Raw genomic sequence first — 72,089 nt, 5'->3', positions numbered from 1 at the left:
TATCTGGACATGTTTATACACCTAACGTCAGTGCAAACAAACGAACCTGCCCAACAAGTGCTAACGTAAGCTATCCATACCAACACATTTGGGCAAACATAGGCTACTTAGAATGCCCACGTAACACTGAGACATAACTGGTTGATAAAGCGCAATTACCTGTCGAGAAGAAATGTTGCAAGCTCTGCATCCAGCTTGAACCCAAATAAATCACGTAAATCTCCACCTTTCAAAAATGCCAATCCGACTGTAAGTTGCGCAAGGGATGATGTGTGCACAACCTGTGATTGACAGTCAGATCTCACAGACCCCTGAGCTGATTGGACTCGATGAACCGGGAGCGGTGGATTTTTGCAAAACAAATAACGCGCTCCAGGTGGAGTTAGAAGCTCTGTTTTTTTTTCTAAAACCTCTTTATTTATGTTGTTCTGTCAGATTGTAGTGTCGATTTCACTGATTTCACTATGATCAAAAAAATGTTGCTGACGGCAGCTTTAATGCATTTGGTATGCTTATTAACTATGTATATACGGAAGCCTTTTTTCAACTAAACGTAAAAAATAAATGAAAATAAAATTGTGAAATATACATTTGTAAGAAAAAAAAAATCACAATTGCAAGATATTAAGTCACATTTTGAGTTATAAAGCCACAATTATTAGAAATGGAATCACAATTGCAAGATGGTCACATTATATATTATGCAATATAAAGTTGCAATTCCAAGATGTTATATCATGTTGTGAGTATAAATTTGTAATTATGAGAAAATAAATGTGCAGTTGCAAGATACAGTCATGATTATGGTCACATTGTAATTCATTCCCTCAGTAGTTAAATCGTGGACATGATTTAACTTAAACATTTTGATGAATTATTACAATTATCTTTAATTTTTATTTTTTTTGCATGTCATGTGTGGGGCTCTGTAGAATTGAATAAAGTATACATAAACTTATCATTAAAACAAGTCTCATTCCTGGCATTTTTCCCCCCACTGAGCTTGTTGCAATGCATTCTGGGATTCATACTGCATACATGTAAGCTTACATTTTGGCCAAAAGAAGGTATTTTAGCATAATGATAAGCATAAAGTCTCATTCACTGCAAGAAAAGCCAAAATCCACACATACCACACAAACAGCCCAAGAGCAGCAGGTCACCACAGGCTGTACCATTATATAGTCAGTGCTAAACTGGCTGTGAAAGGTTAGATTGGGCCCCAGGGAGCCCGACAGGCTCTATAAGCTGCAGCGCACAACCATACCCTGCATGCCACTGGACACCCATGTCAAGTGCCTCCACAAATTTACAATATGATCAATGGACACACATACAATGATCTCATCTCTAATTGACGTCTCATTGCCAATCTTCTATCTTCCACAGTGATGCTGACATCAAAATTTACTGATAATGAGAAATAATTTTAAATCTCCCAAATGCAATTTGAAATTACATGGATTCAAAGGATACTTCCAAGCTCCTAAAAAGCCTTAACGCACCATGTCTCATAAGTGCACTATAATTCATCAGAATAAACAAGCATTTTTTTGTGCTGATAGCTAAATAAATCATATGAAAGTGCATCTGTAGAGTCGATATCCACTAACATGCTGTCATGTATATTAAGGGTCGTAAGTCATTCAATGCACCAAAACGCTGAGCCTGTGAAAGACTAATTATATGATCTGCCGTGCACATGTTGACAGGTCAATCTACCCTGACACAAGCAGTTGCTTTTTTGTATGAAATATGTTTGTTGGTAGCCTGTGTGTGTGTGTGTGTGGTTCAGTCAAGCAGAGCAGCAAATCCCAGCCCTAATGAACACAGTCACGGTTAGATAAGAGAGATCATACTGTAGACTGCAGTTGACAAATGCACCAGACGCTTAAACAGCATTATATTAACATGGCCTGGTGGTTAATGAGCCGTTCAGTGTTAATCTTGTCAACAAAATTACTGATGGAAATGTTCACTGATGAGGGATTTTGTGATTTCATATATGATAATGAAGACACAATATACATTATGATAATTCAATTATTTTTAATTAAAAACATATTGTAGTTAATTAATAATACATTAGCAATGTTTTTTAGAAGAAACCTGCAGAAAAAGAGTTGTAATCCAAGTAAAATATGTTGAAGATTGATCTGCTTGTGTTGAAAATAAACTGAACCTCTTTTAAAGCAGGTTATATGACAGTTTTATGAATAATATACAACAGTTTGCAACCGAAAGAGTGAGACAAAGAGATTCAAAGATTTCCTCACTGTTTATCTGATGATGTAATTTCCTCTTTTCATGAACAGCTTAATAACCAGTGACAGTTATATAGCTCAGAACCTTTTAAGTAATTAAAACTAGTAAATGTCAGGGAGATATAATGTGCATCTAACAAATAAGCTTAAAATTATCTTGGAAATTGAACACATTTGCATTGAGTGGCAAGCGTCGTTGGATTTCCTGTATATCATAACCAATCGCAGAAGTGTACAATAGAATACGCACAAAAGGTTTGACTCCGTATGGGATTATGGAAATTCCATGTCAATAGATAATCCCACTTTTTCATCTTAGGTTTGCACTGGTCACATATGTTTGTAATCGTGTGTGGTTGATTGGCCAGCCTGGTTTGCTATAATGAACCCATTTCCCGGGATTCTCAAAGTGGCCTCGAACACTGTTTGAACCTTTCATCAGCAAATGAGGTAATGGCACAATGAGGTATTCCAGTAAAGAACCAAAGCCTCATGTAAATGGATACATGATCCAGTCCATCTGCTGGCTGCAGCCTTATCAGTACCTGGAACTCTAAAAAGTTGGTGTTTACATGAATATCTGGACTCCAAACTTTTGCTATAATTTATATATACTTGATATCCAAAGTACAAAAATGTTCAAAATGCAACCAGTCTGTGTCAGTCAGAGCCTGAGCATCTAAAACAACAGTTTTCTTCCAAAATTGATTGAAGTGGTAGCCTATAAGTGCGGACATTTAGTCTATGTGTTCCCAAAGATCCAGATTATGTGAGCAGAATGGAAAATACGGAGTGATTACAGAACACTTTCGGCAGGAATGGGAAATTACTGTCTCTTTACTCCACTCATATAAGTTATTATGGATGAATGCATAAAATATGGAAGGGCAAGTATCCTAGAACTCATTCAGGCTTTATTCTTAAACTGTATTGAACTGTCCAAGGCTGTGTTTCCCAAAAGCATCGTAAGACAAATTACCATTGCTGGCAATTGCTCTATGATCAACTTAGGGTTACGACGCTTATGGGAAACACAGCCCTGAGCAGAGATAAGTAACTAAATGGTTCACGTAAAGCATGAAATTACTGTGAAATTCAAAATACAAGCTGTAAATTGTTTTCCAAATTTATTTCATAAATAGGGGAACTCACTCTTGGCTATGTGAAAAGTGTGCAGATGCAAAACAAATAATAAAAAATCCTTTTATTTTATTTTTTGTGCTAATTTTACTGTCATGCAGGGAAAAATATAAAATAATGATTGCTTGGGAATGTTACAGTACATCTTTTCTTAAAAAAAAAAAACCCCGACATGATTTGAGGTATCCATGTCTATATTAAACTTTACAGGATTATTTATGTGTGAGCTACACTGCCAGGAGTTCATTCAAATTACTAATTGTCCTGCTAATAAAGCATATTTTCATTGTTAGGACAGAGTGTATGCTACATTTTGTCACTGTGTACATATTAAATGAGGATTCATTTATAATATATAATCATTTATTTAAACAAAGGACAAATGTCCACTGGTGCAGGAGTGCTAGCGCTTGTTTAATTTAAATGCACATTTTGCATTTTTTTTTTTTTAAATCTGGAATGCATGTTTTTAACTGCATCCATAAAAAAATCAATCCATCAACTGAAGTCAACATGCATTCTTCTTCAGTAAATTAAATGTAATTGAATTGCACTGTGAGGATGACAGGCCCCGCTCAGATCTAGATTTACATGATGATTGGTCATGCCTGTCTGCAATGACCTCTGGCCTCAGGAAGCATATAAAACAGCAGGATGTTTGGACAGGGCGAATTCATAACAGCTCCCCGAATGTTTAGCCAATACTCTTTCATTCCTCACAACCAGACTAATCAGAGAAATGTGGCGTTGTCCCACGTTAATTTACCCAGTGTGCTAGGGAATAATGCATGCTGCCCTACTCTTAATTACAAAAACAAAGTCACAAGTTGAGTGCATTGTTATTGATTGTTCAGTCTTGCAGGGTCTTTTTCCTGGGTAGAGGAAATTTATAGCTGCAATACAATTCAATTTTCAGATGAGGCCATCACAATATTAGTTAAACATTAGAGCACTTTCAGTGGGAGTCACTTCCTGAAGCTCTGACTTCCTGAAGTCAGATTTTTTTTTAGGGAGTGTTTACTGAATAATGATATAGAAACCTGAACCCATAATGACTCAAAGTGGAAAATAAGTCTAAGATATTTGTAAGCAGAGCATCTGGCAACATTGTCCAGAGGCAGAATTTGGTCTGCTCAGCAGCTACTGGTAAAAGAAGCATCATAGACCCGTGATTATCCAATAATGTTGCACATCAAAAAGCTTGACAATCTGAAATAACATGCTACTAATTATACAGTAGAAAAATTATTTTGTCAGGTCTGAGAATACTTGTATGCACAATGTACGATAATGTACAATCAGCAACAGATTATGAAAGGAGTTTGTTCGCTTGGGACAATGGTGAGTTATACAGTTTAGTGTTATAATCAGTGCTGTCAAACGATTAAAATATTTAATCGCGATTAATCGTATTAATGTCATAGTTAAATCATGATTAATCGCACATTTTTATCTATTCTAAATGTCTCTTGATTTCATTTTGCCCCATTATTTATTTTTCGCATTTTAATGCTCTTATCAACATGGAAAAGTGGATCGGCTTGCTTTGTGCAAATGTTTTTTTTTAAATGAAAACAACGTTGACAATACTGTGTTCAAATTCACACTAAAATTCTCACTTGGAGCAAATAATCTCTCACACAATGTCACACTGTCTATCAATAAAAGGGTGAAATAAATACTGACGAGGTTCTGATATTGACGAGGATGTGGAGAGTTCGCATCAGCTGTGTGTGCGTGTGCTTGGCCATCATCAAGCGGTATTTCAAACTGGAAGTGCTGCGATGATGATAGCTCAGTTCACAACGACAAAACACACAGATCACTTTGGTCTTGTCAACGGAACCATTTGGAAACTTTTTAAAAGTAAACTTTCCATTCAGAATCTTATTGGCATCCATTTCGGCGTCTCGCGCTCGTCATCCACTCAAAACGTAACTTTTACCAACTATTTGGCCGGCTCGCAAGCCCAAACGTGTGTGTGTGCATGTTGTTTTGTTTACGGTCTAGCTAGATCCGCTTTCTCTTTGGTCAACTAAGCAACAAAACGTCCTCGCGCAGCGCAGGCCATTGAAATGAATGGGAAAAGCATGTGAAAGAAAACTACAAAGTTTGCTAGGCCAAAAAGACCATTAATTGCGCAATAAAAAAATTGACGCCGTTAAAATGGGTTTGCGTTAACGTCGTTAATAACATGTATAACAGACAGCCCTAGTCATAATACAAAAATATTTGACCACAGAATGTCACAACTGACCAATCAGAATCAAGCAGTCCATAGATTATCAAACAATCTGCTTTTCATCTGGACATCTGTCTGTGTGTTTCCCAGTGAAATGAATACACAGTTGGGTTGGGTGAACTTTAGGCCACCGTACAATGCAGCCTCGACCTGGTCGTCCCTCAGGAGAACCAGCAGCAGCAGACATCCTGCCCTGGTTTCTTAACCACAGGTGAGTGAACTTGGTAGGTGTCAAGGGGACGTTGGGATTTTTGTAGCTATCCAGGGGATAGTTTGCTTGGGTGTAGGAAGTTTCTTTAAGGTCAAAAGGGTGGCTGCACGAATACCGAATGTGGTTTCTGAGGTATATCAATTATTCCACAAGGGATGGTTCTCCCTCCCTCAGAGTCACATGAGGTCCCAGGGACTGAATAATGTCACATCATGCATCTGCATTCAATGGCTGGAGAGGTAAGTGATACGCTTTGTCCTTTGACCTCGACAGAAAGGCCAACATTTGTCATGCAGGACTTGGCTTCTGGAACATCTGTCAGAAGGCAGGTAGTCACCAGGGCAAACAGGGTCGGTGCTCCCGCCCATGATGAATAGATGCTAATGGAAACTGACTCGAGACAGCCCTTTGTCAGCATACATATCTGAATTTATTATGACTGTCAAAGAGTCCTTCACATGTAGTGAATTCTGGGGAAAACAGTCTTATCTGTGTTTTGAGACAGTAACCAAGTGGTAGTTACCTTGTCGTATTTAGTTTTCTTTCAGCATCTGATGATTCGTGCATTGCTAATTTAAGACTTTCATTCATTAAAGGCCATATTATGCCCCTTTACAAAGTCTTGATTTAGTTTTTGGGGTCTACCAGAATTGGTGTTCCTGCTTGAATGCTCAAAAAACACATTATTTCATGTTGTTGCAGCACCACTCTCCCCAGTCTCTCAGTAATACTCAGTTTATTTTCAGTCTCTATGTAGTCTTTTTTTTTTTTAAGTACAATGTGATCTGATTGGTCGGCTGGATCTGTATGTTGTGACTGGTCAAGTTATTCGAGTTTGGAAAATGACGGGAATTATTTCAATCAGGAATATTGCGATGCGCTAGTTCCTGGAATAAAACTCAAGACTACAATCGAGGTGTTTGAAGGAGTTTAAAATCGGTGCTTACTGGTATAGAGAATAACTCCCTTTGGAGTGGACTTTCCTTTATAACTTTGCAGACTTTTTCATACTCAAACATGAACATTACAAACCAAAGAAAGTTTAAAATGTAGAAAAGCACCCCTTTTAAAGGCCAATTTGATGTAAAATGTTGTTGGAGACATGGTTTAATGGCAAAAGTGCTCATTTGAGCAGTGGGAGATCGAATCAGGCCTTATGCAGGGGGTAAATACTGATTTTGGAGGAGGTGACCTTTGTCAAATATAAAAATGACACGAGTCAAGTCGCCAAAAATCATGTGAAATAATAATAAAATACCCTTTTTTTGGTAGTACTATATAGCTATATTTGCTATAAACAGGCAAACAAAAACTAACAGTGACCCAGGTGATTCGTTTATTCGTTATTAAATTGAAAGATCCATTAGAAGCTACAAGAATTTATTAGAATGTCCGAAGTTCAATTCAATGACAATGATCTGTTCTAAGAACTTCATAAAGGGATGGTTTACCAAAAAATGGAAATTCTGTCATAATTTATTCACCCTTATGTTGTTCCAAACCTGTACAAGTTTCTGTTGAACACAAAAGAAGATATTATTTTGAAGAATTTTGGTAACCAGACAAGACAGTTGAGGGTAGCCATTGACTTCCATAGAATATTTTTTTCTGGTTACCAATTTTTCAAAACATCTTCTTTTGTGTTCAACAGAATAAAAAAACTTGTATGAACTTGTTCTTCAAAATGCCAATTATTTTCGTTCCACAGAAGAAAGCCATAAAGTTTGAGTAAATAAAGGCAGATTTTACATTTCATTGGTGAAACATTTAAAAAAGTAGTTCAAAGTTAAAACATTTTTTCATTTAATAATAGAATGGGGCACATTTCAAGTTTCGCTTGCTTAGTACCATATCTGTTCTGACACTGCCAATTGAAATCTGTTACTTTGATCAAGAGTAGGCTGCTCAGTTGACCAGATGAGTATTCTTCATTACCTTATTTCCCTAGAGGTCGAGGAGAGACTGACAATTGAGACAAAGGACAGCTGACCTATAACCTTTCCTCAGGCTCAATAGGGGAATCAAGACCATTCACAGCAGCTAACAGCAATGTTTCTAAAAGAGAATGACCACAGGACAAGATCTATTGACACCAGCTGCCTAGATGGAGGAATTATGTATCGAGCCATAGGCTATATCATTAAAAGAGAGGGTCACAATTGCACTCAAAAAGAAGTATTCCATTAACACAAGCAAATTAAATTATTTTGAGCTTTAAATTAAATTAAATTAAACTAAATTAAATTATTTCAAGATACTAGAAGCGATCTGCAATGGCAATTAAATGAAAACACTGTCATGAAAAGATTAAGCCTCCAAAATTTCCCAAATGGTAATCGGCAACACTTTTGTACAGTAGTGTCCTTGTTACACGTTACATGTAGTTACTATAGTAATTACTATAAAATCTACATAATTGAATCCAACTAACCCTTTCATAATCCTAATCCTAACACTATACAATACTAAGTCAGTACTAGCTGATTATTATTACTCAAGACTTGAATGTGTAATTACACAGTAACACGGACACCTTAAAATAACGCCCAACCACTCGTAATCGGGTAATCTTATCCAATTTCTGTTCAATGGTGACCGTGGTCTTGCGAAATTGGACACATTCATCTTTTACCAATGCTCTAAGCTCAATCATAATTTACCCTTACAATCTGAAGGATCTGTAAATCTGAAAGTCATTAAATGGCCAATAACTTGATGTAGATTTTTTGACTATTAATTCATAAATAACATTCAGAAACAATCAACATTTTAAGATCACATGAAACCAAAATAAACAAAAAGAGTACAGTATTCATTTTTGTTTCTTTTTCATGGACACTATTCTATGTCATTGACCCAGGAATGTAGCTGAAGTTGCAACCTTAAAATCTAATCGTTCAATTGAAATGTTGTGAATACAAGAACATGTCCTACTTGGCAAAATCACACTAGGCCTGTCCAACTGAATGGAATAGGAGGAGTAATTTTGATGGATGAATCCTTGAAGGAACCTGGTGCTCCATGGATTTAACAAGTCTAATTTATCATGCTTGTTTCAGAGTTATCCACATTGAGGGAGGTCTGTGACAGTCATCAGAATGTATAGAGACTAAGCTGTGACCCCTTCAAGAGAGGTCAAGCAGGTTGGTGAAAACCCGAGTTTGAGGGTGGACCTCGACAGCGTTGTTTTTGTATTCACTGTCTAAAAACATTCATCCCAATGCAATGTATGCATTCTTAGGGTGTTTGCTTGGTATGTTCATCTGTTTTCACTTGCTGTAGGTTCCACCTGTCTACCAGCGAGTCAAACAATACCGTGAAATGCCGATAGACCAATATTCCCTTTTTTCTGTCCTGTCTGATTTCCTTTCAGGTGAGGTTGTTGGATCCAGTCCAACAGAGACTCGGAGAGCAGACAGACCATGAAGAAGGTGATTGTTTACAGGCGTTCTGGAGGCACCAAGGCAGAGAGCATGTTCTGCAGTATGTCACATTGATTAGTACATGGTGCTGTGCTATGTAAATCATCCTCATCTGCAAGCATTGGTTCACCTACAGACAGTGAGTTGAATTGGTATTATTCAAGTTTACCATTCTATCCTCATTTAACATGTTATCTCTATAACTTTTTTTCAGCCTTGGAACATAAAAAAAGATGCTTTGAAGAATGTTCATGCTGCTCTTTTCCATATAATGCACTTTAAGTGGTCACATAGTGACTTGGGACTGATAAGCTCTAAAAAGGCAGACTTAAGTTGTATGAATGGCTTTAATGAAGCTGTTCAATCACTTGAAAAAAGAACTGCATAAACATTTTACTGCAGAAAGAAAATCATATGGGTTTGGAATGACATGAACTTGAGTAAATGACTAAATTTCTATTTGTGGAAACTATCCTTCAATGACAGAATGCAAATGCAAATGTATCTGTGCACATGAAATATCTCTTTTTATATGAAATGCATAATGATGCATGTCCAAAAAAGATTCACAATGGCATAATTTGTTGACAGGAAGAGAGAGACACTCTATCTTCTCCGTCACTCACTCCAATGGATCTCCGTGTTCCTAATTTGCATAACTCTTTTAGTAGATAATTCGATCTATCTTGTGATGTCCCGCAGATGTGTGTCTGCTCTGAATGAGGCTCCTTTAGTGCTGGAGAGTGAGAGGAAGACGGAAAGTGCCAAAGACTATTAGAAAATGAAGGGAGGCTATTGTCCCCTCAAATGTTGTCAAGTATGTTGTATTATGTAAGTCTTCAACATGTGTCTCACTTTTGTCTCTCTTAAGCCAGGCGATTTTTGCTGTCACACGTGCTCGCAGGCGAAAAGAATTACGAGCAGAGCTGGGCATGTTACGAGCACCTCCCAATAATTTTAAAACATGTTAAACAAATTCTGTGAGTCGGCCCGACTATGACCAGTGTATAGGCTGTCCCCTATTACTAAATCCAACACAGTCTCATGAAAGTGCGCATCTATACCACAAATATCATTTCTCGTGCCATTTATACACCAAAAATGTTTTTTGTGTGCATATCCTACGCTATGCTATTCCTACCCTTGGGTAGGTTTAGGGGGGAGGAGTTAGTGCTAGTGCTAGTGGGTTAGTATTAGCCCAGCAAACAAATTTAGGTTCTGGGAACGTTCTGAGAATGTTGGTTTTTGGTTCCCAGAACGTTCCTAGAACTTTTCCTTAAGGTTAAAGGGATAGTCCACTTTTTTTGGAAATAGGCTCATTTTACAACTCCCCCAAAGTTAAACAGTTGAGTTTTACCGTTTACGAATCCATTCAGCCGATTTTCTGATATTTAGAAGACTATCAGTAACTGGACAGTTTCTGGTCTCATTGACGTCCATAGTAGGAAAAAAATATATACTATGGTAGCCAATGAGACCAGAAACTGTCTGGTGACTGATGGTCTCAAATATCAGAAAATCGGCTGAATGGATTTGAATGGAGTTGTAAAATGAGCATATTTCCAAAAAAAGTGGAGTATCCCTTTAAGGGTACGCTCCTGGAACATTCTCCTTACGTTATAAAAATGGAACTTAAAAATAACCTATATGGAATGTTCCTATAACGTATAGCGTATATATAGCGTATTTGTTGTATAGATACACACTTTCACGCCACATCACAAAGGCTAGATCTATATTATCATATCCCAGCTGCAACACTGAAATACACTCTCTAGTTGTTTTTGTTTAAAGGAATGAAAGTAATCTTTTTTCTATTTTTCTATCCAAAGCTATAGTAACAACATTGAGAGCTCCAGTGTCCGTGTTTAGAGACAAAAGCTCATGTGTTTGCCGCCAGCTCGCGTGTAATACTGTACAGTCATGCCGTGTACCAGCTGTTTTGACACGATTATTAGGTTAACTGACTCGTAACGTGTGCAATGGCTCGCGACCTCTCGAGTGTCCAAACTCACACAGTGTACACCTGCCTTTACTCATTGGCTTTGAGCAGTTCTGTCAAATACTAAACTTTTCACTGACATTTTTCTTTGCTGTTTACAGAGCCCACTGTAACAGAGACAAGTGTGATACAAGTCAGGACAACTAATTGAATGATACATGTCAGAATATGGACATTTTCTGACTGCAAAGCAAAACAAAACAATGAATACCTGTAGTTGCAGTAAAATAACACATTAAAGTGACAGCCTTAAAAAATGAGATTGTTAATATTGATTGATTCATGTCAAAGGACAAAAGACATACACAATAACTTCTGAGACTTACACCCACGCTGCCTTTCAGCCCAAATTACGGCATGAATCAAAAGAGCGGTGCTCTTTAAAGTGCAGGGAATATGATCTGTCCAAGGGACCTTTCCACAAGCTTATTCTTTATAACGGTAAATACCTGAAATGCAAGGGATATTAACTTTAATGAAAGTCTGAAATGATTAAAATTAGCTGTAGGAGCCAAAATTAATTTGTCCATACTCCCACTGAGGCTAGAAGAATGGAAGTTGAGGTTCCAGTTAAATATATTGTGTGATTATACGTATTTTACGGAAATAGATGGGATTGGTCTTTTATTGGTAAAACAAAGAGGATTCACAGAGCTTCACAATGTCTCAGTTCGACTATACTCAGACTGAATTACTGCTTGCATGGAAAACGAGATGTAACGGTCAGATAATTTACATATTTGGCAGATTTAGTGTGTTATTCAATACTAGTAAGTTAATATATTTTAAATATAATAAATTGCAACTTCAACGTTAAAGTGTAATTACAAATATTGCAATCCATGAATTTATATTATACAATATATTTTTAAAGTGACATTACAGTATATTTTAGTATTCTATAAATCAGTACATTTGGCTAAATACACACTCCAACTGTATTTCGAAAACAACCAAAGTTATTATGAAACTACATATAAAGATCAAAAATATTGTCAAAAATACTCTGAAGTTCAATTGTATTAAACATGCAATTACGTGTCTGAAAATGTTACATTCAGTTACGACTTAAGCATATTCATATTATTTTCTTAAGTAAACTTTTTAAAATTATGCTACAGTGTACTTCACATAGGTACACTCTAAAAATGCTGGGTTGTTTTAACCCAACTTTGGGTAAAATATGGACAAACCCAAACGTTGGGTTAAAAATGTAATTAAAAAATTTAACCCAATGTCTGGGTTTGTCCATATTTGACCCAAAGTTGGGTTAAAACAACCCATCAATTTTTAGAGTGTAACTTTATTACCCTTTAAAAACGTAATGTACAAGTACGGTGTCAATTGTATTATTTGTTAACCCAGACACAACAAACTGAAATCTAAATTAAATGTAATAGCATATAATCCCCAGCACTATAAACAGATTTCGTTTCAGATTTCCTTGTCTAGTCATTGGGTCCATCTGTAGTTGTCTATTTTGGGATACCGTACGGGAAAGAAACCGAACGATTCTGACACAACGACATGCACTCAGGGAGAAATGGTTGCTGAGTGAGTCAGGATGAGCTAATCTTGTTAGATCAAGATCACGCAGCTCTGGTATAAAGCTGACTTTGTCTGTTTTCCTCCTCGTCGCTTGCTCACACACTTTCACCCAATCCTTTGGATAACTCCTAAAACCAAGTGCTGTCGATATCCCTTAGATATGGAAATATTCTAAAGTCCGAGTCATTTCCCATCAAACACAAGAGCCCTGAAATCAATAACCAAGTCTGAGCGGCCTCATTCTTTAAGAAACGTGTCAATGGAAATCTCACTCAAGCCCTTTGCAACTGTGACGGCTAAACCTACGGCTCTGTGTGTTCTCTAAAGGGTTTTCGCAACTTGATTTAGCATGACTTTCAGAGAAGAGGAACTCTCATAGCTTGAAGCATGACTACCATCCCTCAGCCGTGAATACCACCGTTGTCTAGTTGGTGCCGTTTTTTTGACAATTATCCAAATTTGAAGCTCATTGACCAAATATTTCAGTGGCTCTGCGCACTGTATTGCTGCTTAGCACTCTCATTATTCACCTTTTCTACTTTGTTTATCCAAGCTTTTGCTTCCCAGGTTCCAGACCCGGCCACAGCTACGCTAGATATGCTAAAGCTAGGTCCCCTGGCCTTTCAGGGAACAATGTGTTTCTATTCAGAGTCATCAGCGAACATGCAAGGCTATCAATCAGCAGATCTGGTGCTTAGAAGTGACTTGCTCAAAGAACTTTACTAGAACTGAGGAACTTTTACTGAGGAGAGCTACAAAGGGCCGTGCTGGGTGACTGGAGGTGAAGCTGGTGGATTTCCCTGGAGCATGCAGGGTGAAAAAGGCTTTATTTGATGCTTTGAATAAAGAAGTGCAGATTTACCAAGAGTGATATTTAAAGGGCTATCCAATACTGGATTCAAGCTTCAGATTTTGATAACAAATAATAATTTTGGTTTAAGAAATTAACAATGAAAGTCTATGGGTCAAGAATGTTCAGTCAATATGTGAAGCTTATATTTTAGTTGGCTATAAATATGTCAATTTTTGAGTTGTAAAGTTCTAAATAATTTATAGTAATTTAACAACATTATTGTTCAAGGCACAGTTGTCTGGTGGTTGGATATCACGTTGACATTCAGGTAAAAAAAACTTTTTAAAATAAGTTTAATTATGATTATTTTTATTTGGCAATTTTTGAGATTTTAAGTGAATATTTTAATAATTTAACAACATTCACATCACGGTTTACTGATGTCGTTTAAGGGTCACATGACATGCATCTTTTTTAGTGTTTAACTTATATTATTTTTACGATTTTACAGTTTGTGATATTTTACGTTAATATTTAAATAATTAATTTAACAACACATTCACATCATTCCGGTTTTCTGATGTCAGTTAATGGTCATATGGCATGCAAGTAAATCAATAAGATATTTCATATTTTTATAGTGAGTGTTTCATTTGGATTTGATTTTACATTTTTTTGTATTTATTTCAATGTTACATTTTAATATTTAAATTTTTAGCTTTTAGCTTTTCATCAACTCACAAACCCCCTGGGATTTAAGAGCTCAAGTTTAAGAAATTCATGTTTCGACTTTTCAGATTTTACAGTCATGCCAGGAGAAAATTGGATAGAACTTCACACAGATGTTAGTAAGCAATTGCATCACACTATTATCATGTTAAGACGTAATGTTGAACTCTTGTGGCTGTATTTTCAAAAGTTTCTTTTTATGTTTATAGTGCATTACTGTAAACAAGTTTTTGCTTGTTTTTTAAAAACTGAGAGAAAAGTCTAAATTATTTTCAGGATATTACTAAAACTGGCTTAAACCATTTTAAATACACGAGCAAACCTGTCGGGGCATCACTGATCACACCAGGCTACACGTTTAAGTCTTTCATTCCCAAACTCAATAAAAAATGTCCTACTTTACAGTAATCAACTTGTTCTGCCCTTACAAAAAAAGTTTTGCATTGGAGGGGGTGGTCTGTGCAGAATGTCCTTACATTAGCATGTGTGTCTGTTTGTGATGACCATTACTAATGCAGAGTTTAAGCCACCCCTGACCCCAGATTATGTATGAGCCACTTAACATTAGTGTGACAGATGCTAAACATCTGTAAGGACCCAAGGAAGCACACAGACACAAGTGGCACAAGTGACACAAAAGCAAATGCAGCACTTCTCTGCTGTGTGACTCAGATTTTATCTCCATTTAATGTATTATTTTCCTTTCATTAAAATAATCTCCTTAATATGCCAGAAACATTCCTTCAGCCAAAGAGGTATCTTGGCAGTCAATGACCACCCATTTTAGGCAAATGTTTCTGTCATCACAGATATCTGTGAGTATTTTTTCCCAAAGCAGACACTGAGTTTTACGATCACAACCTACCAGTCTTCATGATCAAGCATCTCAAGTCACATTTGTGTGTTTTTGCAGATTTATGCCATAGATATTGTCTGAGATACTTTGTAATTTACTATTTCTGATTTGTGCTGTTGTTTGTAATGCGATGTGTGTGTGTGTGTGTGTGTGTGTGTGTGTGTATTTACAGCCAAATGAACTTTCTCTCTGACCATTTCACCGGAAAGCTGTAAATCACTTCAAGAGTCAGAGAATAGCTAATTATTGTTGTTTAATCAATTGCCATGTAGAAAAAAAAGAAAAAAGGGGCATACAATTTAACGTATTAAATTATTATCTATTAAAGGTATTAAGAATAATTTCATGCATAAAAATCATGAAAGTTATTGCATAAGACACAACATTTTAAACCAAGAGGCATTTATTTTAAAGCAAGTAAGCAAAACAATAAGAAACATTTTTAAGTGGCTTAAGTGTCAATTTTTTTGGAGTACTGTATATGGGCTCTTCGCAACTCCATTGAACATTTGGCTATCATTCACATGATACAGATCCAGCTTTCACCATCTGTAATTAATAACTTGGCAGTGGAATTGCGGTGGTGAGGGCAATTCTGACTTTCCTTGCTGAAGTCTGCACAATGTGGTTTGGAAATTGGCTCCAGAGCGTCCAGCTCCCTGCACTCCCTTTGCAACTGGAATCTTGGATAGAAATAACATTTAATCTGGGCTGTGGAAGTGTGTAAGGAGACATTTCTCGGCTGATTTATTGGGCTTTTTATTAACGTCAGGATGATAGTATAATCCGGTGGTTATCCACTCCACAGGTCTGTTCTGATAGTTCTGCCATAGACAGCAGGGATGCGAAATTCAAAATGCAAATAATAAAAAGCTACTAACCATATAATTGTGTGTCCAGTTAGGACAGCAAAATAATAGGCTTCCTGAAAAACCCTGTTGGGGTTCATTTCATGATAATAACCAACTGACTTTAAATTATCTATAGATTATTTTATTTTTTTAGGGAAAATGCTTTCCTACGCAGGGGAGCATGCAGGAAACCTATTTTCATTTAAAATATTTTTAATATAAATTACACCTAAAGCAAAACAACAAATCAACATATTTACCTATTTCACCCATAGACGGTCATGACCGAACTGATTTTCACGGTATTATTTTATTACATCTCCAGGTTGACTTTTGTCTGCTAGGAAATAATTAAGAAGATTCATTTACAGATTTAAGGTGCGTAAGGTGAGAGTTAAGGTGCATAAATGTCCAGTTTTAAGCCCTTGGCAGTACAGGAACGCTGTGTGAAGAACCAGGAGTGCTGAACATGTTTATTGAGAGCTGGTCAGATGCTGGGAGAGTTAAGGTGCGCAAATGTCCAGTTTTAAGCCCTTGGTAGCACAGGAACGCTGTGTGAAGAACCAGGAGTGCTGAACACAGGATGACACACGTAAAACCGGATACAGGCAGGGAACAAACATGCAGGAAATGTCCACAACGATCTGACAAAGACAGTGCGACTACAGTGACACTAAAAAGGACAGCACACACACACACACACACGCACACACACACAGCATATTCATAAACCGTAACAGTGTCTCTCTCACTGTTAATAGAATACTTTTAGTTGTTATTATCTTGGTCTGAGATATGTTGAATGGATATGGATATGAAAATGCAATAATTACGGTATGCTACTAATGATATTATTATTTATAAATGTATAATTAAACTTGTTTAAATGTACAGTTTGGTGTTGTTTTGTTTTTAAAAGATATCACAATATCATTAATGCATTAAAAAATGCATTAATCTCTCAATTGGATTTTTATAATTAAAGATATAGCGGCAGTTCCAGTAGTTATGGAATTCTGGCACTAGTACTTCTAGTGTTAAGGTCATGAAAGTATTTGGTAGTTTTGGTACTTTAGTGACTTTATTTTAATATATCACAATATTACTGTTTTTACTGTAATTTCAATCAAATAAATGTAGCCTTGGTGAGCAAAACTTCTAAAACATAGTCTGTGAATTAAGGAAAACATTTCAAACCCTAGTTGTCATTTTATGTTAATGTAAATTAAGTAGGGCTGTGCAAAAATTAATTGCGATTAATCGCATCCAAAATAAAAGTCTGTGTTTACATAATATATTTAGTATGTGCTGTATCTAATTATTTTGTATGTATAAATACACACACATGCATGTATATATTTAAGAAAATGTGTTATTCATATATTAAATATTTCTATTTAGTATATAATATATATTATGTATTTATATATATATATATATATATATATATACACAGAATTTAAGTGCACATAATTCTTAAATATATACATGCATGCATAGGTATTTATATATATACAAATTAATTATATACAGCACATACAAATATATTATGTAAACACAGACTTTTATTTTGGATGTGATTAATCGCAATTAATTTTTGCACAGCCCAAAAATTAAGTAACTTCTGCATCCAGCCACGCTAAAATGATAGATTTAGTGATAGATCTAAATCGAATTCAATAAGCAGAATCTTACTCTGGAGTCTTGGCACGGTCTGCCTAAACTGCTGCTCACTGCACAGGCAAAGTGAGACTCGGAGTCACAGGTCTGGAATATCTGTTCAGTTACTCAGAGAGAGAGAGAGAGAGAGAGCGAGAGAGAGAGAGCGAAAGAGAGAGAGAGGAGGGAAAAGAAAAGAGGAGGGGGGGGGGGGCTCGAGAGGAGAGGAGTGTAATAGGAAACCAGTCCACCCTTCTCTCTCACTCTCTTTACCTCTCTCAATCTTCTCAACCTCTCTCTTCCCTGTCCCACAGTCAGCCAGTTGGAATAACACCTCTCTTCACTCTCGCTTGGGAAGTCCACGCAACGCTGTGTTTCTTCACTACGTCTGTGACTATAGCGTTCACCCACTCACTGCTCAGTGAGGACAGTCCGGCTGGGAAGCCTCAGAAGGTGAGTACCGTTTGGGGGAGGGACACGCCAGGCTCGGGCTAACAGGTGCAGACACCCACCAGAGACAGGATATCAAGACCTTATACATGCTTTAGTCACTGAGACAAGCATCTATATTAAAAAAAAATGCTTATTTTAGAAATATATGCCTCCTAATTATTATATCCAATCTTTGTTAATATGATTCCTACTTTTTTTTTTTATTCAAGAAACATAATGAGCAATTATTTTACCTGATGGTGTGCCAAAAAGTTTAAATAGCATAATTTCTGTCTAGTTGTCTGTAGACAAGATTCATTAATATGTTAATGATATTAACTGAACTTCACTTTGCAAGAATGTTTTTCTCCCATTGGCTTTAGAAAAAAAAATTGCTTGATTGTAAAAAAAAAAAAATTGCTTTATTTAAGTGTTTTCCCGGTTTCAAAAGGTGAAATTTTTGCATTTCAACAATTTTTGATACATATATTTTTGAACTAAATCTAATGTCATGTTCAGTAATTTTCTTGACTATTAAGTACCATGAAGAACATTTTCATTACTCAGTTAATATGTATTATTTTGTGTGTTGAGCTTTTTTTTATATAGGTAGAGACATCAGGGAATGTGTGCTGTGTGTCTCGCAGAGAGGACAGCAGCGAGTGTGAATGAGTCTAGGGAGTTTGAGACTAAGACAGTGATGTTATTATTTTATAAGTGTGCCCTAAAGATAGTATCTGAGATTTGGTCCAAACCAAAATGCAATATTGAATGGGGATTTGTTTTATTGTCACATTGTGGTAGTGTGTGCATGGTTGGAATTGCGTGTGCGAGCTGGTGAATGGCAGGGTGTGGTACGGTGATGGGCATCTCTCAGAAAAAAAACACACATTTTACACAATGGCTTCCAGAACATTTAGCCAAACACTTGCGTAAAACATAATATTTGGATTGATGTTTTCTATTTCATGAAAGATTTGAACCTCAAACCTTAAGGTATTAAACTTTGGCACATTATTGTTCAGTACTTTTTGTGATATGTAGCAGCAAAACACAAAATCACATTTTGGGCAAAAAAGGTTTGTCTATTGTCAATAGTGTAGTGATAGAAGCTCACATAGAAGTTATTTTCAAACCAATCAGCTTTCTGTTGGTCAACATAGCGAATCTGTGCGACCAACTTAAACCCATTGCGACATCTGCGATGGGAAATGATTCACCCTCACATGAATTTTCAGATTGCGTAGATTCTTTTGAAGTGACTGGATTTCTGTGAAAATGTGAACAAATAAATGTGAACACACCTTAAAGGGGTGGTTCAGGATTTTGGACATCGGACCTCATTTCCAAGTTAGCCTGTCAGTAGAGACAGTTTTTAAAAATGTTCATCCAGTCGTTCCAGTTGCATAGTTTGCCAGTGCTAGGCTAGCGCGAGTCAACGGTAACTGCTAACCTGCCATTAAAAACAGTTTTACCCACTCCACAGTACATCTAGTAACATAACATTCATCCTGTATAATGGCGTTTCCATTTCATTGTTTTAAAACATCACAAAAGACACTTAATTTCCTTCCAGCTGTTTAACCTATATTAGACGAGCCGTTCTTAGGTGAAGACAGCTGTCATACTTCTAGTGAGCAATAATTGGTTCTGACTGACACTTTCATAAGGAGAAAGATGAAAAACTCATTACGCAGATAGCCATGACAAACAGAAGACGATCAGCTTGAAGATAAACCGCTCGTAATACGTTTCCAGGCTGCTGTGCTCTCAGCTGAAGCGCATTATGACAGCTTTGACAGACGTTAGAGTTTCTCAGATGACACTGCGATCCAGCTTCAGTGTTGTGGTTAAAAGCCAGTCAGAAATCAGCTCATGACAAAACTCATTAAGAATCTGGAAGTGTCACTGAAACGGTTTGAAACAATTAGTCTGCCACGTGTCAAAAACTTTTTCTCCAGAAATGAGAGAATCACTACCTTAAAGTTTGATACTCACAAACTGTCCTATGATACAGTGAAGCCAAAATTTCATTTTTGACCCAACCAGCTGCAATGTAACGGGCGAAAACCAACAAGAAATGAAGTGATTAAGTTTCTTATTAAGTTAAAATGTTATTTGTAGATTCTATTTTTATATTGTGTTATTATTAATATGGAATTAAGTTAATTTCTCAATTATCTAGTTCTCAAATCAATATTTAGAAACAATTTGATGTCTTACTTTGTGATACCGACTGGTTTTTCCAAGTGATGTTTTCATCCTCTTGCTTTAATCGGAGACTCAAATTCTAGACATCTATCAAATGTTTTATGTTCACCATTAAAGTTAGTCCTTTATCCCTCCAGGGCCATTTTAGGTAATGGTTAAGTCATCAGATGGTGGCAAGTAGCCATTCTAACTTGTTGTGAAAAGAGAGAGAGACTGCGGAGTGATACATAGCGAGACAGTAAAGTAGCATTCAGCATTGATGAAATTTCCTGAAAAGCCATTTAAATCTTTGCTCAGTTCATATCAAGGCCTTGACGGGACCTGTTCATTAGGCACATACATAATGAGGGATTATGTCTCATTTAAGGGTTGTGATCATAGAAGCTTGAACATCAGCTCATGTTCAGTGGCAGGCCAGTGACGGATCGGTGATGACTTTAGCAGCTGTATGCATGTCTTGCAGGCCCTGACCAGCAGTAGAAAGCCATTACTGTTCAGAGAGCAGTAGCCTCCACCCAGTGTAAGAGCTTCTCTCCAATGCTCACTGCCAAAGACATTTCGGCCGTCTGCAGTTTATCATATGCTCAAGCAAACATACACACATGTATACACACACTTGTAAATATGCACTCATACAAAACAACATCCCCAAACACTCAGGCAAATGCTCTCACTTACAAACAAGTCCTGTTGTAAATGGCCAAAAAAAAAAAAAAAAAAGAAAGATAGAAAAGGGGCCAAGCCAAAAATGGCAAAATATTTAGTAGTCTTATAATGGTCTTAAGCCTTTTAATCACAAATCACTGGTCAGGAAATTAGCAAGAATTGCACAAATACTATATATAACGTAACTTAACACGAAATAGCCTTCCCCAACTTGCAGGCATCTTTTTACACGAAAAAGAGTCAGTGTCGTTCCACTCAGTTCAAACAGTTTATGAGTAGTTGAAAAATGTCTCCCAGTTCGTTTGAGTTTAATGTGAGTCCAACTATTCACTATAGGGTTCAAATCTGGATTCTGACCTAGGCCAAACCATGAGCCTGATGGACTTGTTCTCACTACTTGGTTGTCTTTGCAATTTGGGGAGGAGCATTGTCTTGTTGAAACATAACATCTGATCGTTCCTCTTTACATAACAACTTTTCAAATGTGGGAAGCAAGCCATTCTGCAATACTCTCCTGTACTCCAATGCATTAATTGACTTTTCACAGTGAAGTAGCTCACACATACCAGCAGATAAATAGACTCCCTGCACAATGACACCTCTTCCTCCATGCTTCTAACTGTGTTAGAGATGCATTTATTTTTATTTTTATCAGATTTTCGAAGACATCACTCTAGAGCATCACCACACAACTCGTGTTTCACTGTGATTCATCACAAACACTTTGAGACAGAAATTACTAATCTAAAAGTTTCTGACCAATAGTTTGGGGCTAAAACAGTTAAAAGCTTAGTGTTTTTTCCTATTTTGGGCTTGGCCGTTTTAAAGGCCCTTTTCTGGTGTAGGTAATATTCTTTCAGTAGTCTGCCACAGCAAACAACAGTAAGGGGGCGATAGAGTTCCCAGCAAATAACTATAGTCACACATGTAGAAGGACCTATTATGCTTTCTTTGATTTGACCTTTCCTTTAATGTGTAATTTAGCTATTTGTGTATGTAAAAAATCTTCAAAGTTACAAAGCACAAAGTCCATGCTAAACAGAGTGAATCTCTCCAACAGAAAACGCCTGCCTTTAATGCCTCGTAGACAGAGTTGTTCATGAACGCGTTCATATTTTGGGCGAACGTGAACTGAACGTACTGTATTACTGCCTGATGACTGTGAACGCACGCTCTCTTAGTTTAACTTTGTACAATATGGTGCCAGATTTCTATAGAGCCTTCCAGGCGAAAACCCGGCTAACACACACATAAGCAGGCCTTAATATGTAGCGAAAAAACACCCAATCTGGCAACACAAGACACCAGTGTCGCACCGTGGCCGCTGTCGACAAAGCAGTTACGTGGCATATGATCATTTAAACGGATTTTATAACGAGGTCGGTGAGGATGGGAAAAATCTTACATTTCTGTGCAAACTTTGGCCGTCAATAAAATAATTGTTGTCTGTGGTTGTATATGGCCTGTGGCAATAATAAAAATAAAAAAAGCTTATATGGAAAAAAAAAAAACCGACTATGAATGAACTAGTTCATTTTTTGAAGTATGAGATATGAACTGAACTAGTTCATTATAAAATGTGTGAACTGAACTTTGAACTAGTTCATGTAGAAAGTGAACTTTTCCAACAATGCTCGTAGTATTGTCATTATTATATGCCATTAAAGTATATATGAGACATGGCTACATCACCATGTAACACATTTGCATAATGCTCGCCTGCTGGCATACTTTGTCTCACCCTCAAGTATATTTAAGGCCAGGAAGAGTGTATCACTGTTAATTACACTACTTTTTATCTGAAAAAGAAGGCTCCTATTAAATAAGGGAAATTCAATATATTTGAATAGCATTATTCATATAAAAAAATCCCTAAAAATAGGAAATTCACAATTCGCTAAAAATTATTGAACTCTAACCAGACACGGCCTCCAAAAAACGTGAGATGCTGATAAACAAATGAGATACAGTCCAACAAAGATCATCCATAAAGCGGATGACTCCATGAAAAAACAATTTAACCATCACCCTGCATGGTGTTTTCTGGTATTCATGCACTTCTGTTGACTGTGAACACACCCTGTGCAGTGTGCTCATACCTCACTGAGTCAGACATGCACTGTAGATGTCCTATCAATCTTTCACATGATTCATGTATAAGACATGAGCAGAGAGACTTGCTATTCTTACTCTGTTCTTTGTCCTTCTGCACTCTCTCGGCTACAAAACAAACATACTATTAATATATAATTATGAACTGCATGCATTCTTATTTTCCAAGAGTGTCCTGGACAGAGAAAGCTGTCTGTTCTCTCTGGAGCATGAAGCAAGAGTTGTTCCACAGGAAATCAAAACTTCTCTCCATGTATTATTGAACTTTGGTTGTCCCATAATAGAATAGAGAGGAGAGAACCACAGTCCATTCATTCTTTTGTTAGAACTAGAAGTGAAAAAAAAGTCTTATTACATTGTACAAGATGTCCTTGTGTAAAGGTAAAATGATGACTCAGGTTGGACAGGAGCCATTGTTTATATGGCATTAGCTAAATCATAACTAAGTGGATCAATGTCATGGCACTTTCTCAGACTAATTAACTCGAAGACGTACACAATGCCTTTAAGGGAAAAGCTTTCAAGCATAACTGTTATGATATAACCGTTAAAATATGTATTTTAACTGGCTGCTTTTGAAACACTGTTGATTTAACGCTATATCAAACACATTTCCTCTCCAGAAACGTGGATAACGTCATAAATGTTGAACTTTTAAAGGAATGTTGTGGGTTCGAATACAAGTCGAGCATTATCAATGTAGAAAGGTGTCAATTACCACAGATGATTAAGAATCGTCCTATATTTTGTAAACTGCATGGACAGTGATACATTTACAATGAAAGTCTATAGAGCAAAACTTGCAGAAATGCAAAGCTTGATTGTTTCACACAAAATTGTGCATCATTTAAATTATATAAGGTTATACAAGTTGTCCTTCTACAGATAGGACTTCTTTTCAAGGTCAATTATGATAACTTACTAATGTAATTCTTGTGATTTGCACATATACAGTAGAAAGTATCAACTTGACAATATGTGTTAAGTTTGTGCATTTAACCTTTTATCTAGATTCATTTTTCTTAGTGTTGCTTATCAAAATGTATCTTGCTTCAGGAATGTTTAGATATTAAAACTCACTATAGAAAAGAAAAATATAAAAAACATATTAAGAATCTTTCTTTATTAAGAATATGATTCTAATTGTCGGTTCTTCTAAGTAATCCACCTCTATTTTCAAAGTGCATTTATTTCTTTCTCCTATTGTACTTAAATATTAAATTTTACTTAATTGTAAAAAGTACTTAAGTTAGGTACTTAAAAGTACTTAAATTGTAAATAAATGTACAGTTCCTTCACCTTGTCTTTGCAGTTGGGCTGGTCCGGGTGTCTCCTCAGCAGTCATGGGGAGGTCAGGAGCGCTCCGGGTTTGGTCTTTGGGGATGAGCGTGCAGTTGTTCCTTCCCCTCGTCCTCTGTATCACCTGCATCCATGGTCTTTCTCCACCACAGCCACGAGTCCTCCTGTCATTTCAAGGTTAGAATGGTCAATGTCATTCTCTAATCAAGACATTTCCTTTTAGATGGGGTAACGTTAATTACAAGAATGCTTCCTGATGTTATAAAGGCATAGCAGGGTGGCATATTACATTCTTATGTAATGACATCATGTCCTTTTTAAGTGAGGTCCCTTCCCTTGATAAAAGCATTCTCACCAGAGTGCTTTAAACAAGATTGAGGGCTCCATTTGTTCCTCATTATATCCTAGTGCCGCTGTCATGAGCTTTGAATGTTCTGCTTTAACAATATTATGTGTTCAACATCGCTAAGATACTTTTTACAAAGGACTAGCTGAAATGAAAAAAGCTGTTTGTTGATCGATTGGCACCTGATATTTTGTTCACTGATTGGCAGAGAAAAGCTCCACATTCATTCATGTCGCCTTTGAACCTTGTCGAACAATGTGAGCATTGTGGTATCCTATGTGGTAAAGTAACATATAATTTGCGACTGTCAAACCCTTTAGTGTGATCAGGAAAGAAGTGAATACTTTTTGGGTACACATTAGGATTTTTTTTTTAATATATCATTTTTTGCTTGTGCGTCACACAAGACGTGCACAATTCCAAACGTGATGTGGTCCCTATACTGCAGATTGTTTCATGTGCTGTGATAACCCGTTTGTTAAGTTGATGTGCTAAACATCAAAGAAACATCTAATACAGTTTTTATGTTGTTGTATATTCGCAGTATTACATAAAGCTTATACTATGTGCTAGCAACATTATCTCTGAGTGCAAAATCAAGAGTTATGTTTCCATGACTTTGATCGTGCTAATGGAAATGATTGAGCTGGTCTCCTATCAGATGCCAAGGGTGATCTTTCCTTTCTTATCTGCTGTAGCAAACATTTAATATAGTTGAGTGAGGAAATTGGTGGTGTGTCAGGGCATCTAGACGGTCATGGTGTAGGATACCAGTTGCTCAGCTTGCCAGGAAAACTACACGAAAAGGTCGTAAAAAAAGGTGATTTGCTGATCTGAGTGGATCTTTTGTTGGCGTAACCAACCATTTTTGTTGCAAAACATTTACACTATTTCCCACAAAAAAAGCTTTAGTAAAAGTCAAGTGGTGTAACCATTCTGTGGAAAGTAGTTAAATACCTCATAAATAGACACAAGTGTTTACAACTTACTCCCCCCACACCCAAAAAGTTAAAAGGTTCAAAATTTACCCTATTTGACCTGACAATTTAAAAAAGAAATGTGTATTACATTTTTTGGTGTGAATTGCATTTTAATGTTTTATATTGAGCATCATGTCTCTGACTCAAATATGAGAGTGTAGTTCTTTATTTGTTCCACAGTATTTTGTCTGGATTTGATGGATATTTGTTTCTTGTTCTTGTTATTTCAAACTGTTTTTACATGCTTTCCAGCATTCTCGTTCCTTTCAATTCATGTTTTTGGCCTAATTTGTCATTCCATTCTTTCTCATTGTCTATCCAGCACATTCCCTAGTGTAGTCATCCGTCTATGTCTTATGTGCTGAAAAGAAACAGCGGGAAGCTTTGGTAATGGCGACACAAGTAGTGTCAGAGTGGATTGTGCCATGGAAAAACTCAGCTCAGACTCAAAACATTCTGGAACGGTTTTGTCTTTCTGAAGAATGCCACGTAACACGCTCTGTTTGATCCTAATAGGGACGTCCTAAACAGCTGAAAGTCATTGTGCTGCAAATTAAAGAGTCCAAATATGTGTTTTCAAGCCAGATTAGTTTTGCAATTATCAAGCAATCTTGATCTTAGACTAGTCTTTTGCAGGTGTGGATTTTAGCAATTTATCTGAGTTTGAGATGGACTCTGGAGAAGTCATCCAGTACAGAGACCTCTGCAAATAATTTAGTTTTGAGAAAACACTTCGCTGGGTGCTATTGGTGCTATTTCGCTACGTGTTATATCTGAAAAATCAGATGTGAGTTTTGGAGAGTATTTCATGGTAAAAGAATAATGTAATGTATAGTCTGGGAATCTATCAACAGAAACAATTTATGAGGTCCTGGTTTGTCATCTACATGATTTAGACATCCCTTTAGTCCCTTAGATCTTTTGGATCATTTTCATCACTCTGAGAGTTTCGGAAGAAGACAGATGTATAGCTTAAAACAATCTCAATATTAACACAGAACAGGGTCTGAATATCTCAGCTGGATCGCACTAGGAAGACTCCAGATGTTCTGGGGTGTTTGAGGTGCTCCAGTAAAGTCACGTCTGAAAGCATCTTTATGGAGAGAGCTGGGAGTTTTGGGTGTCTCTCAGCTTCCATGACTAGGGGAATGGGGGGTTTGCAGTAAAATAAAAATAAAAATTCAATATGGAATTGGAATGGAAGATGGATTTTTTTTCCTTAATGAAGGAAGAAATAAACAGCAGAATGCAGCTTTTGGATGCTAATTGAACAATTAAGAAATCCCAAAGATAAAAATGCTTTTAAATGTCATAATTTATAAACACATTTTACTTAAAAATCTGTGAAAATCTCCATTGAATTCCTATAGGGCGTTCTGTAAATTTTGTTTTTGCCAAAAAACAGTAACTGGCAAACGGTTAGTTATGTGATTTAAAAGCAAACTAACACCGTGTGAGAAAATTAACCAGCTTGATAAAGCGTGGGTCAGAGTATTTGATTGTGTGGCGGTCAGTCCGGCGAGAGCTCTTATGAAACTTGATTCTGAGGGTATATTGGCATAAGGCAAAATGTCAAGTGCTTGTGCCGAGAGGAAAGTTGCTGTCTGTGAAATTCTTCTTAACTCTGCCTAATAATCTGTTCATCCAATGCAATAGCCTGGCAATTGAAACTCAATAATAAAACATAAAGCCATGTGGTCCAGATGAATAGTAATAAACATCTGCATTAAACAACAATAAGTAAGGGATGATGTATGATAATAAATACAGTAATACAGTAAAGTATATATATATATATATATATATATATATATATATTATATATATATGTATTATATATATATATGTGTGTGTGTGTGTTCACTTTTCACATTATTTTTATTTCTTTTTTTACATTACAGTAATGATAATTTAGGGGTAAAAAATTGCTTAATAATGGAAATAATGTCACAATGACCAACATTTATTTGAGCTTATGACAAAGACATGTTCTCGGCAAGAGATTCATCCATTTACATTTTTATTACATTACTGTTTGGGCGGATTCAGCCAGACATTTGCACATTTGCCAATGTCATGAAGACAGTTTGGGTAATAACGCATTTACTTCAATTAGGCCACAATCGCAAACAATAGGGTGTTAACTTGGCTCAGTCCATTTTTTAGGATAACTTTGCAAGGATAACTGAGAGCTGTTTATCAGTTCTAACCTGTATCCACCCTGTCCAAAATATGCTTTAAGCCACATGTGTGAACTTGAGCCAGGTAACACAAGGCAACACCCTTTGCAAATAAAAGAGGTCATGCTTGATTTAATTGATACCCATGTTGATTTGTCCACGTCTGGGTTGTTTGTTGTGGTTTTTGGTTAACTTTCAGAAATGCAAGGCATTTTAGGAATCTTTCATAAAGTATTCTTTCCAATCATGAGATGTTCCTTTCCGATCATGTCTCACACACACACACACACACACACACACACACACACACACACACACACACACACACACACACACACACACACACACACACACACACACACACACACACACACACACACACACACACACACACACACAACAGGACTATTCTGACCTTTACGTTGGTTTACTAGTTGTGTCAAACTCTGTTTACATCAGCTGACAGATCTGTTCTTTGTTATTTATAAACTGATATTTAACAGAGTATCAACTGAGGCAACTAATGCATTTCATCTTATAAGCCTTGCTGATGAAAAATAGGAGATGGAGAAAACAGCTGTATTGGACAACATAGCTGGGTGTTTTTATGTTGCGACAAGTCGTCATCTATGACCAATTTATGCCTGTTTGCGTGCATGCATACATTTTCTCTTTCCACAAAAACACATTTTTGTCCTCTGATTGCTTTAGTCGTACTGCAATTATGCAGTATTAAAACTCTTTTATCCTCTAGCAAGCCACAACACAGCATTTAAGAGTGTATGTGTGCCATATACTATAGCAACAATGCCATAATTTGAGACCGTTAAGCCATTTATGAAAATACACACTCAGGAACATTAAAAAAGGCCTCATCTATGAAGGACTGATTTTTATCTTAACTATAGCCCATTTAAAGCAGAAAATCAAGACTAACATTTGCACAAACCCATTCATGACCAGGGTAAAACATTCTCTGAATTTTCTACCCCAGAAATCAGTTTGAGAAGACTTGAGCCAACATCACATTCATCGTCTATAAGGTAATGTCTTAGGCATTAATCACTTCAGAACTGTGGCTGAAGCCCAGACGAGTGATGATCAATCCATTCAAAAGACTAAAAGTTTATACTTTAGTTTTGACTGTAATGGGGTATTGAGACAACTGACCTGGGTTTTCTGGATAGTCACTAGGATGTTGCTGGGTGGTTTCAATTCTTAAGTTGAATAAACAAAACAAACAAAACCACAAAAAAAAAAACAATATATGCAACAAAAATAAAACAAAACACTCTGAAGCAGAAACAAGCGCAAAAAATACAAAACAATACATGATGCAACAAAAACAAAACCCTCAAACAGGAAAAAAAACAAAGTGCAACAAAAACAAAATACAAGCTACAAAAAAAATATAATGCAAAAACAAAACAACCAAAAGCATAAACGATGCACAGAAAAAAAGAAAAAAAAAAACAATAAAAAACATGCAACAAAAATAAAACAAATGCAAACCATAAGCAGAAACAAAAAAGCGCAACAAAAACAAAAAAACAAAACAAAGCTAAACACAAACAAAACCCACCTTTCAGAATCGTACTTAGAAATAAGGCTTGTTCACACTAAGGACAATGGGAATAATTTTAACTATAACATCACAGAGAAACTATATCGTTGGAATCACTTTCAGAGTGTTTTTTTCTTCTTTCTTTCAGCTAATGAACAATAAAAACATTGACAGCCAATCAGAATCCATCCTGCTGTAATGAAAGCGAGCATTTAAAGTGGCAGACAACACTTAAAATAAATAGAACGACATCGTCCGCTGTTGTGGATGCTAATAGTTATCATTATAGGTGGGGTTTTGAAAAATACTTATCACCAAGTATGAGAAATAGTAACACTGAAGCTTGCCTTAGCAAACAGCACTCAATGCTAGGTGAAAGATCATTGCCTGCAACTAGCCTCTATGTTGAGTGTGAGATTGAGAGGTCGTTAGGTTAGAGTTAAAGTTAGGTCTGCTAAACTATAATGGAGCGTCAGTCCTTTTCAAGTTGAGATCTGAATAGTGTGAATAGTTCTTTGTAGTCATAAAACATATTTTTGGCTAAGGATAATAGTTATGAACACTGAACACATGTAAATTATTAAGCAATGAACACAAAAATACACACAAACACAGTGAAAAATGTTTGGGGGAATTCCATTCTGTACAAAACATGGTTTGTCGAGGCTGTCAGCAGTGGCATATTAAGGCCAACAAATGTGTTTATCTGCAGGCTATGTCTAGGGTAACTGTACTGATTGATTGAGTTAGAGCTTGGACTGCGGTGCTCAAGGCAGACAATCTCTGTCCTCTTTCTCGCCCCCATTTCACCTCCATTTCTGCCTGAAGGTCTGTCGCTGACCTTTCTAACCCCGCTGGTTTACTCTGTTTGCATGGAGATAACATGATCAATCCATGTCCATCAATACTGAGAACAGCTCGTCATAATGTTGGCGTTGACATGCATGTTCTCCTCAATTGATTCATGCTAATGCATTCAAGCGTTGTTCCATGTTTCACCCTCCAAGACTTCCTTTAAGCCTTTTATGCTATCTGTTTGCTCAAACCGTGCATGCCTATGGCTTTGGAGAGAAGGTTTAAAGCCAAATATGGTCTATGGTTAGAAGATTCTTACAGCTTTTCCAGCTGAGTGGCCAAAACTCTATATTGTAAAAGGAAAGAGGTTGGTTGAAAAGAAAAACTAAGGAAACGTTGGTGTAATGGGAGTCAACAGGTCCTTCCTGTGCTAAAATGTGAATTTCACTTTCAAAATGAGACTTCTTCTAGTCTTCATGTCTGTGTTCATCTGTATACCTTCAAAGTTACCGCATATATTTACTTTTCTTTGACTTTTCTGCATTGTTACACAAGATATGGCTGTACAACACAACTAAATAGTATAAAATGTCCTTGATATGAAAATAATGCAAGAAAAACACAAAAGGTGGGGTAGGGTTATGGGTTGAATATGACTTTGTAGGAATTCACCCCGGACTTTCCATTGTCACTGTTGTGTGCATGTTTATGTATAAAGGAGGGGTGCCTCGTGTTAAGGTGAAAGGTCACGGGGGGCCCAGGGGGAACGGTGACAGGTGAAGATGTGCCCATGTGCTAATTGGGGCAAAGCAGCCATTAGTATGATGGGTAGGTTAACGTGTAAAGTTACAGCTCCTGTGGGAAACCCTGTGTGGAGCCAGAGAAATACAGCACTGTAACTGAGCCCGACCTGACGCAGAGAGATACGAAGGATCTGAGACTGCTGATAAACTTCAATGCTGCCAAGAGAGCAACCCCATCTGAACTCAGTGCTAATATTATGCTATCTGTTGTGGAATCTGACAGAACTGTAAAATATATTACAAATAAACGTGAATGAAAGCCCAATCACTTCTAATCGTATTTAAACAGGACGCACATCTTTTCTTTGCAGGCTTTTTGTACTCGGTTAACCTCAACAGTTTTATTTGTGAAGCTTAAGCATTCATTTTTATAAATAGCATGATGATGACAATCAGCCTTTAATTTCACTTTGCCTATTTAGTTACAATCCATCCTAATAGCATGCATGAATTAAAACATCTCAAATCACAGCAGGTTGAAATATTGAACCCAATTATGAAGTGTAGATCAGTGCATCAATTATGATTAATAATGCCCACATATATATATATATATATATTTGTATTTCCTAATATAATATAATAAATATTATAACATAAATGGTGTAAAGATAAAGTATTTTTATAACATATGTACAAGTTTTGCTTTATATTATTAGAAGCTTGCTTTAAAGGCGATATCTAAATATATTTTTTTGACAAAGTAAATAAAGTTTTACTATTAGTTATATATTAAATAATTTTGAGAAACCGAATTTAGCTAGATGCCGACACTTGCAAAAAGTATCGTACAAATGGGAGCTGTTATCATCAGCAACTTTATTACTATTTTATCCACTGTATGAGTATACAACTATATAACTAGTCCCGTTTTTCTTGTACCATGTACAAGAGAACCATTGTATCTTGAAATAGTGTGGCAGAAACAGTTCATCTCTGACTGGTTACTCCAGAGGACAGATGTGTTGAAGGATTTAGGGGCAAAATGGCAGCCCATTTGCTAATTGATGCAGTCATTTGCTAACAGTGCTGTCAGTGTGCAATGCAGTGCATACAGGTCCTCTTCCCCTGTGCCAGTATTTATAAATGCTTATTGAATGAGAGTGCTTGTGTATGTGTGTATGTGTGCATTCTAGAGGCCAGAGGAATGTGGGTAATGTCAAGAGGACAGACTGTGTGACGACTCTGTCGCATGTTACCCTGCAGTCTGTGTGGTCGCAACACATTGAGCGCATCCCAACCTGCTTCCTGTGTTCATCTGATCACCCTAAGGCTCAATCCCAATTCACCCCTTGGCCCTACCCCTTGTTTTCGAGTGTACCCCTTGGCCCTTAAAACAGAGTTACAGGGGTTGAAATATTCCCCTACGAAATGGAACAACCCTTCAATATAGAATACACAAAGAATATTGTGGTATTTATTAAAAATGACTTACCCGTGCATAATATATATATATATATATATATACATATATTAATTTGTGTGCCCTTTTAATATTTATTTAGAATATCCACCATGCAGTGACATCACTTCTCTTCTGATGATCACCGGAATCAATCAATAGCAAACATCCAATCCATTCCTGATGCATAAAATCAAATCCTGCCCACATTTTTTCTTGCTTTGTGAAGCTCTTCCACTCATATACATCCCAAAAGACAATAAAAGATTATTACAACTTACATTTAATGCCGATTTTAAGTTTAAGACTTTAAGACCCTATTGAACAGTAATGGTGTCCTAGTAGGCACCAATCACTTGGCATGTTTCCATCTTACAGCACGATAGATCATACGACTGAACCAAATATATTGTACACGTTAATGAGGATGACGTATACGGTTGCCTGGACAGAGGCTTTGAGCTCTATGAGTATGTGTGAAATCACTTACACATCACATTATGTGAGTGTAACCAGGCAGAACCAAACCAAAGAACCATGCTATTATCTAAACATCGGTGGCTTTTGAAAGGGGTTTAAAGTCATGACTTGAAGGCAGGGGCACTCCATCTCCATGAAGAACATGAGTTTTGGGTACTCCCCTAACTTGTTTCCCCGAGCAACACTGGCACCAGCAGCGTTCTGAAAGGGAAATGACCGATTTATTTGAATACAGTTAATTTATGCACGCAAGCTTTTGGTGTTCAGGCATTGAGGAGGAAGTTAACAAAAGCTGCGGCTGTAATTGGAGCTTAAGCCAGTAAAGCAAAGTTACTGGAGCCTGGAAAACTTTGGCTCGAGAGCTGAACTGCAATTAGTGACTCTCAGCAGGTCCATGCAATCGTTTGTTCACATGGTGTTGGTCGTGATATAGTCTTGATAATTCTTTGACATTCTTTGTTAGAGTGACTATATTTATTGTGTTTCCACGTGAAGATTTCTGTGAATCCAGGTCAATTCAATCTGAGATGTCTAAGTTATCTTCAACTGCACTAACTAGGCCTATGTACACAAGTTACCGTGAAATCAAATGCCCTTCATGTGCCCTTGTAATCTTTAATCAAAATAACTTCCCCTCTTGGAGTGACATTTACTTGCGTGAGGGCGGCACAACCTGTCAATCACATGACATCACAGCAATAGTAAACCTCAACCATCCAATGATCCAATTAATTCCCCACTGACAAAAAAATCAAGTCCCCCCTCTACATCTTGTCCTTGATCGAGAAGCATTTTACGCAATTAAACATCACAATAGACTATTGCAAACTTCAGTTTCATCCCGACTTTAAATTCAATTGTGAACGTAATTGCATTCTATCAGCATTCTTTACATGGCACTGTTTTCTTACTAATAATTCTAATATTTATGAGTAATTAGACAAATAAATTATATATTTAGTTATGAACTAAAATAAAATAATTAAATAAATATATATATATATATATATATATATATATATTACATCATTGTCAAGCGATGAAACAAAATAACCAAATTAATTACAAAGATTTCTGTAATTAATTGCACGTAACATTAAAATATATTTTCCAAAAAAAAAATGTTACGAAATTTAACTAAAATATATTTTCACACCGAATCTCCAAATGATTGCTGAAACAACATTAAAGACAGTATTTAAAATCTCTTTCTCTCTCTATATATATATATATACACACACACACACACACACACATTCAATTGGTTATTCAATTGGATTTCTAAGCATACAGACTGGTTAAATATGGCTAGGGATTCCAGTCTGACTGATCGTTGATTTACCTTCAAATTACATGGCAAAGCTGCAGCTCAGTTCTGAAATCAGTTGTAGTGATTCTAATCTGACACGAGGCTGGTTTTGTATCTGTCGCTAATTTCAGCCTTTGGTTAAAGCATTGGCAGCCGAGACAGGGAAGAATGCAGCGCTTCCGTGACATGAGTGGGCAACCTATACCAGACGTTAGACATCATGGCTTTAAATCAATCCAGCTTCTCTTGTAAAATAGCTAAGCTGATATTTTGCCAAGAGCAAGCATGCTCCTTGTAAGACTAACCAAATGATAGTATTATGTTAGCCAATTCTAAGAACCTGATGATATGCTCTGATCAGGCCAATAATCAGAATAGTCTTAAAATACTTTTATATTGAATGCATTGAGCAGATGAGCATAGCTTAAGGTTTACTCATATTTATACTTGCATTTAAAGGTTTGTTGCTGTTTTAAACTTTGTTCCACATAATTAAGATATGGAATGAGCCACACAATCTTGAGTTGAGAAGATATGGGCAAATATGCTAAGAGCTCAGACTTATGAGTTTTATCTGGCAGGTGAAAACAGGCTAAAAAACTAAATTCTACACAATCTGGAATTTTGTGTGATGGTGACATATTTCCCCAATAGGTTTGAGTTGTTCAGTCCATTTTGCTGATTTTGACTCAGGCTAAACTACATTAATTGGAATAGAAGGCCCAAGATTCATTTATTTACTTAAGTTGATCTCAGCTTAAGCAATGGTCAATTTTTTTATCAGTCTAGTAGAGCAGCTTCACAAAGCTAATATGAACAGAGCGAAGCTAGTATTGACAACACCAGGCTGGAAGCGTAGAGGAAAATATGGATTATTTGATCCATGTCAAGGTGAATCCATGTACTCATTAAACTCTTAAACCTACCAGCCTTTCTCTAATCTCGTAACCTTGTGCCACATACATGCAAGTATGGATTTCTCTGGAAGCTTCTCTTTTTTATGATCAAACATGCAGTCTTGCATGTCTTGGTGGTCTCCTCTGAGAAGATCAAGACCCATAACCCTCTCTGTGCTGTTTAATAATGGATGTTTAAGAAGTTTCTTAGCACAAAAGGGCCTTGTTCCAGTTCTGCTCGACTGCGTAAATGAAAACAAAAAGGTTGTGAGTGGAATGGGGAAGAGGAAACTTATCTACAGCCAGTTAGCGTGGTCAAAGTTCTTAGTTCATCACTTGGATGGCTGCTCAAAGCTTGCTCATGTTAAAGATCTGAAAAAGATCATCTTGTTCACATTGGTAACGGAATAACCTTCTTTATGGGTTACTGTTCTGGGTTCATGATAAATTAAGCTCTATAGAAGGCTGTTAAACGTTTTGGTGCCAAAGACCCTTAAATCTCTTTGTGGTAAGGACCCCTTTCTTAAAATAGAAAGACAGATATTGTACTTGATTAAATATTTTAAAAATACATTATAAATGTTTTTACTGTCATTTTCATGATAAAATAAAATCTGAATCCAAAGGTTGTGTATTTTATGTATAAAGACCTATAGTGAGAGATTATAAAGAGTGTCATTATAAAAACACATTTTTGCAAATTCTCATTGTACTGAAGCCAAAGAAAATTATTAAAATATTACCCAATATGTAAAATTATTCTACCCACTATAAGTGAAAAAACATTGATTTGAACCACCGAAACCACTGCTCGGCAACACCAAAATCTAAAAATTTGGCGAGCCAGCCAGGAGAAAACAAATCTATCAATCCCTCCTTTGATCATATTTGATCAGATAAAAAATAAAGAACATAAAACAATAGATATCATGTATGCGTGCTGTATACAAGCTCCACTTAAAATGACAGAATAAGAGTTCATAGTGAAACTTTGATCCCCAAGCCCCAGCTTTCAAACCCCTGCTACACACAACTTCTTGAGTTCTTATTGCTACTTGTTTTCAGCTTTGTTCCTTTCACAGATGATTTAAAGACAATCAAACTGTAGTATAATAATGAGAATCAACCTTCTCATTTGACTACACAAGCTCATAAGTACTTTTTAACCACATATATCAAATATCCCTCCACTGAGGAGTTCAGGAAGTGGCCCAGACAGAACACCTGTGAGGAAGACGTTCCAAGCACTTCTCCGCAATACAACCCGTCCAGAAAACCCCACCATCGGCAGTGTAAAGAGCACCCCGCTGAGCCAACAACACAGCCTTTAAACTCATGGTCAACAGTATCAACAGAGCAACACCCACACTGTCTCCTCTAGGACCAATCCTACCAGGACATGGGTTGATCTTCCTGATTTAACCATGCAGGAATGTGGTCAAGCCCATGATTAATACTGTATGATCACAAACAAAATGTATTTATTATCAAAAGCTTTCTTGACGTGATTTAGCCTGGGGTTTAAAGTTACATATTGGCCTTTAAGTATTGGAATATGGTTTTGATTTGCTCGATGTTGATTCAAATTCATCATGTGTGCCACTTTTGACTGCTGACACTGAGTTTGATTGCTGGAAGCATTTAAACTCAGAGTCTCTGAAGTGTATAGCGGTTTGGTGTCTGCCAACTTTCCATGATGTAGCATAACTATGCATTCTTCATCTTTTATACAAACTGAGGTCAGGCCCCTTATCAATATTCTCTTGACACTAGTCATGATTGGGAATGAATGATGTTTTTAAATTAATAACATGAATTCAATTATGTGTTACCTACAGAAATGTGCGGTTTGTAATTCCCATTCACTGATGAATTGTGTCTCCAAACATTAGCTTTAGCCAGCCTGTGTTTCCCCATGCTGCCTTGCCGCAGCGCAATTTTATTCGCGCTGCTAGCCAGTCTGGATACCATGAACCAAATTTTCCCCTGAAATAGGGAACCAATCACAGAACGGGGAGGGAGCACAGGCGCATTTGATAGATGTACAGGCGCATTTGATAGACATTCGTAGCACCCAATAATACGGCTCTGGGCATTCGTAAACCACGTCTCAAATACGTGAAAATGAACATGTGGTTTCCAGACCACGTTTCATTCTCAATGATACGTGGTCTGGCGTTAGCCAGGCTAAGCTTGAGCTGTTTGTAGATGGATCAGTGTCATGATACTGGAGTCTTGACCTATTAATTTATTCAAAAACATAAAAAAGCTTAATCAGTGTTGAATGCTGCTCATAATGGTTAAACAACAGTGAAACCTCTCAAAACAGAAATGAAAATAAACAGCAGCATTTAAATATTTCCATATGATATAAAACGTTGAAGACATTGACATAAGCCAAAAAACAACAACAACAGATCACTAGAATGAATCAGACTTTCCAAAGCTAAACACAAGAGTGAAACAGTGACAGTTTAAGTTTGATTGCAAGTTTTAGAATATTGTGAGTTTTAGGATAGCAAGACACTAAAAATATAGTCTGCTTGTTATTCACACCCTGTATAGAACGTAATTAGGATATTGCTTTTATGCATTAGTTCAATAAACATGACGTTCATTTTGAGTATCTTTCCTTTTAGATTGAATGTTGCTAACTAACATGTTGCTAGTTGAATGTTGCTAGCATGAATGTTGCTAGGTAATTAATACCCAAATTTAATTTTGTGGCGAGGAAAATATGCAAAATATCAGCCATATTTAAATGTCTACTATCATTGACAATAGCATAACGATATATGAAGCACAGCTCACACAAAAGTCACTTTCAAACAAAGCACCTTTTCTGTTGACTGCAGCGAATTCACATCACCAAACTGAACATGAGTTAAATTTACAGTACGTGGGGAAATTTTTCACATTCAAGTGAAACTCTTGTTCCAATTGAACAAGAGTTTCAATTGGAACAAGATTGGAACAGTTTCAATTAGCCGTCTTTTACCCACAAAATGTCAGTAAGCAACGGTAAATGTAACTGCGCCTGAATGAATCAGTGCTTTTGAACTAAATGATTGATTGATTGAACGATTCAATGACTCATTCATAATGGCAGATACTTGTTGCCACCTACTGGCAAATTGATTTAAACTGCAGAAAGAATAACAGAAATCACTGACATTTTCGAGTCTCATTTCAAACAATCAGTCAGTGTTTCTCTGTGATCTGCACCCACATGCTTTGCAGAAAGTTCATGATCCAAAACACCGGGCCAAATTAACACTGCAGTGGCTAACAATTAGATGAATATTGCATTGAAGCAGTCAAAGCCTTGATCCTAATCCAGCTGGCCTGGCACGATTTGAAAACTGCATTACATAAGTAACATCCAACTACTATAACTCAGGCTACCTGGGGTGAACCTGCCTAGAAAAATTGGCTTTAACGTAAAAATAATGCAATGTGTTTCAAATAAAAGCATAATTCGGCTTGTTAGTTAAAACTAATTGTGCGTTTGTAATTAGTTAGGTGGCTAATTGCTTAGCCAAAAATGCTTTTCAAACAAATCTTGTTGCATCCAAATTTACATACTAATCATAAGACTAGAGCAGGCAATTCTTATATATTTGTCTTACTACACACTCAAAACTTTCCCATCTGAAGTGCATACTTGTAGTGCATGGTATAAGTATGTGGATTGGGATGTACCCTCTGTTTGCACCTAACTGAAAAATTTGCTAAGTGACCTTTGACCTTAAGTAAAATATTATTTTACATTTAGAATAAATTAGATCATCGGTTCTGTTGTATTTTCTTCCATAAACCCAAATATGAAATAAACTACAGCTTCTTAATCGCATTATGAGCAGGTGTGGTAGCACCTGTCAGTGGGGAATGTTTACTTAGACATGTGTCCATAGCTCTAAGAATGATTCATGTTTTCAGAGCTCAGGGGTCAGGACAGGCGGACACAAAACACCACACAATCCTCCCGAGAGGGGGAACACGTGTCTGTTTATCCATGGGGTGGGAAGGTCTTGTGAACGTTTCCCACTGTGCTGTCTTTTACTTCACCATATTAGAATTTGTTTTAGAAAGACAGAATAGATGAAAGTCAGATTCCACAATAAACAGTTTGAGGTTAATCATTGCTTAACCTAAAGCACTCAAACCTAAACCTGACTGAACTAAACCTTTACCGGTCAAAAATTTGGGGTGGGTAAGATTTTAAAAAGGGAAATTAAAACGTTTATTAGACAAAGACACATTAAATTAGTCAAAAGTGACAGTATGACATTTCTTCTAATGTTAAAAATTATTTCTATTTCAAATAAATGCTGTTTTTTTCTACTTCCTATTAATCAAATCACTCATCAATCATCAATACATTCCACAATACAATTGACATTAATAATAATAAATATTTCTTGAGCAGCAAATCACCATATTAGAATGATCATGTGACATGATCAAATCATTAAAGTGGACCCAAAAGTTTTAAACGGTAGAGTGTGTGTGTGTCAACATCCCCCAGAACACCCTGGAAGTGTTTGCCCAGGCGAACACCACTCACATTCCCTTTAGAAAATATAAAATTCTATTCTTAAGGTTCACAACAAGAATGGTTAAAATTACAATAATGTTAAAAAATTGCAAAGAGTCAAAGAAAAAATATTGTTGGGATATTGCTTGATTGATTTTTCAACATTGACAGCCCTTATGTTGGTGTGGATGCTAATAGTTATAATTATGTTTATTATAACCTTGGTGTGAATGGGCCTTTATAATTTAACATCTGGGAACTATTTTGTGCAGGACACCAGCAACGAAAGAAAGAGTAAGTTATGAGCAACACAGCATTTTTATGTTCTAAAAAAACTAAAACAGAAGCTGAAATAAACTGAAATTAAAGGCTCACCCACCAACGCAATTTTCTGAAAGGAAAATCTTTCTGAAAGTCTTTAGTCTGCTGAATAGGGCGAAATGGGACTTCATGATTCCTGTCTGAGTTTACAGAAGCTGCATGTTTCTAATTAGTCTCCTGAAACCTAACCAGAAGTGGGATTTCTCTCTTTCGCTCCCTCTTTCAAGGCATTTTATTTAATACTTATTTACTCACATCTGCTTCCTCCTATGTTTCTTCTGCAACGTCACGTCTTTGTTCCTGTCTAGTTTTCATGCTCGCAGCACGTTGCAGTCTCGCCCTGATGAGCTCTTTGAGTAGTAATAATGCAACTCTTATCTTACTGAGATGCTATCCGTGGTGCTTTGAAGCCTGGTTGATGTAATCTGTTGCCCTCCGCACCTCCACTTTATTAAACCCACGTTAGGATGACGAGTTTGACAAGGCCCTCGTCAACTAATATAATCCCATAATAGTCTGGTGAGACATGCTGTCTACGGTCAATGCTCTTCAGAGAGCCTGGGGTGACAATCTCCACTTCGTCGTGTGTGCTGGTCGCTTTAAAATCGTAATGTCTTTTAAACTCCTGAATTTAAATTGAATTTGAAATATAAAATTATAAACAGAATTTTAGGTAGAAACATGTGAATTTTAAAAGGAACAAAATGGAATTAAAAAAAGTAAATAATATAAAATTGATTTATGAAATATCACCAATAGAACTAGTGTACAGTATGTGTGTATATATATATATATATATATATATAAACACAAACACACAGTATACACACACACAATAGATGCAAATTTTGCTTTTAATATTATCACAATTTGAATATGCCAAAAGGCAAACGCAAAATTAATATGAATTTGATTGCTGTTTTGAGAATACTGAACTATGAGAAGTATTTAATAATTTGAGATTCATATATTAAAGTACATATTTTAGGGATGCATGATATATTGGCCACCATATCATTATCGGCTAGTTATGTTCTTTTTTTTTTGTTATTGGCGAAATTTGGCCAATATATTAATGCCGATAAATAATTTGAATTGTTTGAAATATGATTGGAATCGCTTCAAAAAAGTAAAATACAGTTAAGTGGTCAGGCGTTTAAAATTATATAAAAAATGTATTTAAATGTGTTGGCCAATATATCGTTTATAGTCTTTCAAATATAATAAACTATCGGTATTGACCAAAATGTTCATATCGGTGTATATATCCTATATTTTTTTATATTCAATAATGTTTTTTATGACACATTTTTAAATTCCTAATTTTGCCCAATGCTTTGGATGTGCTGGTTTGAATAGGAAGCAGGGGATGGAGATATTAGTCATGAGATCCACTAAGGAAGGTGGGAATTGCGCTGATTTTGTCTTCATAGGCTTCTCTTTATTTTAAGATAAAAAGCACAAAAATGAATAGAAAATGTCTGTGGAGAAGATAAATGTGACTTTGATTGGAACTGGACGGAGTTATCTGAACATTGAACAGAAAAACAAAAATGGGTGGCTTTAGAAGAGTGTTAAAAAAGAATAAAGACGAGGAGGAGGGTATCAATGTGGCCTCCGTTTCTCTATACATTAGTGAATGACTAATGAGAAACAATAATGAATATTCATGAGGTCACTCTTCATTAGAGAGACTTTGATGGTATAGTGAAGTGCCCTGCATCTCAGTAAAAGTATGTGAGACTGTGTGTGTTTTTGAATCAGCGTTCGGCAGCATCCCAAGTAAACACCTCAACCTCACTCACACTAATGCAAAAGAACATGTTTGTGTTTGCATTACAGAATTACAGAAAACCCCATCCTTTGAGCACTACACTTTGTCTGAGAAGGCCATGGACTACAGGATCCTTTTCATGGATGAGGATCAGGACCGCATGTACGTGGGCTGCAAGGACCATGTCCTCTCGATGGACATCAATAATATCAGCCAGAACACGCTGAAGGTGAGAGAGCAGTTAACACTCCTCTATATCAACATGAAACGCAGCAGAACACTTCTGCAGATGTTGAAACCAATGGTGACCACATTTTCTTCTTTCACATCTCATTTGACAAATGGGAGAGAAGTAGTTTGTTTAAACACAGAGAGGGCTTAAACACAACTGGCACAAAGTATGGAAGTGTATCTTTCCTCTTCCAACTAAGGCTGGCAAAACTTCAGATTCATTGCATTCTGCCGGTCTATGCTGCAGAATTCCAGACTGCGTTCGCCAGTAAGAAGCCTTAAGTCTGAGAACAATACAGCCTGATTTTTGTTTTCTTTTAGAGCTTGTGATTGCTAAATAACTCTTAAGCTTTAAATTTGATATTTGTAGTAACTTGCTTTTTTCCATGAAACACAAAAAGAGACAATTTGCACAATCCCCAGGCTGCTTTTGTCTATACAATGAAAGGTGACTGTTGATGACACAAAAAATAATGTGGAAATGTGCCATATAAGTCTCATTTTCTATATTTGTCTTCTATATAAGTCTTCTGAAACTATATATATATATATATATATATATATATATATATAATATATATATATGAAGAGTTCAGATGCAAAAGCCTCTAAGTGCCATTTGAAATTTTCTTCTAGAATGCTAATTTTTATCAAGCTTGTATATTTAAGTTCAGTAATTTCACTTAAATAACAATCCATAGGTAATCTTCATTCCCATTTAAGTCAAATTAATGAACTTAAATATACAAGCTTGATAAAAATTATCATTCTAGAAGAAAATTTCAAATGGCACTTAGAGGCTTTTGCATCTGAACTCTTCATATATATATATATATATAGACCATTTCACAAGATGTAAACAACACTGGTCCAGAAGCACTTCCTGTTTCAGTTTGTAACTGTTTTCTTTATTTCACATGTAAAGAAAACATCTTAAAGATGTTTGTTTAACTTTTTGATTCAGTTTTATATGTTCTGTTGGTTGTATTTTATCCCAGCTCTTATGTAGTGTTAAAAAACTGAAACAGGAAGTGCTTCTGGACCAGTGTTGTTTACATCTTTTGAAATGGTCTATACATGCATCCTTGCTGAATGAACATCAATTAAAAAAAAAAAAAACCTGACAAACCTCAAATCTTTGAATGGTTAGTGTAAACTTTTTTTTAGCTGAATATCTGAAAACCACAGCTCCCAAATCTCATTTGCAGTTGCATACGATCAAATGTGGTGCATCAAGATGTGTCATGCCAGGTTTGATGTCAATTTAACAATACTATTTTACAATTTACAATAATTTTACAATATGGCAACAATTGATTAAATATAAAAAAAAAAAAAAACTTGTCTAATAGCATTATTAGATGTGCATTATAACGTAAATCAGTAAGTCAAAACTACACTGTCATGTCTTAAGTTTTTTTCATTAATATTAAAAAATCTTGCATTGCTCTCCTCCTATTTTCTCTCTATCAGATCTTCTGGCCGGCATCCACCAGTAAAGTCGAGGAGTGTCAGATGGCTGGCAAAGACCCCACAGTAAGAACTTTGACACTTTTAAACTCCTTGCATGTTCTGGTTGGCCACCTTTGTATGCCTCAGATAGATTCACACACAGCAGCAGCATTCTTGATTCAAATCCTATTTGTCTGTTGCTTGGTGAAGTGATCATCCAGTAAGCTGTTTTCACAAGCATTATTCTCCCTACAATCACAGCCATTAATTAAACTTGTCCCAAATCAATCAAAAGAGCACCAAACATGAGCTGATTCTTAATCAGTGTTTAGACCTCGAATTTTAACTGTTATGGCTGGATCATTAACAGATGCATGGGTATATTCAAAATAAAGTTTTATTATTCCAATTTCTACCAGTCATGGCTGGATCAAAAACAGATGGTTTTTGCCCCAGTGCCCATGAGTAAAAGCTGTATAGATGTTGTCTGAAGCGCGATGGGAGGTCACAATGTGTCATTAATTACGTTTGTTAGAATAAAGTAAAATGGAGGATTGGACTAATGTTCTCAGCTGGCCAAAGAAAAATACTGTACTTAACACGCTTACCATAAATGCCATAGGGGTGTGACGAGACACTTATCTCACAAGACACAGGATTGGGTTCACGAAAACGAGACAAGATTTTTGCACAATTTTTCAGAAATTCTCAATGACAAATTTCATGATTGGAAAAATAGTCTGCAGGTGCATTTTGAAATGTTTTTTTTTGTTTTTTTTGTTCTTGCGTTCCGATTAAAGCAATTGCAAGTTATAAAGTCTGAATTGCATGAAATAAACTCACAATTCTAAGAATTGAACTCCACAAATCAAATGTAAAATAAAAATTAATAATTACCTTTTTTGTATTCTGTGGCAGAGCTTCCATACTTGTTTAAAAAAAATATATATATATCTGCAGGCACAATGATTTTATAAATAAAATTCTACATAATTCTAAAGCATTACAACTCTTTGAATCTATGATCTATGAATAGAAATAAAATAATATTTTACAAATTACAGTGAGGTATTGAGTATTTCTGGAAACAAATGGATGAAAATGCACTTAATTTGTCATAAAAAATAATGCCAGAATGCAAATAAATAAATAAATCTAAAATTATTAAAATATATATATATATATATATATATATATATATATTTTAAAAATGTTTATTTCTTTTGCTTTTCAATTTAGGGTGAAAAATGCCAAAGAAATGTACTTAAAATGTCTCATAAAATTCCCCCAGCACTAGATACATCAATTGTAGAAATACAGTGGATTAATAACTTTAACAGTGGGGCTACAGAGCAATGCGTCACATAGTGAAATATGCAGTTTAGCCTTCCAGCACTGCTTTTCACAAATATTTGTGTTTGAGCCCTTCCTAGGGTCTGTTTTCCCTCTATCAATGAGTGTGCATGTTGAAACTAGGGTTTACACCACATATTTTCCTGAACGTTTTATTTGTATCAATGGATCTGTAGTGTTGCCCCTTGTTAGGTTTCCCTTCCCTCACAGGGATACACCCCATACCTATCCCCTGGTAGGATCATCAGCAGCTACAGGAGCGACGGTGCGTGACCTCATGTCATCCGAATCCATCGCCATCATTTGGGAAACACTGAGGCATTTCTTTAACAGAGCTGTAAATGATATTAAGACATGTTTATAGAGCTTGCTCTTGTTAATTTTGCCTGATCTCTACATGAACCGTGAGCTGTCAAGATGTCTTTTCAACCTTTGCGGAAGAAAACGTTTACAAGCCAGAAGAGGATAATGTTGATATATGCCACAGAAAAAGAAATATTAATGACAAACATGTGAAAGGGAGGAGTGGATGGTGGGGTGTGTGCTGTTGGAAGTCCAGTTATTTTCCTGGAGTTGCTCATGAAGTGTGTGTGCACATGCTAACCGAGAGCTCATGCAGCTGCTGTTTTAAGTTGACACACTTTGCCAAGTTCCTAACTGCTCCCCTGGCAGTTTTTCTTTACTCGACTCATCCCTCTCTCCTTCTTTTTCTTGTGCATTTGGTTTGGCAACACTTTAGTTTGGGTTTCCTGGATTCCTTGAATAGGCCTTGAATTCCTGACCTATATAAACTTTCACTTCCTGAATTATAGGTTTGGATCGATACAAGTCGTCTTAATTTTAATTGCCATTTTCAGTTTCCAAAATGAAAGAAGTCAGCTTTCTTGTAGCATCAGCGTTAAATGACTTTAAAATCGGATTGTAAAATCAGATTGTAATATAACTTTTAGGATCAAAAGCATTGATCTCGGTTTCTTTTGTTCTCCTCAGCATGGATGTGGAAACTTCTTACGAGTGATCCAGCCCTATAACAGGACGCATCTGTTCATCTGCGGCAGTGGAGCCTACAGCCCAGTGTGTGGATATGTTAACCGTGGCAGGCGTCCTGAGGTCAGTTTACACTTACTAATGTAAAGCAGTCAGACGGTCAGATTTAATTCAGCTTCACCTTCATTTTTACTACATTTGCTTCATATTTTCAAAATGTTGTATTGGAAAATGGACAGTAAAGCCCATTCTGCCCTAATTTCCTAGCAAAAATGTGTTTCTGTAATCTACCACTGAGTTGTAATGTCATACATCATCCATCCTTTGATATGACATCCTCCATGATAATTTAGACCACAATGGGAATGAGGGTAGTTACTAGTTAGTGGTCAAAAAAGAGAGAAGAGACCAGATGAGACGAGACATGCCAATTAAGAGACAAGAGCAATACAATTAATTGTAATGAGATAAATTAGACGAGGTGAGATGAGACTAAACAAGACAAGAGACGAGAAAAGATGAGGTGAGATGAGACAAGACAAGACTAAACAAGACAGGACAAGAGACCAGAAAAGATGAGGTGAGATGAGACAAGACAAGACTAAACAAGACAAGATACGAGAAAAGATAAGGTGAGATAAGACAAGACAATACAAAAAAAGGCAAGAGACGAGAAAAGATGAGGTGAGATGAGACAAGACTAGACAAAACAAGGCAAGAGACGAGAAAAGATGAGGTGAGATGAGACAAGACTAGACAAAACAAGGCAAGAGACGAGAAAAGATGAGGTGAGATGAGACAAGACTAGACAAAACAAGGCAAGAGACAAGAAAAGATGTGGTGAGATAAGACCAGACAAGAAGAAACCAGACAAGAGACAAGTTAATGCGAGGTGAAATGAGACAAGACTAGCCAAAACAAGACAAGAGATGAGATAAGGCAAGGTGAGATAAAACTAGTCAAAACAAGACGAGAGGTGACAAGGCGAGGTGAGATGAGACGAGACTAGACTAGATGAAACAAAACAAGAGATGAGAAAAGATGAGGTGAGACGAGTTAATGCGAGGGGAGATGAGAGTTGAGATGGAACAAGTCAAAACAAGACAAGGTGGGATGAGACTAGATGAAACAAGACAGGAGATGGGAAAAGCCAAGGTGACATGACGACACAAGACAGGAGATGGGAAAAGCCAAGGTGACATGACGACACAAGACAGGAGATGGGAAAAGCCAAGGTGACATGACAAAACAAGACAGGAGATGGGAAAAGCCAAGGTGACATGACGACACAAGACAGGAGATGGGAAAAGCCAAGGTGACATGACGAAACAAGACAGGAGATGGGAAAAGCCAAGGTGACATGAGACTAGACGAAACAAGACAGGAGATGAGAAAAGATGAGAGGAGACTAGACAAAACCAGACAAGAGACGAGAAAAGACGAGGTTAGATGAGAGGAGACTAGCCAAAACCAGACAAGAAACGAGAAAAGACCAGGTGAGATGAGACTAGACAAAATCAGACAAGAGATGAGAAAAGACTAGGTGAGATGAGAGGAGAATAAATGAAACAAGACAAGAGACGAGAAAAGAAGTAGTGAGATGAGAGGAGACTAGACAAAACTAGACAAGAGACAAGAAAAGACGAGGTGAGATGAGACAAGACTAAACAAAACCAGACAAGAGACGAGAAAAGACGAGGTGAGATGAGACAAGACTAAACAAAACCAGACAAGAGAAATACAAGGTGAGATGAGAGGAGAATAGACAAAACCAGACAAGAGATGAGAAAAGACGAGGTGAGATGAGAGGAGAATAAATGAAACAAGACAAGAGACGAGAAAAGAAGTAGTGAGATGAGAGGAGACTAGACAAAACTAGACAAGAGACAAGAAAAGACGAGGTGAGATGAGACAAGACTAAACAAAACCAGACAAGAGACGAGAAAAGACGAGGTGAGATGAGACAAGACTAAACAAAACCAGACAAGAGAAATACAAGGTGAGATGAGAGGAGAATAGACAAAACCAGACAAGAGACGAGAAAAGACGAGGTTAGATGAGAGGAGACTAGCCAAAACCAGACAAGAAACGAGAAAAGACCAGGTGAGATGAGACTAGACAAAATCAGACAAGAGATGAGAAAAGACTAGGTGAGATGAGACTAGACAAAATCAGACAAGAGATGAGAAAAGACCAGGTGAGATGAGACTAGACAAAATCAGACAAGAGATGAGAAAAGACTAGGTGAGATGAGAGGAGAATAAATGAAACAAGACAAGAGACGAGAAAAGAAGTAGTGAGATGAGAGGAGACTAGACAAAACTAGACAAGAGACAAGAAAAGACGAGGTGAGATGAGACAAGACTAAACAAAACCAGACAAGAGACGAGAAAAGACGAGGTGACATGAGACAAGACTAAACAAAACCAGACAAGAGACGAGAAAAGACGAGGTGAGATGAGACAAGACTAAACAAAACCAGACAAGAGAAATACAAGGTGAGATGAGAGGAGAATAGACAAAACCAGACAAGAGATGAGAAAAGACGAGGTGAGATGAGACAAGACTAAACAAAACCAGACAAGAGACGAGAAAAGACGAGGTGAGATGAGACAAGACTAAACAAAACCAGACAAGAGAAATACAAGGTGAGATGAGAGGAGAATAGACAAAACCAGACAAGAGACGAGAAAAGACGAGGTTAGATGAGAGGAGACTAGCCAAAACCAGACAAGAAACGAGAAAAGACCAGGTGAGATGAGACTAGACAAAATCAGACAAGAGATGAGAAAAGACTAGGTGAGATGAGACTAGACAAAATCAGACAAGAGATGAGAAAAGACTAGGTGAGATGAGAGGAGAATAAATGAAACAAGACAAGAGACGAGAAAAGAAGTAGTGAGATGAGAGGAGACTAGACAAAACTAGACAAGAGACAAGAAAAGACGAGGTGAGATGAGACAAGACTAAACAAAACCAGACAAGAGACGAGAAAAGACGAGGTGAGATGAGACAAGACTAAACAAAACCAGACAAGAGACGAGAAAAGACGAGGTGAGATGAGACAAGACTAAACAAAACCAGACAAGAGACGAGAAAAGACGAGGTGAGATGAGACAAGACTAAACAAAACCAGACAAGAGAAATACAAGGTGAGATGAGAGGAGAATAGACAAAACCAGACAAGAGACAAGAAAAGACGAGGTGAGATGAGACAAGACTAAACAAAACCAGACAAGAGACGAGAAAAGACGAGGTGAGATGAGACAAGACTAAACAAAACCAGACAAGAGAAATACAAGGTGAGATGAGAGGAGAATAGACAAAACCAGACAAGAGATGAGAAAAGACGAGGTGAGATGAGAGGAGAATAAATGAAACAAGCAAGAGACGAGAAAAGACGAGGTGAGATGAGAGCATGCCCAGTGATGGTCACGTGATCCACGTTTTCATTCGTTTTAATGTGGATGGAGATCAATTGTAATACAGAGATCGTACTCGTTTTAATTATCCGTTTTTAAACGAAAATGCAGTAGTGTGGACGGGGGGGCTTAGAGAAAGAGAAAAGAAAGGGAAAGGAAAGGAAGGAGGGGTGAAGAGAAGAGACAAGATGAGATGAGGCAAGATCAAATGAATTAAGTGAGATGATATTTGATTAAACCAGAACAGAAGATAAATAGATGAGAGTGAGACCAGATGAGATAACACAAAATGAAACTAAAACAGAAAAAAATAGAACAAAAAATGAGGAAGAGAGACCAGATGTGAGTAGAGTTAGTACTGCTAGTCATCTGAGTTCAGCAGCTTGTTTTCTATAATTCTTTTTTTGTTTGAAAAGCATTTTACTCTCTCAACCCTCCACCCGTGTCCAGTTCTCTTGGCTGCACACCAGCTGGACTATTACAGGAGCAGAAAACTCCAGAACGGGGTGACCTGTGACCTTTAAAAGTGTGCAGTTTAGCTTTGTGACATAACAATGATAGGGCCACCCTGGAGTCACTATGTGACTTGTTTCTTTAGTTGCGTGTGATGCAAAGAGGCAATACATTAGTCAATGAACACACGCGTCCTCGTGATAAATGAGAAGCTCTAGCAGCAGCGGCTGTATGTCCTGACGGAGGCTCTCTATGTCTCTGTTTCTCTCACTTCACGTGACTGGCCAACATCCCGACAGTCGGAAACCTGGAAGCATCTGGGCAAGTCTGTCCAACCAATCAGAACAAAGGCAGCTCTCCAAAACCAGTGCAGTACAAATGTGTTCTAGAAAATTACTCAGAAATATTTTTATATAGATTGGCTGTGAAACATTTCAGATCAAATTGAAAGTTGAGAATGGATCTGGTGATGGGAAATGGGATAAAATGATAGCAAGAGCATATTTATTTATATTTATGAAGACTATGATCTGATTATTAGGCTTAAGTCTGGTCAACTTTGCAGCTTGTTCTTCTGTCTATTAGGCGTGGAAAAAAAATATAGATTTTTCTATTTTAATCAATTCTCATTATGAAGAACTGAAATCGATTCTTAAAACCCAAGAATCAAACTTTACATCGTACACTATAAATCTCAATCATCTTTGTGCTTTCTGATATGAAAAAGTCTCAGCTTTCAAATATTGTCAATTTTATTACAAAATTAAAATAATAGCATTTTGTTAAATATATTCACTATATTACATAAACATTGTATTTAATCTGTTCTTCAATATTAAACGCATGTTTAAATAAATATTCATGTTTTTATGGCAACCACCATTAACAATCTTTATATTTTTTTTAAAAAAAGAGTAGAAACATAATTAAGTCATAATTAAATAACGTTATTATTATAAAAAAACTTCCTTATGTGTAATTTAAACGCAAGTAGTCTACAAATCATATTTAATCTTATAGTGATGTACCAACTGGGGTTGCTGTATAGTTTTTATCTTTAGGCCCCAATGAATAGATTTAGAATCGATATCGAATTGAATCGCAAGCTTGTAAATCAAATTATAATTTAATCGTGAAATTTGTGTCAATGCCCCGTCCTAATGTTTATGCACGTGGCTTAATGGGCAGGTTTATCTGAAACAGTTGATAATATAATAACGTTGTGATTGTGAAATTCGAAGAATATGAAGATTTTGTGTGTGTTTTTGGTGTCATTGGCAGGAGCAAGTGTTTCAGATCTCCTCCCGAGCAGAATCAGGGAAAGGGAGGTGCTCCTTCAACCCACAAGTCAACACCGTCTCGGTCATGCTCAGTGAGTGCTGGCGTCTTTTGTGTCTTTATCCTGTGCCATTTTGTCTTGCACACTTACTCAAATTCATTTTCTCTATGATCTCTTTGTTCATGACCCCATAGCGTTACCAAACACCCACATTTTGTGGGTGTCTGCTCCCCTTCCGATGTGACAACTTTGGGTCGCTTAGTGCCGCCCCCTTAATCCTTTGATCTGTAATTGGCTAGTTGGTGTTAGGTTGCTGTTGACACAGCTCTTGGGCTACATTACACTCACTCACACACACACACTCACGGAACAGCAATATAAACATGCCGTGCTATTTTAGCATAACTGATATAGTATTGTTGTGACATTTTTTAAATATATATACAGTATATATATATATATATATATATATTACAGTATATATATACTGTATATATATATATATATATATATATATATATATATATATATATATATATATTATATATATAGTATATATTTTACACCTAAATATCTCAATATTTCTAGGTGACATGAAAAGCTGTCTTGCAATATCAGCATGACAGAGTTTAGTTTGTGGCAAAACCATTTACAATGCTTGCATTATATAGTTCTATCTTTTCGTTCTAATGAAGTGACCTTCACTAGAAGATGATTTGTTAAAACATTTCAAAATGCACCTCCATTGTTTTACATTTTGCGTCTTTCAGTCGAGTAAAAGACTATTTTCCAGTCGTATATTTCGTCACTGAAGATTTCTTAAAATTAGTGTTAAAATATTGTCTCATCCTTTTCCTGTGAACTCAACATTGTGTATCATCACACCTCTACATACTATTTATTCATTTTTATTTGATTTAGTTATTTTAGTTCATCAAGTTAAACTAACATCAAGTTTTATATTTGACTATGCTAACCCAGAAACAAATCTATCCATTTAACTGCATGTGCCACATATACTCTCCTATGAAATCACACACGCACACCTAAATATTATATGCTATAGGTTATCATTAAGTCATCTGTATATGAGAGAAGGTTTTAAGTGGTTATTCCATTAAGTAAAACAGTTCCTAACCGTCTAGACGGCATCAAAGACTGACGGTCCTTGACATGACATGCCTACAGCTTTCTCTGTCTGACGTCTGTCTGCAAATTTCCATCATACACTTGGCCCTAGTTGTACAAGTCAACCACGGGACCAAGCAAGATGGAGTGATGACGTGATAAGAGTAGTGGATTGATGAAAGGAATGAGAGCTTTTGGGAATGGAGATTTGAGCAGGTCATTAGTAGAGCACACCGCAGAGAAATGTACAGCCAAAATAAATCCCTGTCTCATATTCAACAGAAAGATCCGTTCAGCCAGTAGCAGAAACCACAGTTATATGCAGAAGGTTTACAAAATAAATGTGTTTTAAACAAGGCTAATGTCAAAGTTAATGTGTTAAAGCGTGCAATCAAATGTTTATGTTATATATACAGTATATATATATATATATATATATACTTATATACACACACAGACATGCGCACACACACACACATATTATATATATGTATACAAGTCTGTATATTTACACATTTTCATGTCTAAAACTTACGTTAGATGTGATTAATTGCTGTTGATTTGACAGCAGCACTAATTTATATATATATATATATATATATATATATATATATATATATAGTATATATATATAGAGAGAGAAAGAGAGAGAGAGAGAGAGAGAGAGAGAGAGAGAGAGAGAATTATTATTTTTTATATCAATATTTCATTTATTTCATTTGACATCATAACTGTTCCAGTCTGTTCTGTGTGACTTTGTGTGTGAACACGAAAACATCTATATTATTTTAAAATTGTACTATTGAATTTATTGAAGGGTCATCCACAATTATTTTTTAAAAATCTTTTTTTTCTTAAGAGGAACTGAATATGATACAACTAAAAGGACAATCACTATTATTATAGAAGAAATAGAATCCAAAGATCTTAAACTACAACATTTTCCCAAACGAAAATCTTTCACTGAACATGAAAAAAATCGGTACAGCAACCGTGGAACACGTTTGTGTTTGTGTCTATGGTTAGATCAGGAGCTGTTCTCTGGCATGTACATCGACTTCATGGGGACAGACGCTGCCATTTTCAGGAGCCTGACCACAAGAAACGCAGTGAGGACAGACCAACATAACTCCAAATGGCTGAGCGGTATACAAACCCTACTTGTTATTTCTTCCATCTACATCATTATGCCTGTTAAATCAGGAAATTGCTCATAAGGTTTACTTGAAACTACAAATAATTCTATATGTGTAGCTGCCTTCAAATTACATGTTCACGTTCCATGGCATTTCAGTCAAATAATACACAAATCACACAGCAAAAACTGTCTTTGCCCACATCAAAGAAAAAGACTGAAGACAGGACAGTCTGTTTACAATGAGTCCACAAGGAAAGTGAAAACATATTGTACATGCGTAAAGGTTTTCTCAAGGGGTCACATTATCTTTTGTGATACTATCCAAATATACACACTGAAGCACATATTTGGTCGGGTATCTCAGTTCGCCAACAGCTATATTAAATTTCACATAAGCTCAGGCATTAGCACCATTCAGAGATGTTTGATTTTTTAGGAGAGAAATGAGAGGGTACAATATTCGTATTTCTTTTTTGAGGTTCATGTAGAGCGAATTGAGTGTTTAAGCTGTAGTTATGCTTCTATTTTGACTAGAGCCAGTGTTCATTGATGCCCACTTGATTCCTGACGGCTCAGACCCAAACGACGCCAAACTCTACTTTTTCCTGCGTGAGAGACTGACAGACAGTAGTGGAAACACTAAGAACATCCACACTATGGTGGCTCGAGTGTGCCCTGTAAGTCTCTGTGTGTTTGAGCATCTTGTCAGTTTGTTACAGTTTGTGTGTTACGCAAAACGTGATTTTTTATTTCAGAGTGCAATCAGAATTATTTTAGTTTAATTATTTTAGAATTATTTTAGTTAAGGGTTAGTTCACCCAAAATGAAAATTAAGTCATTAATTACTCACCCCCATGCTGTACCAACCCCGTAAGACCTTTGTTCATCTTCAGAACACAAATGAAGATATTTTTGATTAAATTTGAGAGCTGGATCACTCCTCCATAGGCTTCCTAAGGGATCGAAACTTGACGTCCCAGAAAGTCAATGCAGAAAATGTTTAAATATTCCATGCGACAATAGTGGCTCAACTATAAGTTTATCAAGTGACGAGAATACTTTTTGTGCGAAAAAAACAAACAAAAATAACGACTTTATTCGACTATTCCTTTTCTTCCTTGTTGTCCTGAAACGAATAGTCATTTGTGTTTGTTTTTTTCGCACAAAAAGTTTTCTCGTCGCTTGATAAACTTATAGTTGAGCCACTGTAGTCACATGGAATATTTAAACATTTTCTTCATTGACATTGCCGTCAAGTTTTGATCCCTTAGGCAGCCTATGTAGCAGTGATACACCTCTCAAATTTAATCAAAAATATCTTTATTTGTGTTTCGTAGACAAATGAAGATCTTACGGGGTTGGTACAGCATGGGGATGAGTAATTAATGTCTTGAATTTCTTTTTTGGGTGAACTAACCCTTTAAAATGTATTAATATCATTAGCTCTATAATATATACATGTATTACTATTATTTTAGAATGACACTGGTGGTCAGCGCAGTCTGGTGAACAAGTGGACAACGTTTCTGAAGGCTCGGATGGTGTGTTCGGTACTAGAGGAAGACGGTACCGAGACCCACTTCGATGAGCTTGGTGAGACTACTAACACACACATGTTGGATTTCCATGTTTTATGTGGCCTTTCTAAAGACATTATGATTTTATACTGTATAAACTATATTCTGTCCCCAACCCCCAAACCTAACCCTCATAGAAAACTTTCTGCATTTTTAAAATTTAAAAAAAAAAAAAAAAACATGTGTGACCTATAAGCCTTTTCCTCATGGGGGACCAAAAAATGACCCAAATGTTTGTGGTATTACTATTTTTGTGGGGAAATTCTGTCCCCACACCATAGGGAATCCATGAAACAGACATACACGAGTTGTATTTTCATATTTTATGGGACTTTCCATAGACATAATCTTTTTATACTGTACAAACTGAATATTCTCTCTCCTACCTGTAAACCTACCCGTCACAGAAAACTTTCTGAATTTTTACATTTTCAAAAAACATCACTTAGTTATCACTTAAATTACATCACATAATTTATTAGCTGTTTTCCCTCATGGGAATTATGACATGAACTTCAGATATTGCATCTAATGTAGGGTTTACCAAGTCTCTCTCTAACCAACATGACATCATGACTTTTGATTAAACATACACAGCACTTTCAAGTCAAGTTATCTATGTGCATTTTGTTATCTATGTGCATTTTGAGCTATCCGCGTGTTTGCGTGTGTGTACGCCATTAATGTCTGAGTGATTCCGCGTGTATTTACATGCCGTTAAATGTCCGAGCGAAACTAAGCAAAATGTAGATCTACATCTAGGGAGTGATATTTTTTTTCCTAGGATGGTAGGGGAAGACTCATAAATGTTATTAACACAAGTGACAGGTAGGTTTAGGGACGGGGTAGGAGTAGGTCATATATTTATACAGTAATAACGTTAAGTCAAAGGCGTTAAGTCATTCTAGTTAAACAGCTTCCTATAATTGGTCATTAACCATAAAAGAGTTGTTTGTCAGTACTACCATTCAACAATGTTCGTTTGTAAAGCTTTTCACCTCATTAAAATCCTTTTACGATCATAAAACACTCAGTACAAATAGTTTACACGGGATGTTTAAAGCCCGTGATGGATTTACACTTTCACCTGTTTTATTCTTGTAACCGTGTAACAATGTTGTGGGACAGATGTTCAGCCATTGAGTGAGTACTTGTCTCTTCTCTTCCAGAGAATGTGTTTTTATTGGAGACGGACCACCCAAAGGGCCTCCTCATCTTTGGAGTCTTCACCTCTACAAGGTAAAGCCAATAGCAATATTGAGCTTGCCACTAATATGTGTGTATATGCATGAACATGTTTTTGTGTGTGTATTTGCCAAAGATAGGTCAGGCGGGGTTGACACTGAGGGGATGACGGGGTTTCTGGGAACATGTGATCACACCTAAGGGTGGTGAGGGGAGCGAAAGGTCACTTCTTAACAAACATGCATCTAATGTTAGTTCAGGGGGTCAACCAATAGCTTTTTACTGTGATTAATTTAACATTATGATGAGGAGGTCTCGCTGAATGATTTAAATGAGACAGAAAGAGGGAGAGATGGTGTGATGTCACTCAGCCAGTTTAAATGTCTCTATTGGTGTTTTGTGTAAATGGGTGGAACCTCTCAGAAATGATACAGAATACTTAGACAAATGAGACAATTGGTGACAAATTTAGAATACAGCTACCAATGACAGACATTAACCATTAAATTGAATTCCCCCCATTTTAATTATTTATTACCAAAATGTAATTAGGCTATTAGGTTTAATTATAATAATTTAAACCAATATTCTTCTACTATTAATTGTTATATTTTAATTTAAAATAATAGTACGAGTTTATAAACATACTCATATTACATGTTTGTGTATATTTGTATATTCTATTATATTTTAATCTATTTATTACATTAAATAACATTAATACTTAAAAGGAACTGAGTTTATTATAAATATATCATACTTTTAATATAGCACATAAAATATTATCAAATTTATTTGATAATATATTATATTTTTTTCACTATATTCTATTATTTCTAAGTGTTTGCACATATTCTAATACTATATTCTGCAATATAATAAAAAAAAAAATCACGTCTTATTAAAGGTCAAAAGTGCTCATGAAAATCCATTCAAGGGTGCAATTCAAAAAAGCCATCTAGCATAACATTTCATTTTTTAATACTGTATAAGACCTATAAGGTACAGCAGAGTTTGAGATATTGCGATCTCTTCAAAAATCAAAGATCCGAGAGGCCAATGGAGCATTGTTTAGGAGAAAACAGTTCATTTCAGGTCAGATATGAAATCTCATTTTTGATATTTCCTATGGGTCATTTCATTACATTTGTTCCAGTGGGTTTCTATGTTTACTTGTGTCAGCAGTTGCATGTTTGTATGCGAGCAGTGGTTGAATATGAGGTGAGATTTCGGTCAAGGTTTCCGAATGTGTGGCTCAATCTCCAACCACGTTCAGCCGGAGTGGTTTTCCTAATGAGGGCAATCCAGACAGCAACGGCTTCTTTGTCCATATGCCCTGCTCTGTTATTTATCATTATATGTCGTCTCTTTCCCTTTGTTTTGCGTTCAAACAAAGAATCTCTGTCTTGCTGTCTGATCAAAATGTACGATGTCCAGCCAAACCACACTTCATCCCAGAGTGTAACCAAAGTGCTGTCCCCTTTCCTTTATGCGGCATTTTTCTCTCCAGTCTCCAGTGTCGCCATGTTACATCATCCTTTCCATCCAAACAGTCAGAAAGGATGTGCAAGAACGTCTTTTACTCTCTGACTTCCTTCCATGTTAAATATGTGTGTTTTGTGTTATTCCCTCCAGTTCTGTATTCAGAGGTTCTGCCGTCTGTGTTTACAACATGGCCGACATCCTGACGGTCTTCAACGGACCGTTTGCGCACAGGGAAGGGCCCAACTTCCAGTGGGTGGCTTTCCAGGGCCGAATCCCTTACCCACGACCGGGAACTGTGAGTCACACGCATTAATGTCCTGCCTTGGTACAGTCACTCGGTTTATAACATCATTAAACAGAGTCAAGGTTTGTGTTTTACACAGTTTATATTAAAAGGCAAATAATTATGGGTGAGAAATAATAATAATCAACATCTTATTTTCAGCTGAGTTTATATAGTTTAGTTAAAAAGGCAAATAATTATGGTTAAAAATCATTTCAGTTAAGATTATATATATATATATATATATATATACTGTATATATATATATATATATATATATACACATATATATTAGAGCTGTCAAATCGATTAATGCAATTAAAAGCATCACACAAAAGTCTTTGTTTATATAAAATGTAAGTGTATAGACCATTTCACAAGATGTAAACAACACTGGTCCAGAAGCACTTCCTGTTTCAGTTTTTTAACACTACATAAAAGCTGGGATAAAATACAACCAACAGAACATATAAAACTGAATCAAAAAGTTAAACAAACATCTTTAAGACGTTTTCTTTACATGTGAAATAAAGAAAAGAGTTACAAACTGAAACAGGAAGTGTTTCTGGACCGGTGTTGTTTACATCTTGTGAAATGGTCTATATATTATATATTAGGGCTGCAATGTATAAATTGTTTTCATATCACAATATAAACGGCAGAAAAACTAAATTTTGCAATGTAATTTTTTCCAATATCGTGCAGCCCTATTGTATATAGGTAATATGTCCACTATAATGTTAAAGGAACACAAACACCCACCCCCACTTAAAACCTTAAATTAATAGTACTTTGGAATTTTATAACATTACGTCCATGTAGACGAACACTCGCTCACATTAGTTTAAGTCTGTTTGATGAAAAGACACAACTAAAGTGACAGCTTCACTAAATAAAGCGGTTTTAAGCTTCAGCATGATCATCTAATCTTCTCATGTTTATCCTTCCCCTGTCAGTGTCCTGGTGGCGCATTCACCCCTCACATCCAGAGTACTAAAGAGTTTCCAGATGATGTGGTGACGTTCGCAAGGAATCACCCTATCATGTTTAACCCCATTTACCCGGTCGGCAGGAAACCTCTGGTGGTGCGGACGCATGCCGATTACAAATACACCTCTATAGCCGTGGACCAGGTCACCGCTGCAGACGGACACTACCAGGTTCTATTCCTCGGCACAGGTAAAGCCCCACAGCACCACGCATCTCAAGAAAAATGACCATGCTAGACCTACTTCTCACCTACTCACAATTAAAACCACCAGATGAAAAAAAATTTTTTAGAATGTGCCACAATTTATTTCAACAAATACCTCAGATCATATCTTCGTGGAAGGAGCTAGCACACTTAACTTTTCCTAACTAAAATGACAAAGTTGTAAAATCTTTCACTGACTGATGTTTTACTTGAAATGATTTGTCTGTAAAATTATACTTCATTTACTATACTTTAAAATTATACTGTACTTTAATAAATTATGGAATAAGCACACATTTGAAATGTTGAAATTAACATCAACAAAGATTAATAAATGCTGTAGAAGTGCAGTTCATTATTAGTTCATGTTAACTATATAGTCCAATGAACATTTATTGTAGAGTGTTACTGTTACCACAAAAATATTACATAAGACATTTCTCATATCTTGAGCTTTAGAGGCATTTTAACTAAATTTTTAATAAGCTTCATCACGCAGTCAGTCCTTGCCCTGCATCATGTTCGTAACTAAACTGTATGCAAAGTAAGATGACGTACAGTTCTGGGCCAGGGTCGGAGTGAATTAAAGGCGTTAATATTTTTAATGCATTATTTTATTCATAATTAGTCAAACCAAATTAATGTGTTAAAAGGAAAGCCCTAATAAAATTTAATTTACAGTAGATGTAGTCTTATAATATGATCAAGAGTTATTGTAGCACACGTACATACACGCTAATGTGGGTGATACAGGTTTGAATCTATCCTAGAGTACAACATTTCATCATCCCATTCTCCTTATATAGTCCCACAAATTTCTATACTATAAATTTAAAGCATTTACTCTTAACCAGAGAGCCAGGATTGTGATAACTCACTATGCCTCAGCAAACTTATAGGAGTTTGGCTTTTCTATTTACTATTGTTTCCATTTATTTCCGGTTTCTGTTTATAAAAGAAAGATTCAATTACAATTACAATTCAATTTAGTTAAAACATTGTTCAGGCATGAATGTGTGTACCACTAACTACCACCAGGGGGCAACGAGTCTCCACAAACCTTAAAACCTAATAATTTAACTATAAACATATTATTTGCTATCCATTCAATATTGAGTGGAGGATATTAAGAGTCCTGCTGTGTCACAGGACCAATACATAATATCAGCTTTTGGGATGGGTATGCAAGAATGAAAGAAAGAGTGTGAGTGTCTGTAAATCTGAAAACACAATCAGAGACACGACAGCAGACAGGCTCAGCGGTTACTAGGGAACGGGGATAGGGACATTTGGAGAGACTTCAAAATCACAGCTGTTTGTATTTGCCTATCACAATTCCTGATGGGAAGCCAGGAGCATTCTGCGGAGCGGCCTGGCTGCTCCTTGGCAGGGATTCGTCTTGAAATTTTGGCCATTTAAAATGGGAATTTCCAGAGTTTGAGCTAAATTCCCCAGCATCAACCCTCTCTCTGAACGTCTTCAGCGAAATATGCACACCTAGATGATCTCACAGAATTAATGCCACTAGCAGCTAGTGACAGCAAACTTATCTCTTAAAACATTTCTACAGCTGAAGAGATCCAATAAATAATTTCCACCAGACAGATGGCAAAAACCCTTTACACTGAAGGAGGGGCACTGGCCATATTTAGAGACTAGCCTCTTTTGACTTGAACCAGTTCACCTAGAAAGCACCCAGAACACCCTGGCAAACTATTCATATTTTTTTCTGATGTGTAGTATGTAGATCTGTTTCTCAGAGCAGATGGTCAACAACATCAAATACCAACCCAGATACACGCAAAAGCTTTCAAAGAGAAAATCTGTGAACAATGGAGAGTTCATTCGCAGTTCAGACTAAATTCACGAGGTTGTTTTCGCTTCCCTGACTGTCCAATACTCTTCTGATGTTCTGATATTCCACTCACAGATAAAGGCACGGTACAGAAGGTCGTGGTTTTGCCGTCAAACGGCTCTCTGGATGAGGATCTAATCCTGGAGGAGCTGGAAGTGTTTAAGGTCTGAGTTCTTGCCACACGTCACACATCAAAGTATCTAGAGGGCAGACTGCATGAGCAGAGCTGGCAGTGCCACAAAGCGTTTATTAGAACTCAATGTTGTTTTAAGCGAAGGCACATTTTTTATTGGGAACAGAGGCTGGGCTTGAGGTGAGGAAAAGGTTACATTGTGAGGTTTCTTATGATCTGCTTTGACGTCTTGAAATCATCAAAATGGGTTTAGGCATCATGACCATCAATTTATGGACCATGAAATGCCACACACCTCAGTGGATTGTTTAAATTGGCATCTCAACACACACTCACATATTTGCACTTGCACATACACACAGTGTATGTTGCACTTGAACTCAACACAGTGAGTGTTCATTATTGGATCAATTACAAATAGGCAAAGGATGTCCTTTTTTAATAAGCAAACGATTTTTAAAAGTCTAGTTTAAAATGCATATGAACAGTTCTTAGAAATGTAATTAATGACGCGATGTAACAGAAATAGGGACAGATCTTTTCTTCTGTATTGTGACATACATTCGAGCAAAACAGTTATAGAAAAGAAAAGAGAGTAGGGCGGGTACTGTTGATTGGATGGTGCAGATCTATGCAGACCATTTTTGGCATGCTATCAACACACATTATGGCTTTTCAGCATGTTTATGAACGCCATTGACTTAAAATTACATTACTGTTTATATAAACATATGACCTACCCCAACCCCGTCCCTAAACCTACTCGTCACTGGGGTTAATAGAATTTATGAGTCTTCCTCTACCATCCTAGGGAGAAAAAAAAAATAAATATCGCTCCCCAGATGTAGATCTACATTTTGCTTCGTTTTGCTCGGACATTTAACAGCGTTTACATACACGCGGAATCACTCAGACATTAATGGCGTAGACATACACGCGGATAGCTCAAAATGCGAATAGATAACACGCCACTTGACTTGAAAGTGGCATGTATGTTTACGCAAAAGTCATGATGTCAGGTTGGCATGGTTCAAGTGACCTAAATCCGATTTTTTCCTCTCACGTGGCACAGATCGGATATGACGGGTGAACGTGTAAGCAGGAAAAAAAAAAATCGCATGGATTCAGATTTTCTCAGATCGGATTCAGGCCTCACTCATATGTGGTAAAAAATTAGATATGAATCAGATACGTGCATTTGTGCCATGTAAGCATACAAATCGGATATTCCCCAGTAAATGAGAGTCGTACGTCATTAAAAAAGTGACGTCGACTCAGATAGACACCACCAACTGAGATGACATGACTTAATAAGGGTGAGATGGAGGACGAAGGATACACACAGTGGAGCAATGTGAAGGTTTCATGTCTTTTGAGTGTTTGAGGCGAAGAGTGCTGGTAAAAATGCAGGGTTGTTACAGAAATAAATCTGTGTTTGAAGACATTTCACAAGATATGGGGATCTTGTGTAAATGCAGCCTAAGATAGAAGTCTGGCATATGTCACCGGAAAAATGATGATATTTAAATTAAAACGTATTCTTATTTAAAGGGTTAGTTCACCCAAAAATGAAAATTGCGTCATTGACTCACCCTCATGTCGTCCCAAGCCCGTAAGACCTCCGTTCGTCTTCAGAACACAGTTTAAGATATTTTAGATTTAGTCCGAGAGTTTTCTGTCCCTCCATTGAAAATGTACCAGTGACATTTTGACACTGGGTTAGTTAGAGTGGGTTAGTTAGAGTGTTTTGAAGGATCAAAAATAAATTTTGGTCAAAAAACAACAAAAACTACGACTTTATTCATCATTGTATTCTCCTCCGGTTCTGTTGTCAATATGCATTCAGTGACGCTGATGACGTAAGACGTAATTGCCGCTAGGTTGAACAAACTGTAATTTGCACTACTACTGTCAGTTCAAAATAAATAAATAAAAAACTCAATGCCAGGTTTCTTTTTAAGGAAGAAGAATTTGAGCCTTTAAATGCATCTTTTTTTCCATCTCTTATGAGCTCAGGAGAGTTACATCTTGACCTTTTTGTCCACCAAAAATGTAAAAAAAAAATGTAACATGTTAATAGATACATTCATAGGAATAGGTATTGTATGCATAAATTCTATTTATAATGTGCGTTGTTTTTAATAAATGAATATCCTGACAAAAAAAAATGACACTATTCCTTTTCTGATTTTCAGAAGCAGTCTCCTATCACCAACCTAAGAATCTCTTCTAAAAAGGTAACTTTAATTAGTAGCTCTTCTATCTAGCTGCATTTTCTGACTAAGTGCTACATATAGTAAGTGGGGGTGGCAATAAATTGTGGCAGGGGAAATGGTTGCTTTAATTCCGGGTAATTATGGTGTCACCAGTCTTGTGGGTTAAAGGAGCAGCTTTTGTGATATGTGGCTTGTTTGCGTTACAGCAACAGCTGTATGTTAGCTCTGAGCACGGAGTGTCCCAGGTGTCTTTGCACCGCTGCGACGCATACGGCTCTGCCTGTGCAGACTGCTGTTTAGCGCGGGACCCGTACTGCGCCTGGGATGGACTCAGCTGTTCTCGATTCTACCTCACTGGCAAGAGGTACACACAGTCACACACGACACACACGGACTAACACTCATGGTGGCGCAAATTGCAGCAGCAGTGGAGCAGAAATAAATGTGGAGGACAGATTTGGTTTCATTTAGTTGCAGACACACAGTCTGGGCCGACAATTATTTGTGGGATATGAAAAAAAAAAACCTAGCCCAACATATTAAAATTAATTTAGACACTATTATATTTTAAAGAGTTCTGGCTTAAGATGTTCCTCTAACAGACGATAAAACATTTTAAAAAAAGCCTTAGACATTTCGAGGGACTAGATGTTGACAGTAGAGAAATTTGAGGTTGGGCATTTTAGACTTGGGCCTGTAAGTGAACACCTTGTAGCACCCTAGCACGTAGCAACACAGTAAAAACACTCATGACACTTTGGCAACTGTGTGTGGCAACACTTCAGAAACCATCCAGTCCACAGCCCACATATTGCATATTCACATGTATTTACATTGTGGATTGTTTCAGAATGGGACATGTTAAAAAATAATCTGATACTTTAGCTAAACAGTTTCTCTTGAAGTCAGATGTGTTGAGTTATGAAAATATTGATGGAAGGAACACCCATCAAAACATCCTTCCCGAAGTAATGAAGTGGAAAAGACAGACATTTCACTCCACTGCACTTGTGACAGCTGAATCATGTTAATTGGGAGAAATTAAGCTAAAATGTATTTGACTTTCATGACAAGGAGTGTGTTTTTTAAAGTGTAAAGTGTGCAAACATTCAGACAGAGATGTTGATATAAAGTGAGAGAATGTAAGAGTGAAAGGAAAGAATGCATATATGAAAATATGTTGGATTAATGCTGTGTAAATGTTATTCCAGGAGAAGCAGAAGGCAGGATATTATGCATGGGAATCCACTGACTCAGTGCAGAGGGTTCAATCTGAAAGGTAATAACTACCTGTATATCAACACTTGGGCTAAGCAAATAATGTCTTAAAGTAATGTGCTGAGATGAGAATTTAGATTCTCAGTAAGCAGTTTGAAAACAGTTTTTTTTATGTAGAAGTTTTTATATTAAAATGTAATTAGCTACCTTTCCATTGAAAGGTGCACATTTATTTTATGGGCAAAACCAGAATGTCACATAAAACATTTGCCAATAAAGCGCTTTTTCCATCGCATGTGTTCAGGAGAACAAAATTGTTACTTCCTGGGTAACTGGTGCAAAATATCTGTAATAAAAATGGAGGGTACTGCAATTGGGAAAGCAACAGTGGCTCTTCTATCTTCCATCATAAATGACTTGCGTCTCAGAGCTAGAAGACGAAACACAATAAACAGAGAAGTTATCTTACGTTCGGATGCCTGGTGTTTATGAAGGCAATTGTGTGAGACGCTTCTGTTAACTTTTGCTGTAAAACGTTACTCCCTTTTTTCCCCTAGCAATCGAAATGGGTCATTATACCGAATACAATTCGGAAGACTTTAGCAAAGACATTTCAGTATAACTAAAACAACATTTGAGATGCTTATCCAATCACATCCATTGCCAAGGCAGTAACATGCCTTTTTTTTTTTCTTTTTTTTTTGTGCATCAAGGGATTTACTCTGTAAAAAAATGTATAAATTATATAAAAATTATCTGCCTCAATTGAGCGCATACGTTTTTTATGCATATTTTTGGGAATTAATGCGCATATTTGCATTTCTATCAAGCTTTTTTTTATACGATATCCCAAAATTCGCATAGAAATAGATGGATTGAAACATAGCAATTGTGAGTTTGTTTCATAATTGCAACTTTTTCCTGAAAATATGACAATCTCTCTATATTTGTGACTATTTCTGTTGCTTTTTTTTCATGAATGCAACTTTATTTGGTTAAACTTGTTATAACTAGTTAAAAACTCATGAAACTTCAACATCATCTGGCAGTGGTTTGAACAGGTGGGGTGCTGGACATATTAACAAAATTTATTTTATTGTCCTAGTATTTCAGTTAGTAAATGCGGTGAATCTGTGGCCAACCTGTTGTGTAATCAGCTTGTGGAAATTTCCACTCGAATGCACAATTCCAGAACTGCGTGGATTTTACAAAACTTGTCACAGAAAATTTGCATTTAACAATGTTAAAATTGTACTACACAAATGTGTGTTCAGATTGGCTGTGATTGTGCCACATTGTGCTTGATTTTTGCTTCTGAATGCGAGTATGAATTGGTTATTGCTAGAAACTAAATCTCGTCTGGTTAGGACACACAATTAAACATTTTGCAAGAGCATCTAGAGGTGAATCAATCTAGTGACTAAGTATTTTGCTCATCAACAACAGCCACAAATGGATCCATTTTGGCATTATGAATGTTGCCATAGAAACTAATCATTTCGAACAGCTCAGAGTAGAATCTCCAAGTTGTCATCTTGTAATTATGCTAATTCAAACGTGATCGCAGCCAATGCTAATGCTAACGTGCTCATGCAACAGTCATTTTGTGATTTGTTGACGTAGTATTCCAATACTAGCATCTCCAATACCACTGCTTCCAAAACTAACTACATACTACATACTATAATTTCCCAATGAAGTGCATACTTTCAGTGCTTATCTTGTGCAAATTCCTCACACATTTCTCTCTCTTCTTCCATCACCCTTATTTCCTTCTTTCTCTCTCTGTTTGTCTCAGTCTCTCTGTCCTTGTGAAAGAATCTGTCATGGGACCAGATTCAGAACACCTGCTAATTTGAATACAATTGGCACTGATGCTGTCAGTGATCCAGATGACTCAGTTCAACACTTGAACGCATCAGAATTAATAAATATCAGTCTTAACGAAGAGTGAAAGCGTTATCCCAGCTGTGTGCACAAAACAAAAGTAGCATAAAGTCAACACAGATGTTTAATGTATGATATCATTGGCCAGTGTACAGGGTTACTTATCCAGTTATACGCTAATCTGGCCCACAACTCCTCATAACATATTTCACTGCATCCTAAGTGAACTCGGACCCCATCATGATCTGCAGATGTTAGCGTGTCTGCTGAATAACAGCAGTACAATTAGTATATTCACCAAGTGTGTGAGAGAAATGGCTAACACTTGCTGTCTGGTTTCAGCCTACAGGAATGCAGTGGAGATGAGTCAGTATGGAGTCAAAAACAACACCACCTTCTTGGAGTGTCAGCCCAAGTCTCCTCAGGCCTCGGTTAAATGGCTCATCCAGAGAGACAACGATCGCAGGAAAGAGGTCAGACAACCCTGTACAACATTATGCTATTAAAAACAGTTTAACCCACTCCACAGCACCAAAAGCAAATAAATTATAACGCCAGACTATCGAAATGTCTGTTGAGAGAATAATGTTAGAAATCAAAGTACTCTTGCTTCTCAATGATCGCATTTACAGGAACTAGTTTCTCAGCAGCGGCAGAATTTCACTTTACTCCGGTTAGTAGCACTGTGCCGAAAAGTAAACACAGAGCAGAAGCGAACTACAGTCGGGACTACCTCTCTCTCTCTCTCTACCTTTCTCGGTTGCCTAGATAACTTAATATCACTCCGCCGCTGCTGTAGACTGTGCTAATAAATAGCGGGAACAAAGTATAACTATTGCAATGCGATGAAAGGGTAGTTTGATTTCTAACATTATATTCTCAACAGACATTTACACCGATAGTCTGGCTAGCCTAGCACTGGCGAACTATGCAACTGGAAGGACTGGATGATTTTTTTTTTGAAAACTGTCTCCACTGATAAATAACACCCAGCCTAACTTGGAAATGAGGTCCGATGTCCAAAATCCTGAACCACCCCTTTAAGAAAATACATGACAATTTTCAGAATGTAAACATTCTAAAAGGACTTCCTTTCCACTAGAAAATACAAATTGTGTATTTTTACTTAATTTAGAATAATTTAATCATGAATAAAAAAAATAGTAATATTATAATATAATGAAAAAAATATTAAAATTCTATAAATATTAATATAATATTTATATAATAGTAATATATTTATATTTTATTTAATTGTTTTATATATATATATATATATAAGTCAAATATTTCGGTCAAAAATTACAGAAAAACACCAGCGGGTTAAGCATGTACAAGCAAAATAGTATATAAGCAGATATTTTATACATTTTGACATTCAAATGTATTTTGTTTTTATTCTTTTTTTTTTTTTTAAAGTACTTTAGTATTTGCTAAGCATTTAAAACCCATGCGTTAACCAGTCATTCTTTTCTTCAGGTGAAGCTGAGCGATCGTGTGGTGTCCACCAATCACGGTTTGCTCATTCGTTCGGTGCATTCTTCAGACCAGGGCCTGTACTACTGTCTGGCAACAGAGAATGGCTTCAAGCGCACTCTGGCTAAGATCCGTCTCCAGGTTCTGAGCGAGGCTCTGGTCAGCGCCCTGAGCAATAAACAGCAGTCACCCTGGAGCTGGGCAGCCGCACTGCACCCTAAGGCCCTGGTGTCGGCCTTCAGCCCGGCTGAGACGCTGGCCATGCACCAATACTGCAAGGAACGCAAGCAGATGCAGAGTCTGCAGAACATACAGAGCCCCATGAGAGGCGATCTGGGCAAACTCAAACCCCTGCTGGACCACAGGAAGAGCAGGAACCGCCGGAACCACTTACGAGAGGAATAAAGGTGGAATATAGTGGACGGAGATGGATGTAGAGATGATGAAAAGGAATAAAGACATGCATCAGGAGAGAACGCAAGTGGAAAAAAGAGGAGGAGAATGTTGGAGAAGATTCCTCCGATATGAACCCTAACTGTTTTTTTTTTTTTCTTCAAGCTCAAAGCATCTCAGGTGCTTCCTGTACAGCAGAGGAACGGCCAGAGCAGAAGACTATGAGAAATCCTCAGACACACACACACACATGCTAATCTGTGTTTCATGCTACAAAATGTAAGATGCCATTTGTCATACAGTAGTGCAGAACAAACCAGAAAGTACCGCAAAGTCATTTAAGACCCAGCAAAATGGTTTGACAAGCACATTTTGTTCTTGTGTTGATGTATTTTCTTTTGATACAGGAAGCTGGGTTGGAACATATCTAACGGCTCATTCTTTTTAATAGCCAATAGTCTTTAGTTTATGTCACAGCAATGAGCCATTATTTGATTTTTGCTAAAGCTAGCCAAAGGCAGGTGGTACCAACCACAGGGACATTCTCATTTTAAAGAGCATTTGACTGGACAAAATGAAGCATATGCTCCTGAGTTCAAGATGAGTCATTAATATCTTTGGTTTATTTACCGAAAGAGAAAGACTGTACATTTTAAATGTGCATATGTGTTAAAGGTTTATATTATCAAATTTTAGGAGTACAGTAGCGTTAGAATTAGCCTCAAAGCTAACAGACATAGACTAAAACGAAAAGAAAAAAATCAGTTTTGGTTTCTAGTACTACATATCAAATACAATTTTTATCAATTTACAATATACAATTTATATTATATGGGTCATGAGAGTATGTTGTGTAAACTAGCACTAGCATTAATATCTAAGCCAACAGAATGCCAACAGAACATTTCGAATTTCTAGGTACATATAGTTGCTAAAAGTTGTCAAAATTTGGATGCACATAAACATTAGCTTCTAAGCTAAATAAATGGATTAGAAGCAAAGGAATTTCATGAGAATATTAAAGCGGTTTTGACTTTTAGACAAACACTAACTCAAAGCTAACAGAAATTGACCTTACGTCACACCATTTCAATTTTAATTTTGGATTTCTTGGTACATCATCTTGGCACTTTTTTTTAAGTACGTACTCATCTCAAGTAAAGTATAAAAAGCTTTTTTTCTAACAAATGAATTGTTTATTGTGACTGAATGGATCATGAGAATTTTTCTTGGACGCACTGACCAAAGTACATCAGCCTAGCTGCACCGCAGATGTTCAATAAGGGAAGAGAAGATGGTTTGGAGACATTTCAAACTGTACCAGACAGGTGGCTCTCTGAGCCCATAAAACTGTAAAGAGTGTTGTATGTTTGCCCAGTGTGCTTTGAGAAACATCAATAATCCAAATACATAATTGCTTCCTTATGGATAGTTCATTTACTCACCCTCATGACCTTCCAAACACGCAGGACTTTAAGGAGCTTAACAGTCACTGGTCATGCTTTCATTGCATGGAAGAGCTGTGTGAATATTCTTCATTTGTCTTTCCTGAAAGAAAGAAATAAAGAATGACATAAGAGTAAATTAATTCACTTTGGGTGAACTATTGGTTTAAAATGTGGGTGTATGTGCATGTTTTCCTCTTTCATCAACATGGTATACCGAACCACAATAAATCAGTTAAAGGCCTGATTACACCAAGGGCAATAACTATAATGATAACAATAAAGATACAGATTTAATTTTAGTTGATTAATGATAACAACATTGACAGCCAATCAGAATCCATCCAGCTTTAAAGAGGTTGAGCATTTAAAGTGGCAGATGCCAAAACAGAATGTTACCGTCTGTTGGTGTGGACACTAATATAGTTATTCTACAGTACTTATCTTTATTGTTATGCTTGGTATGAATAGGCTTTAAAGCAGATTTATTATTATTTTATAAGCCCCAGTAATACCATGGTGTTTAAATCACGTAAGGATAGGCCTAATGAGGCATGTGATCATGCATGTTGTTTCATTGTTATACAGACACGTGTTTGATGATGTTAATGAATTCTGGTTTGCTCAGTGTGAACAATGATTGTCTCTTATTTAATATGATGTATAGCATTGTACAGCTTACAATTTTGGATTGATGTCTGTGTAACTTATATTTTGTTTTTGTATTTTGAATGTCTGTAAATAGTTTAAAAGCTCAAAAACATGAGAAACTTGCAATAGATTTCTGTATTGCCATTAGATGCATTTTATTCACATTTAATTTTTATGCCAAAATTAGGATGTTGTTGGACTTAATCTGCATTTCGCAGAAGTTTCATGTTTTTGTTTTTTGCTGTGGCATTTTGTGCTCTCTATAAGGCATTTGGAGTAACGATATAATAACGTTTTAATATTATAGAAATATGCTGTATTCCCTGTGAATGTTAATGATACTTTTATTTTATTAAATGTCTTGATTCGTGTATTCTTATTTATTAATGATATTGAACAATTAAACAACTTCAACATGTCATGTTTTAGGACTCTTTACAAGAGATTGGTTAGTTTCGGCCGGTGTGTTGTGATTGGCTAAACTGTGTGATGCACATTATCCGGAAAATTCACGCCCATTACCTTTACGGGTGAATGATGCATGTGCTCGGTCGATGTAAATAATGGTTTCGATACTCCAGTAAAGCGGAGGAAAACCGTCTTTGAAACGAAACTTTCATACGTTTAGATGTAATTTTATATATAGTTATGTTTATTTAATATAATTTTAAAAAGAAGCATAAACACAACGAGGGGTGTCTGTTTTGTCTGTTTTTGTGACTTAGTATAACCATGGAGTATAAAATTCAATATATATTCTCGGTGTTGCATTGGACTAAACCTTCACCGGAAATACCGCCGTGCATAAACCCATTCTAAGCATCGACTTTGAAATTACATGCAACATTTTATCTATTTTACCATTGGCTCTCTCTCTCTCACACACACACACACACACACATTATAAATGTGTATATAAATCCTTTTTTTATACTGTTAATTTCCTATAAGGTTTTTAATTGCCTTTGAATGATAAAAAAAAAAAATTCCACTCTTTCCAATTACACTGATTGCAAGCATGTCTATTTAAGTGGTGGTTTGAATGTTGGTTTTAATGTAACAAACATGGAATCAAAACCCAGAAGGACGAGAAAGCCTGACTGGACAGAGGAACAGTGTTTGCTGTTAGTGGTTAACCCAGTTAGTGGATGAACACTAGGCCATCCTTAAGAAGACACTCTCTAAATTAGTTAGCTGCTACTTTATTTCTTTACTAGGATTTTTTCTTTAATTTTAAGAGTAAATGCCCACATTTCTAAGAATTTTCTTAGAATTGTGTCAATAGGAGCGACTCTTTGCACTAAGATTCTTTATGGCCCAGGAATGTTCGGTTTATAAATGTTGTGTGAACATAACCGTGCTGGACAGTTGTTTGTCACGTAACGTAACGTTAAAAGCGCCGTCGCCTCGTAACTTATTGTTGAGTTTTCATGTGTATTTTTGGTTACTTACAGAGTTTTAGATCCAGTCATCTTCCACCGGAGCTGCTCCAGTCAGTTTATGGTCATCTTCACTCAGGTATTACATTTGCTGTCGATTAATTAGACTGCAATTGTACAATTGACCATCAAACTCGTGCCATAGCCTACCGGTTACAGCCCTGGTTACAGCAGGTGACGTTCAACAGTTAGAGTTATCGCGAGATTAGTAAACATCGGACAGTTTAAGAGTCGCAGCAGCTGTTATAAAATGCAAAAACGTAGCCAATATCGACTTTGTCTTTTATATATATATATATATATATATAAATATGTATATATATATATATACTCATGATTTATCACAACATTTGTGCTTTTGTTCATTGTATTAACTTTATTAAC

General features: G+C 36.5%; 1 protein-coding gene across 1 annotated transcript; it reads left to right on the top strand.

Annotated features, from left to right (window-relative positions):
• The first annotated feature begins 17,975 nt into the window (after positions 1-17,975).
• sema3c (sema domain, immunoglobulin domain (Ig), short basic domain, secreted, (semaphorin) 3C) lies at positions 17,976-70,685 on the top strand. The gene is made up of 18 exons (XM_039668235.2): positions 17,976-18,170; positions 24,451-24,614; positions 41,893-42,053; positions 43,529-43,591; positions 45,851-45,970; positions 51,004-51,094; positions 53,156-53,275; positions 53,802-53,944; positions 54,746-54,860; positions 56,014-56,083; positions 57,665-57,809; positions 58,754-58,976; positions 60,923-61,011; positions 63,176-63,217; positions 63,403-63,560; positions 64,408-64,475; positions 66,644-66,774; positions 67,781-70,685. The coding sequence occupies exons 2-18, from the start codon at positions 24,482-24,484 to the stop codon at positions 68,180-68,182; spliced, it is 2,274 nt and encodes a 757-aa protein (XP_039524169.2). The 5' UTR covers positions 17,976-18,170; positions 24,451-24,481; the 3' UTR covers positions 68,183-70,685.
• Positions 70,686-72,089: the final 1,404 nt, after the last annotated feature.

Source organism: Pimephales promelas, chromosome 24 (genome assembly GCF_988280905.1).
Source record: "Pimephales promelas chromosome 24, fPimPro1.hap1.1, whole genome shotgun sequence".
Taxonomy (NCBI): Eukaryota; Metazoa; Chordata; class Actinopteri; order Cypriniformes; family Leuciscidae; genus Pimephales; species Pimephales promelas.
The sequence above is the reverse complement of the archived record's forward strand: the minus strand, read 5'-3'. Positions and strand labels throughout refer to the sequence as shown.

Bases quoted from the DNA above. Each gene is read 5' to 3' on its own strand.
- sema3c (XM_039668235.2), top strand. From the start codon at position 24,482: ATGGGGAGGTCAGGAGCGCTCCGGGTTTGGTCTTTGGGGATGAGCGTG. The intron at 53,276-53,801 runs GTATACAAACCC...TATTTTGACTAG, and splicing joins TAACTCCAAATGGCTGAGCG to AGCCAGTGTTCATTGATGCC. The intron at 66,775-67,780 runs GTCAGACAACCC...TCTTTTCTTCAG, and splicing joins ACAACGATCGCAGGAAAGAG to GTGAAGCTGAGCGATCGTGT.